A 72,089-nucleotide genomic window follows, 5' to 3' on the forward strand; every position below is an offset into this window, starting at 1 on the left:
CAGCGTCCACAAGGAAAAAAACCTTTCATGGGTTCTGACTTGGGTTTGGGTTTGAACTCTTCATGATGGCTATGGACCAAATAGTCTCTCAGTGCTCTCGCTTTCCTAAAAGTCACCAAAGGATAAGAAGGTAAGTCTTCTTTTATGACATTATCCGTCATCAGGATATCCCAATGCTTACGCATAATGCGTTTAATGTCTGTAGCATTACTAGAGTAGGTTGTTATGAGTCTAAACGACCCCCCATCAGTTTTTTTATTGTCTGTCTTTTTATCTGTTTTGTCTTCTAGTAGTCCTTTTCTTTCTAGATTATGAACTTTACTTAAAGCTTGCCTGAGTACCCCATCTTTGTACCCCTTGCTTTAAATCTTTGTATGCTACTACTCGCCGCTTTGCGGAACTCCTGCTCTTTGGTGTTGTTCCTCTTTATCCGTAATAGTTCACCATAGGGTATATATATATACTAGCAGCCCGCCCCAGGCAGAAAGGGGCTGGGGGTAGTACACCCGCTCCCGCCTCGACCCCCTCCCGCACGACTCCCTCCTGCCCGACTCACTCGCGCCCCCCTCCTGCCCCGACTCACTCACGCCCCCCTCCCGCCCCGACTCACTCGCGCCCCCCTCCCGCCCATTTTTCCTCCCCCTGCATCACAGTCTCACTTTCCCTTTCCTTACCTGTGCCGCCGCTCCTCACCGCACAGCCGCTCGTCACTGCACCGCCCTCCTCCTTCGTCGTCATCATGCACGTCGCATCGCGGCCAGCGCTAGGTCCTGGCCGGCGCTACTTTCAGGGGACTACTTTGTTTACAAACGTAATTTTTGAATTTACTTTTTTTTTTAATTTATATAGCCTATGTCCATCTACACACCCTGACCTTTTCATAGATGTATCGGGTGTGTAGATTGGCGCTGTGGTTCCCGAGTGTACCTGGCCAAAAGGTGCAAGTTCTCTCTTTATAATAGTAGTATAGATATATATATATGAAATCAACTTCTCCTCTTCCTCATGGTTTTAGAGAAACACAGGACTTGCTAGGGTTTCTTTAGTTGTTTAATGGGTAGCTTGCATGACCGGTTTCGGCGTAGTGCCTTTCTCAAATGCTGCATTCCCAACTGCGTGTCACCCGCTAGTAAATCTCTCAATTAGGCTCCGCCTTCCCAAGTGGTGGTTGGCCCACCTGCCCCTCATTCGCACTGCTCGCATATTCACTGAGGGACTACCAGTCCCATAATCCTGCAAGCTGCTCCTTCGGTGCAGGTAAGAGGGAAAACACGCTGGAAATTAAATTAACAATTTAAAGTCCCTTTCTTTCTTCCATCACGATGGAGGGTCAAGGAGAAATCCAATACCTTGGTTAACTTCATAAAAGTTTCCATGTACCATGACCACATGCAACAACGCATTTCGCCATTACGGCTTGTTCACGCGTGGAGCGTGAACAAGCCGTAATGGCGAAACACGTCGTTGCTTTTTCACTTGCAGAATAAACTTTCCTACAAGGAGCTCTGGGTGTCCTGGTTTACTTCCTGGATGAGGAGGTGTTTGGAAAAGATATATATATATATTCACTGAAAAAACCATAGGTTTCAGTCAGGTTATAGTTAGGAGTTATCATTTAAAAAACATTAGAAATTTACTGAAAAACATAGGTTTCAGGGGTGTTATAGTTAGCTGGACATTTCACCTAGTACAACTAACTATAACAGAGGAATTTCATTTGTTTTGTACGATTGAAATGTCCTGCTAACTATAACACCCCGGAAACCTATGTTTTTTTCAGTGAATTTCTAAGGTTTTTTAAATGATAATTTCTAACTATAACCTGCCTGTAACTTATGTTTTTTTCAGAGAATTTCTAAGGTTTTTTACATGATAATTCCTAACTATAATCTACCTGAAACCTATGTTTTTTTCAGTGAATTTCAAAGGATTTTTTAAATGCTAATTTCCAACTACAATATCCCTTTACTCTATGGTGTTTGTTAAGTAAAGTGTATACTTTTTATAGTAAAAACAAACTTAACAGTAGTGCTTTATAATTTATAATTATACCTCCTGGTTTTATGGTATTTATTTTTTGGACATTTCCATCTGTATTTATCCATATTTTTTTAAAAAATATTTGTATGTGTATTTACCCATATATATTTCGGGTTTTGTAAAAAAATAAACTGAAATTAGTATATTTCCACATTTATTTAACTGATAAATATGCACTCATGGCTGAAAGACTGACCGTTTTAAATCATGTAAACACTCTTAGATGATAAACTATACACAACCTTCATTTTAAAATGTGCAAGTTTTCTTATACGAGGATATATATTGCTCTTTAAGGATCTTTACTAAAAGTCTTTTATTGTTTTTACCCTTTTACTTTCAGAACAACAAACCTATTGGCCTACTACTCATCATTGACAGCATTTACAAACGCTCAAAAAATAACCCAATTTCCGTATTTATCCACACTTTAAAATAAATACAGAGAGGAAAATAAATACTTTTCCGTCTGTATTTATCTGTAAAAATCAGTAAAAACATAAATCAAGGAGCCCTACTGATAATTTGAGAATATTTTCAACTTAATTAGCAGTCATTAACATGTAAGTGTGATAACAGTATGACGCAGCACCAATAATACCTGACTTTCAAGAACAGCGTTCACTGTTCGATTCCAAAGTCCATCAGCATCTTAGCCCACCACTATCTCACTGTAGGTAACACCTTGCTTAATCTTCCCAACGCCCCAAGCGCCGGCACACCTTTCTGGAGGTAGCTGTATGCTTTAAAAATGCTGGGATTTTATTTTATTAAAAAGCATAGAGATAACACACATTAATAAGTTTTTTCTTCTTCTATTGTAAACAATATTTTTTTTAATGTCTTCTATTCAGATATTTTTAATTATGAGAATGCAAAGGACACAGTTTACCGGGTAACACTTTTTAAACTCTCCACGTATGTAGATAATAAGGACCTTAGACTTGTTACAATGAAAATGGAAACCTTTACAGCTTTACAGTTTGTAACTTTTCCCGACACGTGCACAAGTAAAACAGTTAAAACTTGAACATGTGTAATCTGTAAAACGTGACATCTACATAGGCGGAGCCAAATCTTTCTTCCATAGACTACTAAACAACCCAAACTATATAAAGCACACCTATTGTGGATATCGGGGAAACATGGCCGCAGCCGGTTGAGCTGCGGCAGTGCTCCGTTCCAGGGTTCCCGTCCATGACATTTCTGGATACTTTTTGATGGTTCTAGGGTGAATACTTCGTGATGTGCCCCCTGTGAATTGGACGTTTTTCCAATTTTTCCCATTTTGGGTGATTTTTGGTCTTTTCCGTCTCTATTAGACCCCATGTGTTTGGAAGGGGCGTGTTCCTCGGCGTGCTCCTCGGCGGAGCCTGCTGCAGCTGCTGGCTCTGTTTCACAGACGAAGGGTTTGAACCTGAGCAGGAGCTTACCTGCGTTTTTGCTGCTACAGGCATTGGGCTTGACGGTTTGGAGTCTTCCCACCCTGGAGCTCCGACGAGGAAGTAGGACCGGTTGTCTTCTCCCGTGACGTAGTGGAGCCGCTGTGGGTCCTGCTGCCGAGGTGGAGGTGATAGAAGAAACGCCGTAGGAAACGCCCAAGGAAGGGGAGTTGTCTGTTGAATGCAGTGGTGGTGCTAAAGGTGGTGGGGGCTTAGCGCAGGCCAGGGGGGCTAGTACCCAAGGTGAGTCCATTTCTATACCTCCGGTTGGCGATTTATTCAAGTTTGGTGTAGGGCGGTCACCACATTTGAGAGAGGAAAAACGCAAGAGATCAAAAAGAGAGTCAAAAAAAGGAAAGAAAAATAAAGGAGTACAAGCCCAAAGCACCACATTCTCCGTACCTTCTTGCTCTAACCCAACTCCTGCTCTAAGTTTAGAGTTACCCAAGCTAGTGGTTCCTGCTGGCGTCGGTAACGCTAATAGCGCAAAAAAGAAACTTTCCTCTTACCTGACAGGGCAGGTCAAGGCAAAGCAAACCTTACCGTGTAAAACAACTTAAGGGCCTAAAGACTCTAATGTTAAGTGTGAATCCACTAGCTCTGCTAGTGCTGGGTCCAGGATAACTCCAACACTTAGGTCGTATTTTTAGGTGATCCCTCAAGTGTTACTACTATCGGATAAACTTTCTCCCAAGGTTTGTCTAGAAAAGCCACTATCAGAGGACGTGGGTCCTGAGGAGGCAGTGAATACTGGGGTCCCGATTAATAGTTCCTTAATTGATGTGGCGACGGGTGGTGTGGAGGGCCCAGAAATCCCAGATGCCAATATGGAAGCTGAATTAGATTCGGATAAGGATAGAGAGGTTGAGACCGCCGGCACCTGTACCCTTACCCAAGTCCCTGGGAGAGAGGACCCTGTGTTGGAAAACTTGGGTCCTTCAGGTCCGTCAGGTCACCCCCCTCCTCTTGCCTTGGTTTTGGGTCCGCCACTCGCTCCGCTACTTCTGCTGGCTCCTCCATTTGTGATGACCGGCCTCCTTGGTGGGTCATCACAAGGGGATAGTACAGAATGATAGTATACAAGGAGGTATACAAGGTGGTGCAAAGGCTCCCTCTTCCAGTGCTAGTGCCTTGCCAGTTAACTGTGACAATGTAACCTTGACCACCTCCCTACAAGCTTCTTTACAGGTGATGTTTACATCTTTGTCTGCTGACATAAAAAAAGGGTTTGAGACTTCTGCAGCTAATCAGGCCGACATTAGATGTTTTTGTGAGTCCCTGGACAAGAAGCTATGTGATCTTACTTTAAGAACAGAGTCACTAGAGGATAAGGTAACAGGTCTGTCTATACACTTAGATGAGGCAAAAGTGGATATCGCAACGCTCAGGAAAGAAGACCAAGTGTTGGCAGAGAGGTGGAGACGCTTGAGAACAATGCCCAACGGAATAATCTTCATATTCTGAATATTCCAGAGGATAAGGAAGGCTCAGATATTAAGCAGGTTCTCATCTCGCTATTGAAGGAAGCATTACGTTTGGATCAGTCTGTGGAAGAACTAGATTTAGACATCCAAAGCATCCATAGAGATCCTTTCAGGAAGAACCCCCAAGGGACCAAGCCAAGAAAAGTCTTGGCCAATTTCCATACTTACTCACTAAAGGAGACCATTCTCAATCTGGCCCTAAAGCAGAAATCTGTGAGTGGTAAGGGATTTAATTTTCAGATTTGATCTGACCTCTCTAGGACCACACTTGACAAGCAATGGGAGTTTGGGTGGAGTCTTGAGGCTTTTAGAAGTTATGGTGCAGTTGCTCAATTAGTCGTTCCTGCAACACTGAGAGTAATGTATAAAAATAGCATGCATAATATCAGGTCAGTGCAGACAGCGGATGAGCTATTACTGACTATGGGCAAAGACAAAGGGGCATCAGGCTAGGTAGGTTTGCCCTGTGCATTGCGGTATTGGGGAGCCACTAAGAACTTAATAGAACCTAAAGAGAAAGATATGTAATTAAGGATGTATGTAAGTACAGCAAGAAACCTTTTTTGCATTCTGATAAGTCTTGATGACAACGTTAGCTTAAATACAAAAGTGTAAAAGACTAGAAAAAAAAGGGTTTGTTAAATAGATAATCCCTGCTTTCGTATAAACACCGGTAGTATAGGTATAAGGTATACAGCATAGGTTTAATGTCTTTTCAAGATCACGGGTGGGGTGGGAACCCAGGATGGGGCGCTATCTTCTGGGTTTTCCAGGTAGATAGAGCAAGGGTTTTCCAGGGGGGGTGGAAGGGTTGTTTGGGGCACAGGGGGGGTTGGGGTTGGGGTTGCAAGAGAAAAATCTTATAAAGTTTCCTCATTTTCACTCTAGTTTTGCTTTGAGTTTGTTGTTGCTGCTTGAAGAATATATGACTGTCCTTTCTTCTTTCTGGCTGTATGTATATTGGTGGGTTTGACCTTATATACTCTGTAGTGTCGGTACAGATATTATTGAGCTGATGTTGATAGTAAAAGCTTTGGAGTGGGATCTTTATTCCAATGAGTAAATTAGCGATTCTCTCCTGGAATACTAATGGATTGCGTACTAACCCTAGAAAAAATAATATAATGCAGTATCTTCGCGACTAGATGCGCAGATTATAGTACTCCAGGACACTCATCTTGCCGAATCTGAAATGCTTTCGTTGGTAAAAAAAAATAGGTGGATCGACTTATGTATAATGACATCACAATCTGTACATATTGGAGGTGTGGCAATAAGTTTTAAAAAATCAATAAAGGTGAGATTGGTGTCTAAATTGGTTGACCCTGGCGGTAGGTGGGCAATCGTATCAGTGATCATAGCGGGGTCCCCAACTACTATAATAGCATACTATGGTCCAAATCCGGATGACCCGTCAGCTTTGAAGACCCTTTTTTCTCACCTATACTTATTTCCCGAGCCGCTTATTCTAGCAAGAGATTTCAATATAGTTTTGGATCCTCTTTTGGATAAGTTTTTTTTTTTTTTTTTTTTTTTTTTTTTTTTTTTTTTTTTTAATTACACTTGTATAGCGCTATCTACCCGAAGGCCTCGTAGCGCTCATGACTTACTCTTTATTAACGCATACGCAGGGCAGATCAGTAAGCTTTTGCATACAGGTGTGTCTTAAGAATTTTCCTAAAAGCAAGATGGTTAGTGATTTCCCGAAGAGCTGGGGGGAGGGCGTTCCAGAGCCTGGCCGCGTTATGTGAAAAAGAGCGACCACCCCATCGAGCCTTCTTGACTCTGACAGAGGTGGCCAGCTGAAGGGAGCCAGAACGGAGAGAACGCCCAGGCACGTAGGGGGTGGCCACAGACTGCAAGATTGCGGGACCAGTGTGATGAAAGGCCTTGTGTAAAATACACATAGATTTAAATTGCACTCTAGCCGCAATAGGGAGCCAATGCAGTTCTCTTAAGGCGTTCCTGGCTGACTGTCGGCGAGGCAGATTGTAAAGGAGGCGGGCCGCACTGTTTTGGGTGACTTGGAGCTTTTGGATGACAAAGGAGGGGGCTCCCAAAAAAAGAGAGTTCCCATAGTCCAGGCGCGACAATATAAGGGCCTGGACAAGAATCCTCCTGGCCTGAAAAGGAAGCAAGGGGAGCACCTTTCGCAGCATCCTCATCAGCCCAAAACAGGTGGCTGCGATCTTAGTGGCTTGAACTGAAAAATTCAAGGCTGGGTCAAGCCAGATCCCTAGGCTCTTTATCTGGGGCTTGGGAGTCGGGGGCTCACCCAGACATGTTGGCCAGATGGATGTGAAGACAGAGGGGGAAGAATTCCCCAACAGGATGACATCTGTTTTCTCTCCATTGAGTTTTAAACAGGAGGAATGCATCCAGCTGGCGACCGCCTCTAGACAGGGACCTAAGGTGTGGGACGAACCCTCCGGGTGGTCTAAAGAGACCACCAGTTGGGTATCGTCCGCGTAGGTGACAATACGCACACCGAAGGGTTGGACTATCCTGTCTAGTGGCTCCATATAAACATTAAACAGGGTGGGGCTCAGGGAGGAGCCCTGAGGAACCCCACACCTGAGAGAATGTTTAGATGACACTGCCTCACCCTCAAAGACCTGGAAGAACCGGTCAGTCAAGAAAGACGTCAGCCATTCCAGGGCCGCGCCCGACACGCCCATGTCCGCTAGTCGCTGCAACAGCGTGACATGGTTCACCGTGTCGAACGCGGCACTCAGATCCAATAGAATGATGGCGACCTTCCCACCCCGGTCCAGCACAGCTCTCGCTTCTTCCGTAACCGCTAGGAGCGCAGTTTCCGTCCCGTGTCGCGGACGGAACCCTGTCTGGGAGGCACGCAGGAGATTGTTTGATTCCAGATAGTTGGTTAGGATGTTGTTTACGTGTCTTTCAAGCAATTTGCTCAACCATGGGAGCAAAGAGATGGGACGGTAATTTGCTAAATTACTTTGGTCGAGATTAGGCTTTTTTAGCAACGCTCTAACCATTGCGCACTTCCATGGCGGGGGAACGGAGTTGGAGGAGATGGAGGTGTTAAGGACATCCAGTATAATAGGGCGGATCGTATCCATCGCCAGTTTGAGAGTATTTGGAGGTGCTGGATCATTGGGGGAGCCGGAGGTGACTTTAACAATCAATTTCTCCAGTGCTGGGGCGTCCAAGGGAGGAATAGTATCTAGCCTACAAGAAGCCAAGGCATCAGGGGTTGGGGGAGTGGAGGGTTCCAGCTCGTTATTAGGGTCCTCAAATGAGGAGTAGATTGTGAGAATCTTTTGAGAAAAGAAGTTGGCCAGATCGTTGCAGCGGTTTTCGGCGCCCTCGATATCGGGGCATTCAGCTGGGGGGGAGACAAGGGATTTCACGATTTTAAAAATTTCCCTAGGGGCATTAGCTGCTGCTTGAATTCTACTGTCGTAGAAGGAGGTTTGAGCTTCTTTTAGCTCCTGTTTGTATAGCCTAATATTGGCTCTGTATTCCTCTTTCTTAATTTGGGAATAGTCCTGTCTCCAGGCTCTCTCCAGCTTACGACAGACTAATTTCATAGTCCTAAGTGCGGGGGTGTACCATGGGGCTGATTTTGATTTTATTGTGAGAATGTTATTTTGAGCAGGAAGGACCGAATCAAGTGTAGAGGTGATCCAGCCATCGAAATTATTAACTGCTATGTTGGCGTGCTTCACCTTCCCCGGAGGGTCTCTAGCCAAGGCAGCTTCCCACGCAGGGAGGGAGAGAGAAGACCATTTCCTAGCTTGGTGTTTGACAGGACAATAGGCGGAGGGGAGGGTGTTAGTGCTCCAGGTGAAAGGTATCATAAAATGATCCGTCCAAGGTAGAGGGATAGGGGGCTCCACTGTGAGGTCATTGATATTGCTGAAGACCGTGTCGAGAAGATGGCCTCTGCTGTGCGTGGCATGAAAACCCTTTTGATGGAGGTCCAATGCTTGAAGATTGGTGCGGAGCGAGTTAGCGGCATTGTCGAGAGGGTCATCAAAGTGCAGGTTGAGATCCCCCAACAGGGTAAGATTAGATGAAGATAGAATGACACTGGCAGCCAACTCGGTGATCTTAGAAATAAAATCAGTGAGGGCGCCGGGGGGACGATAGATGAAAATGCCAGAGAAGGTGGTAGTGGGGGAGAGTTCTAGCGAAAATTGAAGGCTTTCGCAGGTCGATGACATGAAAGGGGTGGTGCGGCACTTGTAGTTGTTCCGATAAACAATAGCCAATCCACCACCTCTCCCGGTTTGGCGGTCCAATCTCTTAAGAGTGAATCCTGGAGGGATGGCTGCAACAATGGCCGGATCATTGTCTGCCTGGAGCCAGGTTTCTGTTAGGAAAAGGGCGTGGGGATTAAGCTCCTCAATCAGTAAACGTAATTCAGTATGGTGTTTATTAAAAGATCTGCAATTTAGTAGGAACATTCTCCACTCCTGAACAGGGGATGGGCGTCGATTGACGCACATTGAGGGAGTCCAGTTACAGTATTTACAGATGAAATCGGAGAGAGTAGGAAGCACCAGGTGATCACAGGCTGGGCTAGTAGCATGCCGTAGGGCATAGAGTGTGGAGCTATCATACACTAACATGGGCGCAGCCCCAGCCATGATGAGCAGGACTTACCGCGGGTTGCGGGAAGCGTCTGAACGCGGACTGGCGCAGACTGGCTTCTCTCTGGCGCCTCTCCGGCGCGTCTACGGCGCTACCGCTGCGCGTCACCGCTGCGCGAATAGGTGAGCGACTAAGTAGGTTGGGCGGAGTGGGAGACTAGCGCGTCAACCCACCAAGTATGGCCGCCTCCAATGGAGCAACCAGGAAGTAGTGCTGCTTGCCTCCCTCCACAACAAACAGCGCTAGGAGCTGCGGTGGACCGGGGAGTAAGCGAGCACAGCACACAACAAGTAAATCTTTACTCTATACAAGAATTAAAAACGTTCTAAAAGCAGTTTTAATGCACAAATGCAGGAACACGCTTGTAGCAGCCTTCCTTGCTGCCAGGCGCCAGCGCGATGGTAAATTCTAAAGTCAATAACGAGCGCGCTTCAGGCCAGCCCTTTAGTAATCAGGGCGGAGTGGGAGACTAGCGCGTCAACCCACCAAGTATGGCCGCCTCCAATGGAGCAACCAGGAAGTAGTGCTGCTTGCCTCCCTCCACAACAAACAGCGCTAGGAGCTGCGGTGGACCGGGGAGTAAGCGAGCACAGCACACAACAAGTAAATCTTTACTCTATACAAGAATTAAAAACGTTCTAAAAGCAGTTTTAATGCACAAATGCAGGATAAGTCCCCTTCTAACAGAGCCAGAACTTTATCTAAAACTAGGGCTTTCCTGCAGGATAGTATGAAGCAGCTAGGGTATAACGATATTTGGAGATCACTACATGGACAACAAAGAGGTGTTACATTTCGCAACTACAGATACCACCATCAGTCAAGAATCAATTTTATTTTGATTAGCTAACCTTTAGTTAACTTGGTGAAATCAGTTTCTCACCTCCCCATTCATTTATCAGACCACGCGGCTATTTATTTAGAACTGGAGGGGTTTCCTAAGAGTCGTTTGAGAAACTGGTAATTTGATCGCTCATTGCTCTCCTCGCCGGATGTTATTAATGCTCTTAATGTGGAGGTGCAGCACTTTTTGGAAGATAATATTAGTACAGCTTCCCATGTGAGTGTATGGGATACACTAAAGGCCTTCTTAAGGGGCTTTATAACAAATAAAGCTACATATAAGAATAAGATCTATAGGGAAGCTGTGGCCACCCTGGAAATGGAGATGGCCAGAGTGCAGACAGAAATAGACATGCACCCGGATGCCCCTGCCACCACAGTACAGGTGTGGCAAAACAAAGTAGTTACTCTAAAAGGGGAGTTGTGTTCAGTTTTGAATGCTCGGGTTTTAGAGAGGTGGGAAGCAAGTAAATTAGCCCATTTCGAGTATGGCAAGGGGGCTGGAAAGATGCTAGCCTGGAAGACAAAGACTGAGCAGGTTAGAAATAATATTTATTCAATCATTTCTAGCGACATAACATATTCTACTGATGCAGATTTTGGGGGGGCTTTTCGGGATTTTTTCAGTGAAATATATCGGGAGGATAAAAATTTGGAAATCAAACAAGTTGAAGATTTGCTGGCGGGAGTATCTCTCCCTGCACTGTCATTAGAACAACGTACTGTTTTCGAAGATCCTATCTCCCAGGAAGAAGTTAGACAGGCAATTATTAGTAGTAAAAAGGGTAGGGCTTCTGGCCCAGATGGTTTGCCGTCTGAAATTTATAAGCTCTTGAACTTAACAATCCTCCCCTTTTTGACTGAGCTGTTTAACGATATCCTCCAAGATGGAATGCCCCCTCCTATTTTTTGGAATAGTGCTTCAATAACATTGATACTGAAACCAGGAAAACTGGCAACCTGCTGTGGGTCTTATAGACCAATTTCCATCCTAAACTCTGACTACAAAATCTTTGCGTCAGTGTTGGCGAACAGGTTGGGGGCAGTTGCTTCTCGTATCCTGCACGTAGACCAAAAGGGATTTGTAAGGGGTCGCCAGCTCTATGAGTTGACTTATGATCTCATAGGAGCCATCGATATGGCTTCTGTGGAATCTCTCCCCCTGGCTGTTCTCACCTTGGAAGCCACCAAGGCCTTCGATAGGGTTAACTGGATCTACCTATCGGAGGTCTTGGGAAAATTTAATATCGGCGAGAAATTTAGGCGTGCAGTGAGACTCTTGTATCAGAATCCGTCTGCCTCTTTACTAGTAAACGGGGAATTATCTACCCCACTTAATATCACCCGGGGTACCCGCCAGGGCTGCCCTCTAGCTCCCCTCTTATTCGTCTATATATTGAGCCTTTTGCTCAACGGCTAAGGGACGATCGTAACATCTAGCCCTTTATTTTTCAAGGATGGGAGAAGAAGGTAGCCTTATATGCGGATGATGTCCTCGTTTTCTCCTCGGAACTCCGCTCGGCATTTCCAGCTGTAATTGCTTTGGCTCAGGACTTTGGCAACGTGTCTGGGTATGAAATCAATGCCTCAAAGACGGATATAATGGTCTGGAACGACCCTGACCTGGTTGTAGGGGCTCAGCCAAGTTCTGTCTTACGCTACTTGGTCCTAAACATATACAATGATATAAATGAAATAGTTCCACCTAATTTCTCGCGTATGGCCAAGGAGTGTCGTAGGCTGATGAAATCATGGTCTTCGCTTCCTTTATCCTTATTGGGTAGAGCTAACTTAATAAAAATGTCCATTCTTCCCAAAGTTTGTTTTTTGTCTAGGGGCAGCTTTTTGGTAGGGGGTGATAGCAACATGGTCTCCCTCTTAATAGATAAGCCTCCAACTAAGAAAGAAGTTTCATTTTGGTACAATCTACTATTGGAGGAGGTCGAGAGTGAGTTCCATCTGCCTGACATACTGTGGGCTGCGCATATCACCAATCATAATGTGGAGAACTTGTGGTTTGAGTCTTTTAAGATCTTGTGGAACATAGTGAAACCCTCTTGGTTGCGCCAAAACCACCTTTTTACCCTACATAGGGCCTACTATTCGCCAGAGAGACTCTCAAAATTCCCAAACAACTCAGCAGTGGCATGCCCTAATGTGGTCTGATTGCGGCTTCTGACCTGCACATGTTCTTTGATTGCCCACGGCTATCGCCCTTTTGGAACGCGGTTTGTCTAACACTCACTACTGCCTTGGGCTCCCAAGTCCTGCTATGCCCCGCTCTTATTATTTTTAGGGTGGCACCAGAAGTTTAGGGTCTGGCTAAGAACTTACTCTTTTATGGTATTTTACTAGCCAGAAGTGAAATATGTAGGAAATGGAAAGACCCGTTACCTCCTACGTTGCTGGACTGGCGCACTTCAGTGCTACAAACATCCAAAATGGACCTTTTAAGATCGGGCAATCCAGTCAAGAGAAACTTCTGGTCCTTGTTAAGTTGGTTATAGCTGAGTACTCAACCATGGGTTTTTTTTCCACCAAGGTCCAATGATTACGCTGCTTGGCATCTCTCTTTATGTTTATATACCCAATAGGGCAATATCGATACAAGATTAGGTATGTGACTGCAGCATACTACCCCGTTGGTTGTTCTAATGTGGTGCTGTTGTAGTATGGTAATTGTACTGAGGGGCGACCCACTTCGTACTATTCAGTGCTCCTACCAGGTTATCTGCGACAGTACGCCCATCTCCATGCACTAATATTTGGTCACCACAATGAGGACAGAAAAAAAACAAAACCCCTATTTTGCGACTAGTTTCGTTTTCGCGAGTTATTTCTGATCGTCAATCTGTGACGCAGCTTCCCTTTTCTAGCATCAGATTCTTGTTTTGCAACAATAAACATATTCCGGAGTTGTAAGTTGTTTCATTATGGCATAGTAGATAGTTATAAATTGTGGCTATTTGTCAACATTTAAACATTTATATCTGGAAAAAAGTGTTATTGCATGTTTTTCCCTTTTTCTCTGTAACATCAGCAGCTTGTTTTCAGAAACAGATTACAACAAACATTGCTTCGTTTCTGGCTCCTTTCGGCTTATATATTGTGATTTTCTATATATAATATTGACACTGTACTTCGCTTCAGAGGTGTTGGTGACCCGTCGGCGCAAACCCTAAACATTTACAATCAACGTCACCCCTACCAGTTGTTAGTGTGTTTTCCCCTAGGGATCACATACTGTAAATATGTATATTATAATATTAACAGTTATGCTGATCTCAGTGGAGTTCATGACCTGTCGTCACAAAGAGTAAAGATATATAAGCAACATCACCAGTTTCTGGTTTTTATTATGTTCCCCCCTTTTGATCACATACTGTGTATATATATATTATAATTTTCACAGTCATGATCTCTGAGGAGTTTATGACCCGTCGCCATGAAGATCAAACTTTTTGACCTCCCGGAGAAAAGAAGCTCAGAAAATAATTACGGCTCAAAAGTATTTTGTTATGGATGTTCTGTTAAATAGATAACTTTATTTTCCTTTTCTTTTCACTGTAACAATGGTATCAATTGTTATATTGTAATAGATTGTCCTATTGTTACAGAAGAGGAATAGGAGATTTTTCTGCGCCATCTGTAATCCAGCTTACGTAACATTTGAACGTACTTGATCAGATATTTTTTTCAGGGACCATATTTTACGAAATTGCCGAATAAAAAATATAGCTTTCATACATACTTTACTTTAAATATTTGTTAAACCCTCCATTTCTGAATGTTATTTTCTAATTTATATTCTTCTCATTTGCAGTTCCTATTCACCTTCTCCCTAAAGAATATATAGGACCAGCTCTGTGTATTATAAGAGTACTATCCTATATATTCTTCAGTGAGTATGTAATTTGTTAGTGGAACAGTGTGCGACCTCTAAGCACTACAACCGAAAATTCCTTAATTCTACAGAATACAAATTTGAAAAATAATAATGCATACATTTCTATGTAATATGAAGTCACTTGTTTTTTACTTGTTCTTCTGACCTCAGATAATGTAGTGCGGGAGTGTATGTTGTAGCACTTCTATTCTATTTTATCTAAAAGTAACTGATGCCCTCTTATAATATCAAGAATATGGGGCAACACTTTTACAAACTATAGCAGAAAAATGTAGGGTATGGCCACGCTTAACTGATATTTTATGAAATTCCATTTTTAATTGTCACCCCTTTCATATATACATCATCAGTTTCTGAAGAAAGTTTATTTGTATTTGCTAAATAAAAACTGTTTCAAACCTAGACTGAAATTTTTGCTGCGGAACAACACCTCCCCATCAGAAAAGTAAACACCACATTATAAGTAAAAAGTGCACCTGGGAAGTATCCCACCCGCAAACTTGATGAAAAAAACACCGCAAGACACTGTCATTTTTCTGCCGTTATTTGTACACCACACGGCAATTACATAAATGGCTCTTAAAACATGTTAAAAAAAAAGTACCTTCATAATCCCTGTCCACCACCATGTGACCACTGTAAAGAGTTAATAGTGTTCCTAAACTCCCCTCTACTACTTTCTTTTCCCATACTCCTTTGGAAGTGCGCCACAAAATCAATGACAACAGTGAACCGTTCCCACCCTATAAGGAGCAAACTTGTGCTCAAAACACTTTAGCCAATAAAATGCCCATGTTGTTCCACAGAGGAGGAAGGAATGACCGCCAAAACTTCTACTTTTAATGATTCATAGCCAATGAACATTAAGCTTTGTAAGGTCCTGCTTGGAACAATGAAATGTCCCTAATACTCCGCGAAGAGGGAAGGAATCGCTGACAACACTTCTACTTTCAACAGTTTACAGCCAATCAACATTAAGCTTGGAAAGTCCTCCTTGGAGCACGTCAGCAAATCAAATGTCCCTCCTACTCCGAAGAGTGAAAGTAAATGGCTGGCAACACTTCTACTTTCAATAGTTTGCAACCAACCAACATAAAGCTCAGGAAAGTCCTCCTAACAAGATTCAAGCCAATTAGATGCCCTTGCTACTCTCCGGAGCAGAAGTGAATTGCAGAAAACTTTCAATAGTTTGCACCGAATAAACATTAAGCTTGATGTTGGACCACCTTAGCCAATTAAACGTTAACTTTGTTCCACGCACACATACAGAACTAGCCCGCCTTCATATTAATAAATTTCCTGTAACAAAGTGACTCTATCCATAACAAAAGTGAACACTGCCTAATAAATAAACATTATAACACATATAAAAGAAAAAACGCAATAAGCCACATTGATGTTTTCCTGATATAATTTATACAACCTACTGCATCCCCCTCCCAACATGAGTGAAGCCCCGGGACGGTGGGGGTCCAAGCGAACCCCCGCTATTATTTTTATTATATTTTCCACTGACTTCTTCTAAGACTAACGGTTCCTATGGAAAACGTTTAAAACTCCAGCACAGTCTCTGTTTCGATTAGCAACATAGTGTGGTGAAATTCTAACCTCTGTGCTCACTTAAGTGTTCCATGAACTGCTACTATGGTAACAGGCAGTAAGCAGTTTGGGGGTAGGATTGAAAGGTACTGGCTGTACAGAAACCGTTATATTTACCCAGGATCCTCTACATGACAGAAAGGAAAGGAAAGTAACACAGAACACTGTGTAACAGATTTACAAGCCCCTTAAGCCACTTTGGCGTCACTTTTCCCATCTTAAAAATTATGCAACAGTAACGCAATGAACTTGTAAATCTGCCCCTATGTACATTACGAGCCAAAGAAGTACACAACTCTTTCAATTTTTTATTGATCACAATTAGACAGTGTTGCTTCACGATTCACAATGCACTTCAATAAATACTTCGTACCTATTTAAATGGGAGACGGGATGGATGTCATTACAAAAACGGCAAAAATGGACTTCAAAATCCTTTGTTATCATACCAGAAGATTATTTCAACATTGCTGTTTGCTATGCAAAAGTGAGAGCCACCCCCCGGGGCTATAAAATAAATGGTGCCTACCCCCGGGACACTGCTGTTTCCTATGAGAGGGCGGGAGTCTCGCGGCTCCCGCCCTCCCATAGCAAAGTTGGTTTGGATTTTGAAAGAGAGAGCCGGGAAATCTTTTCTCTCTTTCAAAATCCAAACTAGGTAGCTTTTCCACATGCATGTTAGCATCTCCCCATGTGGATAAGCAATGCTGGCTCCTGAAGGACGCGGGAAGCCGGCGGGACCGTGGGGGCATTTTGGCTCCCCCCATGCTCCCCAACATTTTTTATAAGACACGGGGCATGGGGTCCCCGGGGATATTAGAAATAACTGATAGGGGCAGTTATTTTACGGTAAAATTAGAAGTCGTGCACCGAGCGCGGCGCTCAGTGCGGCCCCATGGTGTGCACACGCTGGATGTATGACTCTAGAGCCTTTCGTGCACAACTTCTACGCTTCCATAAAGGCAAAAAACGTGTGTTGGAACATCTTAGGGCTATAAATAAAAATGACAAAACCTACCCAGTAGCCCGCCACTTCCAAAAATACCATAAAAGCAATGCCAATCTTGTAAAATTTGCAGTTATAGACTGCATCTCCCCCAATGTACGAGGGGGGAACAGGTTATTGGAATTGAGAAAATTAGAGTCCAAATTTATCATCAGATTCAACACCATGGTACCTCATGGATTGAATATGGACGAAGATTGTCTGTGCATTTGCAGGGTGATTAATTTACAACTAATCATTTGCCATTTTCTGCTAACTTTCTGAATGTTGTTATTAAGAATTTGTGTGTTTAACTCTACAACTACTCTATTTAGGATGTAGAGATTTTAATACGTCTTTGTCTTTTCATCTCCTATTTGTTTCAGATACATATGCAAGAATAATTGACATTGGACTCCATTTTGAACAAGAATAGTACTATCAAGAACAAGCCCACTGGGGCAATATTTTGTTTGGTTTTAGACTCGGTTTAACCTCACCAGCATGAACTGTGCCATAAACACGTGGTATACTAAGCCCACTCGGGCATTACTTATGTTCATTACTTTGGTAACACTTTATTTATAGAATCAGTTTTGGTTTGAATCACTTGGTATACTAACGATATAACAAGACCAACTAGCAGGAGAAAATGTGTTGCTATCAAGACCACGACTAACGTAGCACAAGGTAATAAAATAGCTCCAGTAATCGTCTGCTTTCGAGATCGGGGGTTCGAATCCCGGGCCCATCGATTTTTTCTTTATTAATTTTGTAAATGTTACCGAATACCAAAGAGGTACTGTACAGGCCCTCACAGTCATAATCAGAGTAGCTTGGGCATTGTTGATTTAATCAAATTGTATGCAATCCACGTTGCAAGTACGAAAAGTGAGATGACAAGTCTGTTTCATTTCGGAATTCACTGTCAATTTGTTGACTCATGTTATAGTACTATAACAATGATAGTGGTAATATTAAGCCATTAGGAGGTCACAGAATAATGTTATCAAAAATTGTAACAATGTAATTAAGTCGGAGATACGAAAAAGCCAAAGTATTTTGTTTATGTTGACCATCACGTGATGTTTTACTTTTCTTTATTACTTGTATTGAAATGCACAAACCTTGCCCGTGATGAAGGAGTAGCCTTACTCCGAAATGCGTAGGACATTGTGTTCTGATTAAAACTGCACCGAAACCCGAGGCCACGGCTCCAGTGTTGTCTCTTTCAAAGGATTGAAAAAAGGATCGCTTTGGTGAGACCGTGTTGATAGAAGGGGGTGGCTACCCCTGCCCTCTGCCCGCCGAGGAAAGAGGCTTGGGAGAGCTACAAACTTTGTGTTGATATATATATATCCGGCCGCGGAAAGATCCCCACTGTGTTGCACAGTCCAGGCTGGCGTTAGACCACGCTAGCTGAAGGGGCAGGTGAGGGCTGAATGGAAGTTCCACAGTGCAGCCTCCCAGAAGATAAACTAGCGTCAACCCACTGGGGAATTTAACATGAACATGACAGCACATCAGCAACCTTATTGTCCACTGCACTCCATTGACCAGAAGACAGTGCGAGCTGTCCCCGCCCTACTAAGCGAGCGTCATAAGCAGTTCAGGTGCTGTGGATTGCTGTGTGCCTTTTCCAAAGTCCGCCCATGAAGAAGTGCGCACAGCGCACGAAACGCGTCGGCGTATGGACTTCTTTGTTATTTGAATGCCGTTTTTCAGATGTGATGCTGCAGCTTTCATGAATAAATGCAAAGAACATACTTACCTGCTGAGTGGCTCTTTCCATGAGGACAACCGAGGGGTCACCTTTGTATCGATGGATATGCAGCGGCTCGTCCGGCCGCGGAAAGATCCCCACTGTGTTGCACAGTCCAGGCTGGCGTTAGACCACGCTAGCTGAAGGGGCAGGTGAGGGCTGAATGGAAGTTCCACAGTGCAGCCTCCCAGAAGATAAACTAGCGTCAACCCACTGGGGAATTTAACATGAACATGACAGCACATCAGCAACCTTATTGTCCACTGCACTCCATTGACCAGAAGACAGTGCGAGCTGTCCCCGCCCTACTAAGCGAGCGTCATAAGCAGTTCAGGTGCCGTGGATTGCTGTGTGCCTTTTCCAAAGTCCGCCCATGAAGAAGTGCGCACAGCGCACGAAACGCGTCGGCGTATGGACTTCTTTGATATTTGAATGCCGTTTTTCAGATGTGATGCTGCAGCTTTCATGAATAAATGCAAAGAACATACTTACCTGCTGAGTGGCTCTTTCCATGAGGACAACCGAGGGGTCACCTTCGTATCGATGGATATGCAGTGGCTCGTCCGGCCGCGGAAAGATCCCCACTGTGTTGCACAGTCCAGGCTGGCGTTAGACCACGCTAGCTGAAGGGGCAGGTGAGGGCTGAATGGAAGTTCCACAGTGCAGCCTCCCAGAAGATAAACTAGCGTCAACCCACTGGGGAATTTAACATGAACATGACAGCACATCAGCAACCTTATTGTCCACTGCACTCCATTGACCAGAAGACAGTGCGAGCTGTCCCCGCCCTACTAAGCGAGCGTCATAAGCAGTTCAGGTGCCGTGGATTGCTGTGTGCCTTTTCCAAAGTCCGCCCATGAAGAAGTGCGCACAGCGCACGAAACGCGTCGGCGTATGGACTTCTTTGATATTTGAATGCCGTTTTTCAGATGTGATGCTGCAGCTTTCATGAATAAATGCAAAGAACATACTTACCTGCTGAGTGGCTCTTTCTATGAAGACAACCGAGGGGTCACCTTCGTATCGATGGATATATATATATATATATATATATACACAAAAAGGTTGCCCAATTTAGAGGAGGCCCCCTCGAAGGATACTCTTCAAATCAGCAAGGGTTCCACTGGAAACAGCTTGTAACAGGCATCAGGATACGCGGCTCTACGCGTTTCGGGTTTCCCCTTGCTCACGAGCCAGGCAGCATACTACAACAATGCAGCAGAAGATTAGGAACACCTGCTTTATTAAATCATTCCTGCCCCCTGGGCGTGTCACAATGCCTCACACAGCAGGTGTCTGTTGTTGCATTCTGGTCTTAGCAGTCCAATCTTTGCTTTATACCCCAGTGGGTGGTGCCAGTGTTCGAAGTTGGTGCATGAAAAATCCGGAGTGGGACGGTGTGCAGTTAAAACCTGATTCCGTAGGATTAAGTCACCCCTACATGTTGAAATCCTACGATCCACTCCAATAAACAGCAATCAGTTACCTGGATCCACAAACATGCGGCAGTGGTCATTTGAGATGTCATCAGTGATGTCATCAGTGATGTCACTGACCATGTCATGAATGATGTAATATGTGACATCATCAGCATTGGATTGCGGATGCGCGAAATATATAGTTAGTGCAACTAACTATATATGGAATTTAATTGGTTTTATATCAATAAAATGTCCAGCTAACTATATATGGTCTCTAACCTATGGTTTTTTCAGTGAATTTTCAAGGTTTTGTAAATGCAAATTCCTAACTATATATGGTCTATAACCTATGGTTTTTTCAGTGAATTTCATTGGTTTTTTAAAAGCTAATCTCTATAGCTGTAAAATATATTCTTTATTACGTGACGTATCACGTAGCCATGTGAGACGCCTCATGACGCGTCGCATAACCATGATGTATCGGCTCTGCAGCGCAAACAAAACCCGTAACGTAAGCGTGCCGGAGCACGCTTACAGATATATATATTTTTTTAAACCTTAATTAGACAAAATCCACACGTGCACATATCTGGAGGCCTTGCAAAGGCACATCAAACAAACAGTCCCTTCAATTTTGCCAAGTTTGGTGGAAATCTATTCCCTTAAATTTTATTTTACTGTTTCTCTTGGTTTTCCCCTTGTTACGCTTACCAGAACGCTACCCGGTACGCGAACCGGACGCTCCAAAAACACAAGATGGCGGACTCCCGCTACGCTGCCGGTTAGCCGTTTTTTTTTTTTTTTGCCCCGCGGGGCACTTTAATAGCCCCCTCATCAATCCTAGGGGGTCAGGAGGGGTCTACCTTACCCCCTTTCCTTCATTTACACCTTTTTTTTCCACCTCTTGTCTCTCGATCCTACCGAGAGACAAGATGGCGGCCGCTCCGGACTGTTTACAATGTTGACAGCCAATCAGCCTCTCCTCAGACTCTTGTTACGCTGCCCGGTTAGCTGCCCGGTTAGCTGCCCGGTTCACGTACCCGGTTCGCGTACCGGGACGTGCCTCTACGGCAAAAAATCCCCCGCAGGGCACTTTAATATCCCCCTCATCAATCCTAGGGGGTCAGGAGGGGTCTACCTTGCCCCCTTTCCTTCATTTCCCCCTTCGTTTTTCACCACCTCTTGTCTCTCGATCCTACCGAGAGATAAGATGGCGGCCGCTCCGGACTGTTTAGAATGTTGACAGACACCGGAGAGCCAATCATCTTTGCTTCGCGAAGTTCCGTTACGCTTCCGGTACGCGAACCGGGGCGCTAACCGGAGCGCTGTCACAGATATATATATTTTTTAAAACGTTAATTTCTCAAAATCCACCGGAGCACATATATTGAGACATAGCAAAGGCACGTCGGGCAAACCATATCTACAATTTTGCCAAGTTTCGTGTAAATCCATTCAGCCGTTTGAGCTAAAAGTGAGCCCAACCGCCCTATGGAAAAATGAATGGGAAAAACGCGTTTTGGGACCCCCCTTTTTTCTCGCCTCCCCCTTGACAAAACCCCCCAAATTTTCAGGGGCTGCTCAGAAACAAAATGTGCCATTTTCCTGAAAATTTCAGCCAATTCCGTCCACAAACGCCAAAGTTATTCGACATAGATTTTTCAGAAATCCCATAGGAAAAAAATCCTAACTATATATACCTACTGGCTATCGCCAGTAGGTAATATATATATATATATATATATATATATATTACCTACTGGCGGTCGCAGGAAATCTGCGCTCTCTTCCAAATACCAAAGTTAAAAAAAGGGGGGCTACACAGCCCCCCTTCCAAAAAAATGAAATATAAAACAAAACACGATTGTGCCTAGGCCCCGCCCCCTCATGGAACCACTCTGCAAATGCGCCCTGTGGTGCATTTTAAATTGGGGAATTAAATCCCCTTCAATACTGGGGGTCCCTGGGGGCCAATTAGCCCCCCAGGAACCTCCAGTGTGCACCAGGGAGCTGCTTTGCAGAGAGGTGTTCTAAGGCCATGCCCCTTTTTACACCTCTCTGCAATGCAGCTATGTGGCGCTTAATGGAGGTACCTGGTGGGTTACTTGCACCCCATGGACCCTCAGGATTCAAGGGGAGTTAATCCCGCAACTTAAAATGTAATATGTGACGCCATCAGCAGTGCATTGCGTGCACGAGAGTTATAGTTAAAAACAGGTTTTATGGATGTTATAGTTAGAAATTAGCATTTAAAAAAAACATAGAAATTCACTGAAAAAACGGCAGGTTCTAGGGACGTTATAGATAGTTAGACATTTGACTCATACAAAACCAGAGAAATTCCTTGGCCTATATATATATATATATATATATATATATTCACAGAAAAAACCATAGGTTATAGTCCATATATAGTTAGGAATTTGCATTTACAAAACCTTGAAAATTCACTGAAAAAACCATTGGTTATAGAACATACATAGTTAGGAATTTGCATTTACAAAACCTTATTTTACTCGCATAAAACCATTGAAATTCCATATATAGTTAGATGCGCTAACTATATATCGCGCACCCGCAATCCACTGCTGATGATGTCACATATTACATCATTCATGACATGGTTAGTGACATCACTGATGACATCACTGATGACATCTCAAATGACATCACTGATAAAATCAATGATAACATCTCATTTGACATTACTGATCACATCACTGATGATATCATTCATGTGATAATACCATGAACCTCTTCAGACTCTAATATAACCTTAGATACAATCAGTGTAAACAGACAGTCACAGACTGTCACTCATCCATGGAGTTACTCACACACCTAGTCAGTCATGCAAACAATCAATCACACTTCCATTTCCTCAACTATACAGTTATACACACCTTACTTATTCAAACATATACTAACACATATTTACTCTGTTATACAATCCCTGATACAAGTTCACAATGATCCATACAGCCACTCACACATTCACTGGCTCTTATGCACAGTTATTTATATATGTCAACTCTCACATGTACTGTGTTTTACATATGTACTTACTTTGACATGTAGCACTGAGATATCCATTCACTCACTAATACACTAATGCACACAGTCATCCGCCCATACAGCTGTTTCCACATGCAGTTTTGAACCCATACATATAGTGAATCAACTACTCACACATCTATGTACAGAGTCACACACCTCCCAGCTACCCATACACACACACTCAGTGTCCCATACAAATACTTGGACAACCAATCAATAACCCATACAGTTATTCATATAGCTACTGATCAACACATGCAGCAGTTTGTAGAACAACAGATATAATGATGCACAAATTAAGATAGTTTAGTCACTAACCCATGCACTCATTAAGACACATTTAATCATTCTCTCATACAGTCAGTCATGCACCTACAAAATCCTTCTTCCAGACACTTATACATCCACTCATTCTTCAATATGTAAGACACATTTTAACTTTACAGAAACATACAGTCACTGGATGTTGTCATCAGTGATGTCATTTGAGATGTCATTTGAGATGTCATCAGTGATGTCATCAGTGATGTCACTAACCATGTCATGAATGATGTAATATGTGACATCATCAGCAGTGGATTGCGGGTGCGCGATATATAGTTAGCGCATCTAACTATATATGGAATTTCAATGGTTTTATGCGAGTAAAATAAGGTTTTGTAAATGCAAATTCCTAACTATATATGTTCTATAACCAATGGTTTTTTCAGTGAATTTTCAAGGTTTTGTAAATGCAAATTCCTAACTATATATGGACTATAACCTATGGTTTTTTCTGTGAATTTCAATGGTTTTTTAATAGCAAATATCAAAAGCTGTCAAATGTCAAGTACGTGATAGGTAAAAACTTTTTCGTGTTTATGCACGCTGATGTGCTTTGAACGCTGCCCCCCCCCCTCTTTTCTCTTAGTAGTACTCTCTCTTTGCAGATAGTGAAGAGTAGTTAACGCAGGCCTTTACCCCCGTTGTAATCCGTCGTGCCTGCTTGTCTCTCCATTTGATTGATTGTTATCCAAGCATTTACTGTTTTACAATTGATTCTCTTTGGTTCATTCTCTATTTACAAACAAGCACAAAGTCGCAATACTTTGTTTAGTCTTTGCAGATAGTGAAAAATCGTGAAAAATCGTGTAAAAAAATAAAATTAATCGAGCAAAATCAGTAGGCCACTAATTGGATCTCTTTTTGACCTCGCTAAAATAGAAATATTAGGAACAACCCTTCATGAGAAATACGAAAATAGTGAGATGAACTGAGCTCCACACCATGAGGGCTGCAAGACAGCTCAGCTCCGTCACCCACCCCGCCCAAAATAACGACAAACCCTATGCAAATATTAAAAATATAGACAACACACCAGCAAAGTAACAGGGTAAAACATTTTATTAAATAACTATTTACATTACGTTGGTTTATGAGATGATGTCAGTAGTGGACCGATGTGTGAATAGGTCGGAAGCAGCACAAGGCGCCAAGATCCGGATGGCAAGTCCTGGATGTTGGGTGCCATAGTTCAGAGTTCTGAGTTTGAGCCTTTTTCAATAGCGATAGGCGGGTGCCCAGGACTCTCAAAATGGCGGCCACCATCTCGTGGCTCCGTCGTGGTCATTCCGCGAGCAATCATGGCAGCCGCTCCCCACCGGAAGCCTGCAGGAGTCGAGGGCCCCCAAGACTTTTGTAGAATCTTCACGGCTGAGGGGACGCTTTCGAGAATGGAGCCCAAGCCCTAGCAGGCAAGCGTCCGAGTTCCAAGGTGTCCCAGGGCCATTTTAGTGGACCAGGCCCAAAACCGAAGAGCCGGCCGCCATTTTAAGAGTCCTGTGGCAGCCGCCTATCGCTGCACTGCAAGAGTGGGAGCAACTCAACTACATGGTGAGCGAGACGCTGTAGCCGCAAGAGCGGGCGCAACTCAGCTGGATGGCCGCCACCTGGGGAGGCCCGTTCACGCCGCCTCCCCCACGCCCCCCCCCCCGGGCCGCCCCACGCCAATTTTCGGAGCAGCATTGTAGGATACCAAAACCAGTGCGGCAGTTTACTGGACATCACCTGGGTGCCATCCACATCTCAGCGCGTTCTGCTGCCTTGGGACTATTCGCACAACAGACCGCTACTGACGAGGCCTCCCCCCGCACCACCCGGGACGCCCCACGCTGTTTTTCTGAGCTGCATTGTAGGATCCCAAAAACCAGTGCGGCACCCAGGTGACATCACCTGGGTGCCGTCCAGAACTCAGCATGTTGTGCTGCCTTGGGACTATTCGCACAAAAGACAGCTTCTGACCATTGTTGCTTTTTTTTGTCAAAAATGTTTAAATGTTTGTTACAGTTTTTGTTCCGTTCGTTATATTTAAAAGTTAATAAAGTTTTATAATCCCACTTTGTTGGAGTGCTATATATTTTTAAAAAATCGGGTGAATGGGGCCTTGAATCGGGTTATTGTCATGTGTAGGCTTTGCAAGTGTACTGCTACAGGATCGGACATTTCAAACTCAAATGCACGTTCTTTTTCTTACCTTTCCGAAGCATGGAGCGCAATAGCAGGCAGAGAAAGGGTGATGCAAGTGTTGAACACTGCCTGGCCTGGCAAGTTGCTGGCAGTGCCCCCCCCCCCCCCGCCCGCCCGCTCCTGAAAGAGGACACACCGCCGCCCCGAGTACTTCACAGATCTTTAAAAGACCATGCGCTTGTTCATGAGGCTTAAATGGTTTATCACCCCTTCTAGAACCCCTGCATCGACCCTCTGACGTTTCCTGGAAGAATTACCACGTAACACAATACCAAGCCTTGTCAGCTGAAACCCCCGAGGAATCGTGGGGCATATTATCAAGGGGGTTTATCTCCGCTTTTTTGGCTTTAAAAGCCAAGAAAGCGGAGATAAAATTATCTCCCTATTACCAAGCTGTCGCTAACACCAGTTAGTGACAGCTAAAAGGAGATAGCGACCATCTTGGGCCCCGCTTTGCATGTCAGTGATATTTATCACTAATGACATGCAAAGTGGGCGTGCCAAGATGTTAGCGACTGGAAACAGTCCCTAACATCGCTATCTCCTATTACCAACTTTTGGAGATATTCGCGCTAAGCGCGAATATCTCAAAAAGCTAACACCTGCCCTGAGCAGTTCTTAGCCATGTTATCCAATGGGAGGTGGATAACATGGCTAAGAGCATTTGCTTGATAATGCATGAATATCGCTGACTTTTCAGCGATATTCATGCATTGCGGCCGTTTTTTGTCGCATTTGCGATAAACCTTGCTAATAGCAAGGTTTATCTGCGATAAAAATCGCCGATGTGCGGCGATAATTTTTGTCTCTAAACAAGTTAGAGACAAAAATTATCGCTAGTTGTTGGTAATATGCCCCCGGGTTTTTGCTTGCAGAAATCGGGAGGCGGGAGACTAGCACTGAAATCAGTAGTCTCATGCCTGAATCGGGAGGGTTGGCATGTCTGGATTCTCTACAGCTGGGGCCATAAACTACATCCGCAGGGCTAGGTGATAGCCTGGGACCGGCCTGGCATCTAAAATGGCTGCCGTGCACGACAAAATTGTGGCATTGGAAAAAAGGCAAGATGGCGCAGACAATGTTTATCAATAAGGATTCATTTATAACAAAATATTTTATCGCACTGACAAATTGCCGGTCAACACTTCCTGATTTCCATCGAATCGAACGTTAACAGACGTCACGCAGCAAAAAAAAAAAAGCTCACGCACAGCCGCTGGAAGACATGTATCAACATATATGAGCCTCCTCAGCCACCCTCAGAAAACATAAGGGATTAGGATACGTCTCCCGCACCCCCTTATACCTAGTAATTTAATTAAAACGAAACACAAAATGGCGAATTCCCGTTTCGCTACCAGTTTGCGACCCGGTTCGCGGCCCGTGAAGCGCTTCTACCGTGAAAAATATATATTTTTTTATTTTCCCCACGGGACCCTTTAATAACCCCAACAACATTCCTAGGGGGTCAAGAGGGGTATACCTTGCCCCCTTTCATTAAATTCCCCCTTCGTTTTTCACCTCTTCTTCTCTCTCGATCCTACCGAGAGATAAGATGGCGGCCGCTCCGGACTGTTTAGAATGTTGACAGACACCGGGGAGCCAATCAGCTTCGCATCGCAAAGTTCCGTTTCGCGAAAAGTAAGCGGACCGGAGCGCAGCCCGGAGCGCTGTTACAGATATATATCTTGTTTTGAACGTTAATTTCTCAAAATCCACTGGAGCACATATATTGAGACCTAGCAAAGGCACATCGGGCTAACAGTCCCTACAATTTTGCCAAGTTTCGTGCAAATCCATTCAGCCGTTCGAGCTAAAAGTGAGGCCAACCGCCCTATGGAAATTAACATGGGGAAAACGCGTTTTGGGACCCCCCTTTTTTCTAGGCCCCCCCTTGACGAAACCCCCCCAAATTTTCGAGAGCTGCTCAGAAACAAAATGTGCCATTTTTCTGAAAATTTCAGCTGATTCCGTCCACAAACGCCAAAGTTATTAGACATAGAATTTTCAAAAGTTCCATAGACAAAAAATCCTAACTATATATACCTACCTATATGTATGTATAAATATATTCACTGAAAAAACCATAGGTTTCACACCAGTTATAGTTAGGAATTAGCATTTAAAAAACCTATCAAATTCACTGAAAAAACCATAGGTTTAACACCAGTTATAGTTAGCTGGAAATTTTACTGACATAAAACCATTGAAATTCCCACGTTATAGTTAGTTGGACTCACTATAACTTGCACGTGTAATGCACTGATGACACCATCCAGTGAATGTGTGTCTTTCAGATAAATAAATATGATTTATATATGTATGTTAAGGTCGATGGAAGAATATTTGTTTAAATTATTGTCTTAATGGATGTTTTTTTTAAAAAAAATAATTGGATATCTGCCTTATTAAGTGTATCTTAGTGAATACATATATTAGCGAGTGAAAGTAGGTCAGTCTCTCTGTCATCAGTGATGTCATGAGTGATGTCACTGACCATGTCATGAGTGATTTAATATGTGATGTCATCAGCAGTGCATTACACGTGCAAGTTATAGTGAGTCCAACTAACTATAACGTGGGAATTTCAATGGTTTTATGTCAGTAAAATTTCCAGCTAACTATAACTGGTGTTAAACCTATGTTTTTTTCAGTGAATTTGATAGGTTTTTTAAATGCTAATTCCTAACTATAACTGGTGTGAAACCTATGGTTTTTTCAGTGAATTTCATAGGTTTTTTAAATGCTAATTCCTTTCTATATCGAGTTTCTAACCTTTTCTTTTTTACAATTTGCTGTTTTTTTTTTAAGTATTCATTTTTTTTATATAATTTTTTTCTTTTGCGCTCTGGGTGCGCGCTCCGGGAAGCTTTCAGCTAAGCTCTCCGGTAAGCTTTCCGGTGAGCTCACCTGAAAGCGCACCCAGAGCGCTACTGTCGTTCGTGAAAAAAAATATGAATGAAAAGTTAATAATAATGCAAAACATTTCGTACCATACAAATAAAATAATTTTTTTTTTATAAGGAAAATGATTATGCATTTCTGTAAAAGTTTGATGACGTCACTTCGGCGCGCAACGTAAGTGCCCTCGGAAGCGCCTACGTTCGCGCCACGTAAACGCACGCAGAAGCGCCTACGATCGCGCCACGTTTGCGCCCCGGAAGCGCCTACGATCGCGCCGCGTAAACGCACCCGGAAGTGCTCCGGAGCGCGCAGCGTAAGCGCGTCGGGTCATGTGACCCTAAAATAACACTTTTCATTGGTTGCAAACAGTTTTTTTTACAAAGAATGAAATCCCCACCCATTTCCTTCACTATTGCTTTGTACTTGGAGAGAGCAAGAGCTGTTCTGTGTACTATCTTCATCTCCTACTTTCCTGATCAACAGCAATGGCTGCAAGAGAGTCATCCAGCAGTGATTCAGAGGCATTTTTAGATGAGGACCCTCCTAGGCAGAAGAAAAAAATCCATTTCATCTGGAAATTTTATAACATCCCTGAAGGAGAAAAAAAAGTCAACGCTCCAAAAGTAACCTGCAAAATATGTGGTAGTACTTTATCCAGAGGCAATCCTCTGAAAAAATGTAGTTTTGGAAATGCCAATTTAATCAGGCATGTCAAAAGAAGACACCCAAACAACTTTGCGAGGGAGAGTGTCAGAGACCTGGCACGGAAATTACCCACAGATGGCGGCAGCACCTCCACTGGTGGAGCAACACCTTCGGGACCATCCCGTAGAAGAATGGTCCCTAACATACAGCCAGAGTTTGCAGGCATCAAATTTCTGTGCACGGAGTGTGACGAACTGCTCTGCTATGGGGAGCAGAGTGTTGAACTCATTGCCCTAAAGAAACAGCAACACCGCTGCCCTGACAGTCCCTAAATTTTCACATTTTTTTGCTCCTGTTGAGCCGTTTTGGAATCCCTGTTTTTTGTTTTTCCCTTGACAAAAATCCAAAAAAATTATAAAATTGTTTTAAAAAGTCTAAAAAAAAAATATAAAACAACAAAATCAAAAAAAAAGTTCTTTTCAGAACTACCTCTAATTTATAAAAAAATGCAATTTTTTTTGTGAAAAAAAATCTGTCATTTTTTATCTCCATGGTACGCTCCCCAGTAAGCTCTCCGGTACGCGTACCGGGTGCGCCCCCCGCGGAAATCGATTTTAAATTTTTTTTTTTTTTTACCCGCGGGACCCTTTTATGGCCCCCACATCAAAACTAGGGGGTCAGAGGGGGTCTACTCTTCCCCCTTATGGTCATTTGCCCCTTTTTTTTTAAACCCCTTGTGTCTCGATTTTACCGAGACACAAGATGGCGGCCGCTCCAGACTGTTTAGAATGTTTACAGACACCCAAGAGCCAATCAGCTTTCTGCGCGCAAGTCGCGTGTCGCGCCTGGAGCGCTCTCCGGTGCGCGCACCGGAGAGCGCCTATAGATATATATATTTTTTTGAACCTAAATTACTCAAAATCCACTGGAGCACATATCTTGAGACATAGCAAAGGCACATCGGGCTACCAGTCCCTACAATTTTGCTAAGTTTGCTGTTTATCCATTCAGCCGTTCGAGCTAAAAGTGAAATCGACCGCCCTGTGGAAATTAACATGGGGAAAACGCGTTTTGGGACCCCCTTTTATCTCGGCCCCCGCTTGACGTATCCCCCCCAAACTTTCAAGGAAGAACCGGAGCTCGACGAGGCCATTTTCAGGAAATTTTCAGGCAGATTCGTCAACCGGTGCCAAAGTTATTCCAAATAGAATTTTGAGATTTAACATTGAAAAAAATCCTAACTATAACTACCTACTGGCGACCGCCAGTAGGTAATATATATATATATATATATATATATATATATATATATATATATATATATCGGCCAAGGTGTATTGAAGTATGAGTGGGTGTATGACTGTCTGAATCGATAAATTTAGTAGGAGCGTGACTGACTGTATAAGTGAGTGATTAAACGTGTCTTGCTGAATGCATGGGTTAGTGACTAAACTGTGTGAATGTCTGTATCAGTCTGTGTGTTGGTGTGTACAACGCTGCATGGGTTGGTGAGTATCTACATGAGTGTCTATATGGGTTATTGATTGGTTGTCTGAATATCTTTATGGTGGCACAGGGTCAGACTGATTTGCATATAGCCATGTCTGAACTGGGGTGGCAGAGTGGGCTAAAGAACGGTGATGGATTAAACCCAGATCTTTTGACTGGGTGTGAGTGTTTGATTGATTCAGATGCTCTGTTCATCACCACTCCCTTTTGTACCGCTTTTGGCCGCCATAAGTGTGGCAGGGTATGCTCGGACATGAGTCCACTGCTCACTTTTCCACTGGATTCAAGCAAGCCGGGCTGAAGACGGCTGGAATGCCAGAAACCGGTCCTCGGAAGCTTATTTCCGGTCCAGCGAAAACATGGCTTGGCAGTTCGGGCTGGACTGTTCCCATGAGGCACAGGGTCAGACTGATTTGCATATAGCCATGTCTGAACTGGGGTGGCAGAGTGGGCTAAAGAACGGTGATGGATTAAACCCAGATCTTTTGACTGGGTGTGAGTGTTTGATTGATTCAGATGCTCCGTCCATCACCACCCCCTTTTGTACCGCTTTTGGCCGCCATAAGTGTGGCAGGGTATGCTCAGACATTAGTCCCTTGCACACTTTGCCACTGGATTCAAGCAAGCCGGGCTGAAGACGGCTGGAATGCCAGAAACCGGTCCTCGGAAGCTTGTTTCCGGTCCAGGGAAGACATGGCTTGGCAGTTCGGGCTGGACTGTTCCCATGAGGCACAGGGTCAGACTGATTTGCATATAGCCATGTCTGAACTGGGGTGGCAGAGTGGGCTAAAGAACGGTGATGGATTAAACCCAGATCTTTTGACTGGGTGTGAGTGTTTGATTGATTCAGATGCTCGGTCCATCACCACCCCCTTTTGTACCGCTTTTGGCCACCATAAGTGCGGCAGGCTATGCTCAGACGTGAGTCCCTTGCTCACTTTGCCACTGGATTCAAGCAAGCCGGGCTGAAGACGGCTGGAATGCCAGAAACTGGTCCTCGGAAGCTTGTTTTCGGTCCAGGGAAGACATGGCTTGGCAGTTCGGGCTGGACTGTTCCCATGAGGCACAGGGTCAGACTGATTTGCATATAGCCATGTCTGAACTGGGGCGGCAGAGTGGGCTAAAGAACGGTGATGGATTAAACCCAGATCTTTTGACTGGGCGTGAGTGTTTGATTGATTCAGATGCTCCGTCCATCACCACCCCCTTTTGTACCGCTTTTGGCCGCCATAAGTGTGGCAGGGTATGCTCAGACGTGAGTCCCTTGCTCACTTTGCAACTGGATTCAAGCAAGCAGGGGCTGAAGATGGCTGGAATGCCAGAAACCGGTCCTCAGAAGCTAGTTTCAGGTCCAGGGAAGACATGGCTTGGCAGTTCGGCCTGGACTGTTCCCATGAGGCACAGGGTCAGACTGATTTGCATATAGCCATGTTTGAACTGGGGTGGCAGAGTGGGCTAAAGAACGGTGATGAATTAAACCCAGATCTTTTGACTGGGTTTGAGTGTTTGATTGATTCAGATGCTCCGTCCATCACCACCCCCATTTGTACTGAATATCTGTATGGTTGCCTGAGTGTCAGTGGGTGGGTGGGGGTGTGATTCTGTGCATAGATGTGTGAGTGGGTGATTCACTGGGTGTATGGGTTCAAGAGTGCATCTGTGAAGGGCTGAATGGGTGGGGGAGTGTGTGTATGGGTGTGTTGGTGAGTGAATGGATGTTTCAGTGGTACATGTGTGGGTAATTACATATGTAAAGGCAATATATGAGTGTTGGACTATATAAATGACTATATGTGAGAGTGAGTGATTGTGAGAGTAGCTGTATGAATGAGTGTGCGTATATCAGTGATTGTATAAGTTAGTAAGTATGTGTTTAGTATCTGTATGAATAGGTGAGGTGGTGTGTATAACTGTATAGCTGAGTAAATGGGAGTGTTATGTTATGTTATATATTGTCTTTTATAGCGCGCGGCTACTCCAAAGAGTGTCCCGGCGCTTTTATTAAAAACCTGTAGCAGAGTAACACAACACAGTGATATAAAAACAAATCAGCAGAAACAAAGAAACAGGATAGGCAGCCTAAAGGGCAAAAAGCCAAATTTTAAGGCCCTTCCTAAAGGTTAGCAAATTGGTGGCGCTACGTAATGTCAAAGGCAAAGTATTCCACAGCTGTGGCGCTAACAGCCTAAAGGAACGGCCTCCAATACAAGCCCTTTTTACTCGCGGGACCACCGCAAAAAACAGTGATTTCGTTCTTAAGGATCGAGCCGGGTGGTAAAAGGCAAGTCTCCTTTGGAGATATTTTGCTCCCACGGCATGAAGAGCCTTATAGGCCAAGGTCAAGGCCTCGAAAACTATCCACTTCCGGATAGGCAGCCAATGGAGCGACTGCAGAAGGCCAGCAGCTCTGGCTCGCCTATTCAGGCCATAAATGGCCTGTGCGGCCAAGTTCTGAACCACCTGCAGCCGCTGCAAAAGGTATTCCGGCAGGCCAGAATAGAGGACGTTCGAATAGTCCAGTCTTGAACCAATTAAGGCCTGCACTGTCATCTTCCTATGCTCCTCTGAGAGCAGAGGCAGAAACTTCTGGAGCATCTTGAGGAGGCCAAAACATGTTCCCGTTACACCAAGGATCTGGGATCTTAAAGTCAGACCATTATCCATCTTGACCCCCAAGTTCTTAGCCAGCTGGGACGAGCAAGATGGAGGGAACATATTGACAGGCCACCATGCCTGCCAATCCGGATCAGATGGACATCCGAAGAAGAGTACCTCAGATTTATCTGTGTTGCACTTGAGGCTGTTAAGCTGGAACCATTTAAAAACAGCCCCAAGGCACTCACGGATACTCTCTCCATCAAAATCTTCTCCTTTCCTGCACGAAAAGAGGAGCTGGGTATTGTCGGCGTAGGATACGATCTGGGCCCCAAAAGACTCCGCCAATGCAGCCAAAGGGGTCATAAAGATGTTGAAAAGAGTCAGGCCTAACACAGAGCCCTGCGGAACTCTAACTCCCAAAGGCGGCATCATGGCAGAGCTGGGTGAGGCCCAGACCGTTTGTCGACGTCCAGCCAGGAATGATCTAAACCAGCTAAGCACCGTCCCCCTCAGACCGATCTCATAAAGTCTGGCGAGAAAACCCTCGTGGGGGACGGTGTCAAAGGCCGCCGACAGATCCAACATAACAAGCATGGCTTTGCCCCCCAAATCCAGTACCTCTTTAATGGCTTCAGACACCTCCAAAAGCGCCGTCTCTGTGCTTAGGTTGGGGCGGAAGCCAGATTGAGTGGAGTGCAGTAAATTATAAGATTCCAAAAAATTGGAAAGCACGATATGCACATGCTTCTCCAAGATCTTCGTCAGCGCAGGGAGGAGAGAGATAGGCCTGTAATTGGCAAGGACCTCCGAGTCAAGGCCAGGCTTCTTAAGAAGAGGAATGACCATTGCCTGCTTCCAGGCCTGCGGGACCACTTCCTGGCTCAAGGAGAGGTTCAAGAGTGGGTTCACCAGCGGATTTATAACTTCAGCCACTTTTGCCAAAAATTTGGCCGGGCATGGGTCAAGAGGCGACCCAGATTTAAGATTGACCTTGAGTGCCAATGATGAAGAGGCTGAAATAGACGGAAAATCTGCCAAAACTGGGCCTGAAGGGGCCAATAAAACTGATCCGTCCTCGAGGCTGACAGGTACTTCAGTCACCATCAAAGGAAAAGAGTCCTGGATCAGTTTTATCTTGGTAGTAAAAAAATTGGCAAGATCGGAAACCCAGGACTCAGAGGGAGCAGCCTGATTCGAGTTAGATCGGGGGGCCCTAAATTCCCTAACAATTGTAAAAATCTCCTTACAGGAATTAGAGGCAGCCTCTATCCTCCTTGCAAAATAGCCTTTTTTCTCCAGGAGGATATCCCGATGATAGGCTTTAACCGCTGTCCTATAGGCAAGCCTGGCCGTGGGGTCATACTGTGAGCGCCAAGCCCTTTCAGCTACCTTGCACTGCCGTCGAGAAGCCGACAGTGCTTCAGTAAACCAGGGGGCCGAGACCCGCTTGGTGTTAATCGGGGGGCCATCACAGGGGCTAGATCATTCAACCTATCCATTACCCACGCTTGCAGGGAGTCTAAGTCCCTCTCCAGATCTCCCATAAGAGGGCAGGGATGATCCAGAGCAGCCTGAGCCAACACATCTGGAGTCACCCGATGATACGCCCTAGGAGCTCGTCCCTGCTGCCTAAGGGCAGTGCAAGATGGTTTCATTGTGCCCCGTATATGGAATTTGGCCAGTCTATTGTCTGACCAAAGCACCGGCAGGGTGATTGATTTGTTGCATGACTGACTAGGTGTGTGAGTAACTATGGATGAGTGGTGGTGTGTGAGTGTCTGTATAGGTGCATGAGTGTAAATGATAGTGTTGTATTGATGTGCATGTATGAGTGACTGTATAGGTGAATGAGTGGATGTGTGTATTGACCTAGGAATCAGTGAGTGGGTATGTTGTAACTGGTATCGGTGTGTCTATGGTTTCGAAAATCATAGTCTGTATTTTAGACTGGGTGTATCAATGGTTATATTAGGGTGTGAGGAGGTGCATCAGATTGTCACGTGGATGATGTCATCAGTGACGTCATCAGTGATGTCATTTGAGATGTCATCAATGATGTCACTGACCATGTCATCAATGATGTAATATGTGATGTCATCAGCAGGGCATTGCGGGGATGCGCCTTATAGTTAGCTCAACTAACTATAATGGCTAAATCTCTCTTCTTTTGTACAAGTGAAATTTCCAACTAACTATAAAGTTCCTAAAAACTGTGTTCTTTTCAGTGAATTTCAAAGGTTTTTTAAATGCTAAGTCCTAACAATAATGTCCCTGAAACCTGTTTTTTTCTGTGAATTTCTTAGGTTTTTTAAATGCTAATTTCTAACTATGCCTACTGAGGTAAGACATGTACAGAAAGAGGAAGAAAGACCCAGAAAGAAGCAAGAGAAAGGCAGAAAGAGGCAACAGAAGTCCAGAAAGATGAAGAAAGTTGCAGAAAGAAGCAAGAATTATACAGAAAGAACCAACAGAGGTGCAGAAAGAGGCCTTGTTGCAAAGTCATCCTGTGCCCCCAACAAATTACTGACTGGTACTGGTGGTACCTGACTAACTAACCAGGCCAAGAGCCAGTACTATGCTGAAAGACACTTAGAATACAGTGAAAACACCTACATACACTGGGATACACTATTGGTTGGGGTACCCCTGTGATTGGCATGACCTCCCCTAAAAGTCCCTAGTACATAATAGGGCAGGGAGATTAAACCAACCTCTAAATCAGAGGTGCAGAAAGAAGCAAGAGCAGTGCAGAAATAACCAATAGCGGTACAGAAAGAGGCAAGGGCGGTACAGAAAGAGCCAAGAAAAGTGCAGACAGAAGCAAAAGAGGAGAAGGAAGAGGCAGGAGAATTGCACAATGAGGCAAAACGGGTATGAAAAGAGGCAAGAGAGGTGAAGAAAGATGCAAGAGAAGTTTAGAAAGAAGCAACAGAGATGCTGAAAGAGGCAAGAGAGGTGCAAAAACAGGCGAAAAGGTAAAGAAAGGGAACGAGTGCAGAAAGTGGTAAGAGGGATACAGAAATTCGCAAGAAAGGTGCAGAAAGAAGCAAGAGCAGTACAGAAAGTAGCAAGAGAAGTGCAGAAAGAAGCAGGGGAGGTGAAGAAATAGGGAAGAGGGGTGCTGTAAGAGGCATGAGGGATACAGAAATGTGCAAAAGTGGAGTAGAAAGAAGTAAGAGCAGTGCAGAAAGAACCGTCAGAGGTGCAAAAAGAGCCAAGATTGGTGCAGAAAGAGGTAAGAGAGGTGCACAAAGAGGCAAGAGGGGTACAGAAAGAGACAGGAGGGTGCAGAAATAAGGAAGAGAAGGGCAGTAAGAAGCAACAGAAAGAGGTAAGGGAGATACATACATTTGTAAGAGAGATATAGAAAGAAGCAAGAACAGTGCAGAAAGAAGCAAGAGGAGAACAGAAAGGACCGAGGGAGGTAGAGAAATAGGAAAGAGGGGTGCCGAAAGAGGCACAAGGGATGCAGAAATTAGCAAAAAGGATGCAGAAAGAAGCAAGAGCAGTTCAGAAAGAACCAACAGAGATATAAAAAGAAGCATGAGGGGTGCAGAAAGAGGTAGGAGAGGTACATAAAGAGGATAGAGGGGTACAGAAAAAAGGAAGAGAAGTGTAAAAAGAAGCAACAGAGGTGCTGAAAGAGGAACGCACGGTGCAGAAAGAGGCAAGAGAAGTGCAGAAAGAAACAAATGAGGTACAGAAAGAGACAAGAGAGGTGCAGAAACAGGCAGGAAAGATGCAGAAATAGGGAACAGGGATGCAGAAAGAGGCAAGAGGTACAGAATGAAGGGAGAGGGGTGCAGAAAGGTGAAAGGGTTGCAGAAAGAAGCAAGTGAGGTACAGAAAGAAGCAACAGAGGTATAGACATTCGTAAGAGAGGTGCAGAAACAAACAAGGGAAGCGCAAAAAGAGACAAGAGAATTGCTGAAAGAAGCAACATAGGTGTAGAAAGAAGCAAGAGAAGTGGAGAAAGAGGCTAGTGAGGTACGAAAAGAAGCAGGAGCAGTGCGGAAAGAAAAAAGTAGATACAAAATCAGTCAACAGGGGTGCAGACAGAGGTAGCAGAGGTACAGAAAGAAGAAAGATAAGCGCAGAAAGAGGTAAGAGAAGTGCAGAAAGAGGCAAGTGAGGTGCAGAAAGAAGAGCACTGCGGAATGAACCAACAGTTGCAAAAAGATACAAGAGGGGTGCAGAAAAAGGTAAGAGAGGTACACAAAGAGGCAAGAGAGGTACAGAAAGAGGCAGGAGGGGTGCAGAAAGAATGACGAGAAGTGCAGAAAGAAGCAACAGAGGTGCTGAATAAGGCACAAAGGGTCCAGAAAAATCAAGAGAAGTGCAGAAAGAAGCAAGAGGTACAGAAAGAGGCAAGCGGGGTACAGAAACAGACAGTAATGGTGCAGAAAGAAGAAGCAAGGGTGCTGAAAGAGAAAAGAGAGGTACAGAAAGAGGCAAGAGGGGTGCAGAAAGAAGCAAGTGAAGAGCAGAAAGAGGCAGGAAAGGTTCAGAGAGAGGGGACAGGGGTGTAGAAAGAGACAAGAGTGATACAGAAAGAGAAAAGAAGGGTGTAGAAAGAGGCAAGAGGAGTATAGAAAGAAGCAAAAGAGGTGCAGAAAGAGGCAATAGTACAGCAGAAAAAGGCAAGAGAGGTGCTGAAAGAGGAAGAAGAGGTGAACAAAGAGGCAAGAGGGGTACAGAAAGAGGCAAGAGGGGTGCAGTAAGGAAGCAAGAGAAATGCAGAAAGAAGCAACAGAGGTGCAGAAAGTGGCAAAAGAGGTACAGAAACATTCAGGAAATGTGCAGATAAAGTGAACAGGCATGCAGAAAGAGGCAAGAGGGATACAGAAATATGCAAAAGGGGCACATGCACAAAGAAGCAAGAACAGTGCAGAAAGAACTAACAGAAGTGCAGAAAGAGGCAAGAGGGGTACAGAAAGAGGCAAGAGGGGTGCAGAAAAAAGGAAGAGAGGTGCAGAAAGAAGCAACAGATGTGTTGAAAGAGACAAGATGGGTGCAGAAAGAGGCAAGAGAAGTGCAGTAAAAAGCAAGTGAGGTATAGAAAGAGGCGAGAAGTATAGAAAGAAGAAAGTGAGGTTAAGAAAGAGGCACGAGAAGGGCAGAAAGAGGCAAGTGATGTGCAGAAATAGGCACGAAAGGCAAAGAAAGAGGCAAGATACATGTCAAAAGAGGCAAGGGAAGTGCAGAAAGAGGTACTTGAGGTGCACAATGATGTAAGAGAAGTACAGAAAGAGTTTCGAGAAGTCCAGAAAGAGGCAAGCGAAGTGCATAAAGAGGCAAGAGAGGTGCAGAAGGAAGAGAGTGAGGTGCAGAAAGAGGAAAGAGAGGTACAGAAAGAGGCAAGGGAAGTGCAGAAACTGGCTAGAAAAATGCACAGAGGCAAGAATGGAGCAGAAAGAGGCAAGAGAGGTGTAGAAAGATGCAAGAGAAATGCAGAAAGAGGCAAGTGAGGTGCAGAAAGAGGCAAGAGAGGTGCAGAAAGAGGCAAGTGATCTGCAGAAAAAAAGCAACAGGGGTGCAGAAAGAGGCAAGTGAAGTGCAGAAAGAAGACAGTAAGTGCTAAAAGAGGACGAAAGGTACAGAAAGAAGCAAGAGAAATGCAGAAAGAGGCAAGAGAGGCACAGAAAGAAGAGAGGTATGTGCACCATTAGTACCAATTTAACACCTATGTTTACCAATAAGTAACACGTCATCATTCCATAACACGGGACATTGCCTTTTTGGGAACAATAGAGTAGTTTAAACTAGAAATAAAGCTTTTTTTGTTTAAATCTGTAGGAAGCAGATGATGGAATATTTGTAAAGTGGTGCAGGGAGGGGGGCCCCCAGCGATATGCCGGCTTTTCTTTAAAAAAAATATTTTTAGAAGGGAGTCTGTGTGGCCCTTCCTTCTTTTGGTATTTTTTGGGCCCTGGGGACCCCATTTCCCAGCGCCTGAGCATTTTATTTATTTTAAAAAAGGGACTGGCCGCCTGCCCCCTTCCCTGGGCCACCATTGTCCCTGGGGACCCCATCCCGCTATGTACTTTCAGATTGCTACCTGCTAGAAAACTTGTTTCTCAGCATGGTAATCTAAATAAGCGGCATATACGAGCTTCTCCGCTTAAAATTGCGTTACTCAACTGCCGCTCAATGCCACGCCATGCTGGGGAGATCTGGTCTTCCCTTACTTCTGATGCTTGGGATGTACTGTTTCTCACTGAGACCTGGCTGAAGGATTCTTCGAACCCTGATATTCTTCTGGCCACGCCTCCGGGCTACCTTTTTAAAGGTTGTCATCGTGTAGGTGGCCAAATGGGTGGTGGCATTGCTATTATAGCCAAGGCCCATTTCAAGGTGACTACCACTAAACTTGAAAATATTGGAAAAATAGAAGCCTTGCACTTCACCCTGGCAGATTCTGCGGCTGTCATTTTAGCCGGGATTTTGGTTTATAATCCACCTACTGCCTCGTCTAGCTCTCTCTCTTCGCTGGTACATTTGATTGCAGATCTGTCCCTTAAACACTCAAATTTTATTGTGCTCGGGGATTTTAATTTACATGTGGATGATCCTCTATGTTCCCCGGCCACCCAATTCCTGGACTCCTTGAAAGGCCTAAATTTATCTCAAATAGTTCAGGGCCCCACGCATAAAGCCGGCCATACCTTGGATCTTATTTTTTCGAGGCACTTGGACATTATGCTTCACCCTCCCCTCCCGCTTATCTGGTCGGACCATTATCTCTTGCCCTTTGATCTCACCCTCACCTTGGCACCTTCACCTATTGCACTCAATAAGGAGTATGGGAGAAAATGGCACAAAGTTACCTGTGCCACTCTAGGTCCTCTTCTGCTTTACGGCGATGAACCCTCGTCATGTAACACTGTTGATGAAAGGGTGTCTAAGCTTAACGCTACTCTACTGAGCGCCATAGATGCTATTGCGCCCCTTCAATCTGTCATGTCTGCTAGATCTCGTCCTTCCTCTCCCTGGTTCTCTTCGACTCTTAGGGAGGAGAAGAGCCGTTGTAAAAAACTTGAGCGTCTATGGCGCAAAAATTACGACCCAGAGGCTAAATCCATTTACAAAGCCGCTCTGAGAAAATTTCTCTCCTTAAAACGGTCAACTATGAGAGACTTTTTCTCTCTTCAAATTGAGAAGTCTAAGAACTCCTCTAAAGCTCTTTTTAAAATTGTAAAGGATTTTTCGCATCCTGCTGCCTTATCCTCCCAGATCCCAGCTAGTCAGGCACTATGTAATGGTCTCTCGGAATATTTTCAGGAGAAGATCGTGACCATCAGGTCTTCCTTCCCCGTAGTAGGTATTTCATCACCTCCTAGGGAGACTGACGGGGTAAATCCTCTCCTTGAATCTTTCAAGGAGATGACTATTGAATCGGCTCAGAGATTAATTACCCAATGCAAATCTGGTTCCCCCCTTGACCTGATCCCGGCCACAATGATGGGCATTTTGGCCCCTATATTGACTGAGCCTCTCCTTGATATCTGGAACTGCTCTCTTGGTTCGGGCCAGTTCCCCTCTATCTGGAAGGAGGCCATGCTGGTTCCGATCCTTAAAAAGGCGAATTCAGATCCTGGCCTTTTTCCTAACTATCGGCCCATCTCCCTCCTCCCTCAGTCGGCTAAGATCCTTGAGAAAGCAGTTCAACTGCAGCTGGCTGAATTTTTGGAATCTAATTTGCTCCTTCATGATTCCCAGTCGGGTTTTAGAGCAGGCTTCAGTACGGAGACGGCTCTGCTTGAAGTCTCCGAAACTGTCAGAGAGTGTGTGGATAGGGGCGAGGAGGCCATGTTGGTCCTCCTCGACCTATCCGCCGCCTTTGACACGGTTTCTCATACGATCCTTCTAGATCGCCTGAGCCAGGTGGGCTTAGGAGGTACTGTGTTGGCATGGATCAGTTCTTTTTTGAAGGATCGTACTCAGAGGGTCTTTTTAAGACCTTTTACATCTGCTGGGAAACCCCTTCTCTGTGGTGTTCCCCAGGGCTCGGCTTTGAGCCCTTTATTATTTAATGTGTATCTTGCCCCCCTGGCCAAGGTGGTAGAATCTTGGGGAGTCAGAGTGATCTCCTACGCTGATGATACTCAGCTAGTGTTTTCTTTTAGGGATCACTCTGACACCTCGTTTGCCAACTTTCGTCAGTGCCTTAATAACATTTGCAACTGGATGACCACTAACCACCTCAGGCTTAATACGGATAAAACAGAGGTAATGTTTTTTAATCAGAAAACGTCCATTCCCTCTAGCCTTTGGTGGCCAACGGTCCTTGATCCCCCCCCGATCCCAGCCACTACAGTTCGTAACCTGGGTTTCCAGTTCGACAATACCCTCTCCTGTGCTCCTCACATTAACAAAACCACATCTGCCTGTTTTGCAAAATTGGGTATGATTAAAAAAATTTTGCCTTTCCTCCCTTTGAATGCTCGCAGAACTGTGGTTCAATCTCTGATTACGTCCCACTTAGACTATGCCAACAGTCTCTGCGTAGGTGCTCCCCTGTATCAGATTGAACGCCTACAAATCGTGCAGAATGCCGCGGCCAGATTGATTGGCAACATTCCTTACCGTCAATCCGTAGCACTCTATCGTAAACAACTGCACTGGCTCCCTATCACTAAACGTATCCATTTCAAGATACTGATACTTACTTTCCGAGCCTTGAACAACCTCGGCCCAGGCTATCTGAAAAAAAGGATTGCTCTCTCACACTCTGTGAGATCCTTACGCTCTAATAGTCTGCGTCTTCTGGTCGTTCCGCGCTTCCGCCTATCTAGAGTAGGCGGCAGAGGTTTTGGAGTGGCTGCAGCCAGATTATGGAATAAGCTTCCTTTGGAGCTAAGATTTACCCCCACTGAATCCATCTTTCGCCGCAAACTAAAGACTTGGTTGTTCTCCTCTTGATTCCCTGCTCTCCCTCTTGTCTTTGAGCTCATTGGTTGTTAGCGCCGGGACACCCCTTCGGGGGTAGCCGTGCGCTCTATAAATTCCAAAAATAAATAAATAAATAAATCCCCCAGGGCCTGGCATCATTTTTATATATTTTAGTTTTTTTGCCAGGAGTGGGCTACTTCTGGCCCCGGAGACCCCATCCCCCCAGGGCCTGGCCAGCTGTTTTTTTTTAGGAGGGGGGCTGCTGGCACAGTGCGCAGATATCGATATTTTTATTTTTTGAATTTCTCAGGAACTATTGAACTAATTGACATCATATAAATAAAGGATGCTTTCTGAACCAAGAGCTACCATTTTGCCAAATGTGGTGTAATTCCAGGCACTCGTCACCAGCCAACTAGACTACGGGAACACCCTCTACGCCGGAACCACAGTAAAACTTCAAAAAAGACTCCAACGCATCCAGAACGCCTCCGCCCGACTCATCCTCGATGTCCCCCGACACAGCCACATCACCGGACACCTGAGAGACCTGCACTGGCTCCCCGTCAACAATAGAATCACATTCAGACTCCTCACCCACGCACACAAGGCTCTCTACGACCTGGACCCCAAGTACCTCAACGAGCGCATGACCTTCTACACGCCCACCCGCCAGCTACGATCGACCGGCCATGCACTCGCCGCCGTACCACGCATCCGCAGAGCCACCGCCGGAGGAAGATCCTTCTCCTACCTGGCAGCCAAGACGTGGAACTCCCTTCCCACCCACCACCGGCGAACCCAAGACCATCTCGCCTTCAGGAAGCAGCTCAAGACCTGGCTGTTCGGGCAGTAACCTTCCCCTCCCCCAGCGCCTTGAGACCCTCCCGAGTGAGTAGTGCGCTATACAAATGACGTGATTGATTGATTGATTGATTGATTGATTGATTCTGTTCAGCAGTTCGTGTTGTAGCCTGTTCCAAAATTCCTTAGGAAATTTACATGGAGAAAGCGCATTTTGGTACCCCCCTTTTTTCTCAGCCCCCTCCTGACTTATACTGGGTGCTCCAGTGTGTCTGGATTTATTTATTTATTTTTTAAATTTATAAAGCGCAAACAAATGCCCTTGGGCGTCTCGGCGCTACAGATTCTATGCAAGATGTTAAAATCTTAGATTTACTGATTGAACAACCAGGTTTTTATTATCTTACGAAATTGAAGCAGTGATGGAGCAGAACGGATATGTAGAGGCAAAGTATTCCAAAGCTTTGCTGCTATAACCACAAAACGACTATCTCCCCAAGAGTCTGTCTTAGTATGGGGAACCACTAGCTGAGGTGCAGTCTTAGATCTAAGATGTCTTGATGGACAGTGGAAAGCCAGGTGTTTAATTAGAAACTGAGGGCCCTGTTGTGAACAGCCTTATAGGTTAGGCATAAGGTTTTAAATTGGATGCGATTCTTGATCGGTAGCCAGTGGTATTTACGAATTACATGTGAGATTGACTGGAATTTCAGAGTCCCTGAAAGCAGACGAGCAGCTGCATTTTGGACCGTCTGCATTTTGTTAATAACCCTGCATTGTGCATTTGCAAACAGTCGATTACAGTAGTCTAATGATGATATTACTAAAGTGCTAACCAGAGTTTTTCCTGCACTTTCTGATAAGAATGGAATTAGTTTCTTTATCATTATAAGTTTAAAGAAGGCTGTGGACACCACTTGGTTGGGATGGTGAACAAAATTTAAATTATCATCAAATATTATTCCCAAATTCCTAACCTTTGAGACCGGTTGAGGTATCGACCCAAATGATGCAGGCCACCAGGAGCGGGACCAGACAGGTGATAGTTTCCCGAAGATAACCACCTCCGTTTTCTCGGTGTTAAGTTTGAGGCAATTGCTGGCCATCCAATCCTTGACGGCCAGCATGCCTCCTTGGAAAGACTCTGCTACCGTATCTCCATCTCCATTTATGGCCAACACCAACTGGGTGTCGTCAGCGTAAGAGGTAAGGCTCATCCCATGAGATTTTATCACTTTAGCTGGGTCCGACACATAGATGTTAAAGAGTGTCGGACTTAGGGATGAGCCTTGAGGGACTCCGCAGGGGAGAGTTGAGTTGGCCGATCGAAATGGCCCAAGACTAACTGCCTGCATTCTCTCCGACAGGAAGGAAGACAGTAGATCTTTAGCTCTGTGTTGGATGACCAGCGCTGAGACACGGTCGATCAGGATATCATGATCGACCATGTCGAAGGCCGCTGACAAGTCAACAATATGAGCACTGCGGTGCGTCCCTGGTCTCTGATTATCCTTATGTACTCTGAGGCCTTAATGAGAGCAGTTTCGGTTCAATGCAACTTGCGGAACCCAAACTGCATATCGTCCAACAGACGATGTTCCTCAATAAATTCTGACAGTTGCATGTTCATTGCTTTTTCTGCAACCTTCGCCAGAAAGGGCAAGTTAGCTATAGGTCTATCATTTTTCAATTCATCTGCATCCAGGTGGGGTTTCTTAAGGAGTGATTTAAGAAGTGTGTTCTTCAGCCTAGTTGGAAAAATCCCTGTCTCAAACATGCCATTACATATCTGAGTTATTACCGGCGCAATCAGGTTAATGACCTGGGGGAGGACTTTAGGTGGACATGGGTCAAGGGCTGATCCAGCCTTTACAGATTTTAAAACATCCATAACATGCTGTTCCGTAATATCTTTGAATTGTGAAAAATATTAATCAGGGGGAGTGGTACTAAATACATCGGTGTGAATGGTAATTTTGGAGGAAAACTCTGCATAGATGTTATCTACCTTTTCATAAAAATATAACATCAAGGCATCAGTAAGTGCTTGAGACTGCGGAGGGGCAGGATCAGGTACCCTGCCCAATAATTGTTTCACCACTTGGAACAATTCTCTATAAGAGTTTTTAGCTGTTTCTATCTTAGAAGTGTAAAATGTTCTTTTTTCTTCCAAAATCATTTTTTTATATTTAATAAGTTCTTTTTTATAATGCATCTTTTGCTCCAGAGAGTAAGATCTGCGCCAATGTCTTTCTAAATTCCTACACCTCTGTTTTTGTTCTCGAAGAGAATCCGTAAACCACGGAGCAGAGGGGGATAATCTATTTTTGGAAATTGTTTTTTAGGTGCAAGTTGATTAGTGGCATTACTTATCCAATTCATGAATTGCTCAGTAGCTATATTCGGGTCAGGTGAAATGATCGGACAGGTGTTTGTCAATAATGTGGAGAAAAGCGAATTGTCTATATCTTTCCAATTTCTAAAAGTGTCATGACCAAGTTCTACCACATTTTTAGTTGGGGGGCCTTCAGTGGCTAATTTGCAGATAATAGCGTGATGGTCAGACCAGGGGAGAGGAAGGATGTCTTGGATAAGAATCCCTTTGGCGTTGGAAAAAATACCATCCAACACATGACCAGTTTCATGCGTGGATGATGTGATAAAGCTATACCTCTCTGAAGAGCTCTAAGCAGAGGAAAACACTGTGTCAGGGTTTGCTTTTACTCATTTCAGGTTGGCTTGGATGGTATTTTACCAATTTAAAGCTATAATGGAGTGGAAATTGTCTCATGTTATTTTACAGCTCGCATGGACAACACTGTGCTAGTCCTATGCTTAAAGACTTGGCTGTAGAAATGGCAAAAAATTTTGGGCCAGATGTAGGTAACTTCATTTTACCGATTCTTAAATACCGATTTTTACTGAATCGGTATTCCAGAATCGGTAAATGAGATGTAGGGGAAAAATCGGTATCATTTACCGAATCGGTAAAATTCGGTATCAGACATTCGGAATTTACCGAATCGGTATTTACCGAATCGGTATCTTCCGAATCGGTATTTCCCATTCATTGCAAAAGGCCCATAGGAATGAATGGGAAATACCGAATCGTAAATTACCGAATCGGTAAATACCGAATCGGTAAATACCGAATCGGAAAGCAAGCAAAAGTGAAACTTAAGAAAACAGCCAATCAGGTGCTACCCCCTCCCCCTCCCTACCAGGAAGTGGCTACCCAGGCAGCTGCAACTAATTAGAAGGTTCTGGAGAGGCAGGCAGAGCAGAGCAGAGACACAGAGCAGCAGGGAGAGTGTTGTTGAAATTACTTCTAAATCAAAATGGCAAGCAGCAGTGAAAGTCAAAAGGCTGAAAGAAAGAGAAAAATAAAGTTCAGCAGCATGGAGCTGCAGGTACTGGTAGAGGAGGTTGTGTGAGTGCACAACAAACTTTTTGGCAGGCACTCCCTCACTGTTCCTGAGTCTGCCAAACGAAAAATCTGGATGGTAATTTCAGAAAAAGTCAAGGCAGTGGGAGTCACACCCAGGAATATTGAGGCTTTAAAAAAAACGATTTATGACATCAGGAGCCTCACCAAGAAGAAGATGTCTGAAATACAGAAGCAGGCTGGTGTCACCGGTGGAGGCAGGAACCCAGCGCCCCCCCTGACTGCCCTGGAGGAGTTGGTGGCCTCAACCATTGAGCCAGAGAGCGTCTCAGGACTTGGAGATGTTGACAGCTCAGCCAGAGCAACAAAAAAAGGTAAGACGCATGCGCAGCATGACACCCCATAGCAACCTGCTTCCCTTTACCCATTGTGAACAAGCCAACCCCAGTCCAGTACTGCTAGCACTATACAGGAGCAATGCATTATGGGAAATGTAGTCAGCTAATGTCAGACCGTGTGTAACTGCGCAGACATCAGCAAGTCACTCAAAGTAATGCAGATAAATGAAAGTGAAATGTGTAAAGCATTTATTGTAGTGACTGTGACACAGTAGCACACAGTTGATATACGCTTATTTATACCTAGGTGCAAAATCAGCTAGTCGACCCACAGCAACAGAAGGGACTGCACCAGCGAGGGAGGAGAGTGATGAAGCAGGGCCAAGCCAAGTACATGCCTTGCAGGAGGAATGTGGCACGACTGGCATCTCCCAAGAAGATGAGACAGTACAGACCCCAGAGATGCAGCACTCCCCAAAGCTGTCACAATCCCCTCCCCTGGTTTTCTCACCAGAAACCTCCCCATCACTGTTACTGTCCACTCCTGCAACTCCACCAGTGAGGAGGCGTGTCGTGGTTCCACTACCAGTCATGGAGTCAGCAGATGGTGAGGGTGAGGCCCAAACCAATGTACATGTGAGTTCTGCAGCACTGCAGTCCACTAATGAGCCAGTCACAGTGCGCAGATCACAACACACTCCCAGCAGTGCAGGTGGACGTGGAGATGGCACTGTGTTCCGTTGGCTGGAGGGGAGCATGGTGCGCATACAACTAATGCAGGGCAGATTCATCCAAGCCTGCCATCGCCATTTCAGAGTCCTGAATGAGAAAATAGGGGACATGGGGAAGGGCATGAGTGACATTGTTCCGTCAAATAGGGAGGTTGCAAAAACAAATGCGGATATTGCAGCTGGGATGCAGCAGATGAGCAACTCAATTACACAGCTCTGCTCAAAACTAGAAAGTCTGTCCCACACAAGGAGCAGGGAGACCCGTGTCCACAATACGGCCATCAATCGTCTGCCCACTGCCACATCCCTGCTTTGCCGTGGGGACATAAATATGCAGGAGGCCTTGACCCAAAACACGGCTGAGGTCACCAGGGGCATGGCCAGAATCACAAGTGCACTAGAGGCTATGCTCATTTCACACACTGCACAGAATCCAGCCCTAGACGTGGCAGAGACTGAAGACAGTAGCAGCCGAAGCAGCATGGCAAGCGCTGTTCTGGAGCCACGGAGGAGTACCAGGTGCCAAGCTGAGGCTGCAGGGAATGCCGACCAGAGCGAGAAACATCCTAGTGGCTCAGGGAAGCGCGGGCGCAAGTGACTTTACCGGGCATGGGTGAATTAACGTTTATAATGTTTGTTTTGTTGCACATCCATGCTTGAACATTCTGGCAACATTAAATTACGTTGTTCCCATACACAACCTGTCTGTGTCTCCTTACTTACTCAGAAATAGTTGCGTGTAATCTCATCACATCTGTATCTGCCATCACTTGGTGTTGCCACTCCAGCAGGTTGTGTTTCAGGCACAGCAATGTCGTCGTCATGATCTTCATAGTCTGACAACTCCACCTCAGTACCCTTCTTCACAGAAAGGTTGTGCAACATAGCACAGGCAGCAATGATCTTACAGCAGGTGATGGGGGTATACTGCCTTGCACCTCCACTCTTGTGCAAGCACCTGAACCTGATTTTCCAGATACCAAACGTACGCTCCACTACATTTCTTGTGCTCTTGTGGGCCCGGTTATATCTACTTTGACTGGGTGTTGAGGGGTTGAGGTAGGGGGTGAGTATGAAGGAGCGGAGGGCATATGCACTGTCTCCTAAAGGGAAATGGGAATACATTACTTGCATGCATACATGTACTTATAAATGCAATAGGCGTTATGGGGGTCGCACACTGTGTCTTACCTAGGAGGTATCCTTCACCAAATTCCCCTGCAGTCAGCCGTGCATAGATGCCGCTGTTTTGAAATATATAGGAGTCGTGGGTACTCCCAGGGAATTTCGCCACAAGGTCAGTGATGGCGCACTTTGCATTGCAAATCACCTGCACATTGATGGTGTGCGTTGACTTCCTATTCCTGTATGTATATTCGGTGGCAGCAGGGGGACAAATGGGAATGTGCGTCCCTTCAATGCAGCCAATGATATTGGGGAATCGTGCCATCTGGTAAAAGTCTGATTCTGTTTGGACCAGTTCCGCATGGGTTGCAGGAAAAGATATGTAATGGTCCATCCTCTGTAACATGGCGTCAAGGAATTTGTGGAAAAACATTGACAGGCTGCTCTGGGTCACCCCACCTACGGCAGCAACCACACTCTGGTAGCTACCAGATGCAAGCAGGTGTAGGCTGCACAGCACCTGCATGTGTGGTGGGATAGCGTGTGCCCTTGGGGTACTGTGCTCCAACAGTGGTTGGAGGTCCCTGATGAGGTCCAAGATGGTGTCTGAGTCCAACCTGTACCTCTGGAGAATCTCTGCCTCTGTGAGCATGAACAGGGTGATCCTCTCTCTATAGACCTGCTCCTCTCTCTGCCATTCCTTTTCTCCTTCCTCCTGTAGCCGTAGCCTTCTTGCAATGACATGAAATGCCGCCATGTGCAAGAAGAATTGCATTTTGGGTCCATTTTTATGGGTTGCACCTGGTTACCACCTGATTCCAATCCATGGTAAATACCGACTCTTAAATACCGAATTTGAGCCAAATTCGGTATTTCAGTGCTTACCTACATCTCATTATTCAATTTTACCACTTCTTATTTACCAATTTTACCGATTCGGTAACTTTTCCGAATCGGTAAATATACCGAATCGGTAAATTTTCTGATTCGGTATTTTACCGATTTGGTAACTTTACCGATTCGGTACATTTTCCGATTCGGTATTTTACTGATTCTGTAACTTTACCGATTCGGTAAATTTACCGATTCAGAGGAATTTCTACATCCCAAATGCTCAATACCAGTCGGTAACGGCTGAAAATACCGATTTTCGGCCGTTACCGACCGGTATTGGGCTACCTACATCTGGCCCTTTGTCTCTTTCTATCTCGGCGTGGCACTGTGCTAATCCTATCCTTAAAGGCTTTGATAGAAAGGCAGACATTTGAGGTGAGCAGATCTAGAGTGTTGCTGGTGTTGAGAGTGCCCTATGCTGGAGCTTCTTTCTACCTAAACTCTTCTTTTTTGCATATATATATATATTGCGTATGTATGTATATGTATATATGTGTGTGTTTATACATATAGTAAACACCCATTACCAAAAATCTTTTATCACGCATACCATCCCCCCGCATACTTTGACAACGCAAATACATGGCTCCGCAATGCCATTACAATGCATGGCATTACATTTTATATGCTTTAACAACACATGCTTTTACAACGAAATTTGTTGTAAATGCATGAATGGTAAAAGCATGTTATTTTATTTAAATGTAAATATAAGGTAAGTATAGGGTTTGGGGTTGGGATGCGGGGGTATATGTTATTGGGGTTCAGGGGTAATTTTAGGGTTATGGGTATGTTTGGGTTTTGGGGTGCTGGGGTATTTTTAGGGTGGGTTTAGGTTTTGGGGTGCTGGGGTAATTGAAGGGGGCAGGGTGGGTTAGGGGTTTAGGGTGTAGGGGTTAATTTTAGGGTTCAGGTTGCATTTTGGTTTTGGGGTACTGGGGTATTTTTAGAGGTGAGGGTGTGTTAGGATTTTGGAGTGTAGGGGGTATTTCTAGGGTTCAGGGTGCGTTCAAGGTTTTGGGGTGCAAGGTTATTTTTGGGGTTCAGGGTGCATTTAGGTTTAGGGGTAATTTTTGGGATTAGGCTGGGTTAGGGTTTTGGGGTGTAGGGGTATTTTTAGAGTTCAGGGTGCATTTAAGGTTTTGGGGTGCAAGGGTATTTTTGGGGTTCAGGGTGCGTTTAAGGTTTTGGGGTACAGGGATATTTTTGGAGTTCAGGGTGCGTTTAGGTTTAGGGATGCTGGGGTAATTTTAGGGATCAAGGTGGATTAGGGTTTGTGGTGTATGGGGTATTTTTAGGATGCAGGGTGCGATTAAGGTTTTGGGGTGCAACGGTATTTTTGAGGTTCAGGGTGCGTTTAGGTTTTGGGGTGCTGGGGCAATTTTAGGGGTCAGGGTGTGTTAGGGTTTGTGGTGTAGGGGGTAATTTTAGGGTTCAAGGTGCGTTTAAGGATTTGGGGTACAGGGGTATTTTGGGGGGTTAGGGTGTGTTTTGGTTTTGTAGTGCAGGGGTAATTTTGGGGTTCAGGGTGTGTTTAGGTTTTGGGGTGCAGGGGTTATTTTAGGGGTCAGGATGGGTTAGGGTTTTGAGGTGTAGAGGGAATTTTTAGGGTTCAGGGTGCGTTTAGGGTTTTGGGGTGCAGGTGTATTTTTGGGGTTCAGGGTGCGTTTAGGTTTTGGGGGGCAGGGGTAATTGTAGGGGTCAGGTTGGGTTAGGGTTTTGAGGTGTAGGGGGAATTTCTAGGGTTCAGGGTGCGTTTAAGGTTTTGGAGTGCAGTGGTGATTTTGGGGTTCAGGGTGCGTAAGGGTTTTTTGGTACTGGGAATTTCTGGGGTTCACGGTGGGTTTAGCTTTATATATATATATATATATATATATATACATATATATATATATAAAAATGTAATGTATTAAAAAAAATATATATAGCCACCAAGGAAACGCCAGAAAATCAGAGATTTCAAGGGTGTTTATTTCACCTACTACATGTTTCGGCTTGCAAGAAGCCTAGTTCACATAAGTGAGTGCGTGCAACCAACATACTGATAAGATTTTGGGCAAGTCACGAGCATAAATATAGGACAACAAAGAAGTCAGGCAGAGTGAACTGCTGACATGTTGGAATGTAACACAAATCATGTTGTCAGCCCTCATTGTGAAAATTATGTATGTTCAATCACAATACATCCAAAATGAAAGCACATCTCAAAAAAATATATACAATACAAAGCAGATATGTAGCACACTAAGGGCCATATGTAACAAGGCAAAATGGGTTCGCAAACGCCAAAATTCGCAGAATTCCGGCGTTTGCGAACCCATATTTGCTAAATGTAAATGTAAATGTAAATGGTATGTATGAAACATATTTGGTGCAAAATAAGGAATCGCTAAATTTGCCAATCCTTATTTAGCGATTGCATTTAAGGAATTGCAAATTTTGCGATTCCTTACATGCAATGTATCAAGGAAAAAACATTCCAAAATGCCATTAAGGATTCGCAAATTATCATCAACTTCTAGTTGGTGGTAAGTTGCGAATTCTTTAAAAAAAGCATTTTTTTAAAAATCAAAAGGTGCCATGTGACGCTCATACATGTCCTTAGGGCATGTATGTGCGCCATATGCGCACACATGTCATTTTCAGGGGTGCAGCAGGGTGTTCTTGAGACACCCCTGCACCCTTGAAAATATTCACAATTTGCAATTAGCAAATTCAGATTCACAATTTCCCCTTCATTCCTATGGGTCTCCTGGCCCATAGAAATGAAAGGGAAATTATTCCTTAATTGCGATTAGCAATTTGCTAATCGCAATTATGGAATTTTAAGGAATCGCTAAAAAGAAGCGATTTTCTACATACATACAATTTTGTGATTTCTAATAGCGATTCCTTAAAAATCACTATTTAGGAATCGCAAAATGGAATGTTGATACATATGGCCCCTAGAGCATTAGATTGCGCAAATATGCATCTTTTCTCGTGCGTGAATATTCACAAATAATTAATGTGCACTAACATATAGGAAAATAAGCATACAGGTATGGCATGCCCGAACTTGCCTCATAGCAAGAGCCCTCCGTGGGGTGAGAGTACCACTATGAAATATAAGTTGCATGGACTGCCGAATGTGCACAGATCATATGTGCAATAAATTAAGGTAAGCCGTACAACGGGGCATGCACAAAGGGACTGGGCATGAGTAATGGTAAAAACCAAATGACGGTGCACACAAATGGAAACCCAAGTCACAGGGGGTGAGTCTCAAGGATATCTGACGTCTGTCGAGCCCCCAGGGTCAATCCTGCTCTGAAACCAGAGCCAACTAGAGAGAGTACAAAGATCTAAGGGGCAGATTTATGTCGGACTTGCGCCACCATTTTATTTATTTATTTATTGTTTTGTAGAGCGCGTAGTCACCCAGTGGGTATCCCAGCGCTAAAAACCTTTTTACTCACGAAAGGTGAAATTCGGGAGAGTGTCGGTTTAAGGGAAGAGTAGAGTTTTGAGGGCTTTTCTGAACCGGAGGAGGTTGGGTTCTGTTCTGAGGCTCAGAGGGAGTGCATTCCACTTGTTTCCAGTGTTTACCGAGAAGCGGCGGCCACCTATGCGGGCCTTTTTCACCTTGGGGATCGTAATGAGGTTTCCGTGCTCCGAGCGGAGCGCTCTCGTGGGTCTATAGGGGGTGATCCAGTTGTTTAGTATGGGAGGGCCAGTGTTATGGAGAACCTTGTGGGCAAGACAGAGGGCTTTGAAAATGACCCTTTCCCTGATCGGAAGCCAGTGCAGCTTCCTCAGGGCGGGCTTGGCAGATGATCTGGCCGGGGTGTTTGTCAGGAGACGAGCTGCGGCGTTTTGAGCTTTTTGCAGCGTTTGCAGGGTGGATTCTGGGGCGCCCAGGTAGATGGCATTGCTGTAATCCAGCCTCGATAGAATTAGGCCCTGGATCAGCATGAGGCACGACTGGAAAGGTAGAAGTGGAATTACCTTCCTGCAAGATTTAAGTAGACCGTAGCAAGTGCCGGCCGTCTTTCTTGCCTGAGTCCTGAAAGTCAGGTCGGTCTCCAGCCACACTCCGAGACTCTTGACCTCCTTCTTGGGAGTGGGGGGTTCACCCATGCAGGCGGGCCAGATGTTAGAGGGGAGGTTCGTGGTTTTTTGTCCTAAGAGCAGGATCTCTGTTTTAGAGCCATTTAGCTTCAAAGCAGAGTCACTCATCCACTGATATACGCTGGAAAGGCAGTTGTGGAGATTGGAGGGCTCAAGCTTGGGGTGGGAGAGTGTCACCACCAGTTGTGTATCGTCAGCGTAGCTGACGATGGTGACTCCAAAGGGTGCGACGAGTTCCTCCAGTGGGGCCATGTAAACGTTAAACAACGTAGGGCTCAGGGAGGAGCCCTGAGGCACGCCGCACTGGAGGGGGATGGAAGGGGAGCGACTTTCGCCTTCCCATACTTGGTAGGAGCGTCGAGAGAGAAAGGACGATAGCCACTTCAGAGCTCTGCCTTTAACCCCAACAGTCCCTAGACGGTGGGTTAGGACCTGGTGACTGACCGTGTCAAAGGCCGCACTCAGGTCTAGGAGGACCACTGCCACTGATCCTCCTGTGTCGATGATTTCCCTAGTTCTTTCTACTGCCACGAGAAGAGCAGTGTCCGTGCCCTGACCTGGTCTAAAGCCTGTCTGTGAGTCGTTGAGGAGATGGTTTGACTCAAGGTAGTATGACAGCTTTTTATTTGCTAGTTTTTCGGCGACTTTCCCTATCCAAGGAAGAAGTGAGATAGGTCTATAGTTGGAGAGGTCTGTGGGGTCGAGCGACGGTTTCTTGAGAAGCGCTTTGACGACAGCTTCCTTCCAATTAGAAGGGACCTCTCCCTGTTCCAGTGAGATATTAATCAGGGCTGTCAGTTGGGGAACTATAGTCTGCGTGATGTTTTTGGCGAAACGTATGGGGACTGGGTCACTCGGGGCTCCGCTCTTGATTGAGGTAAGTATGACTCTTACTTCTTCTTCTGTAACTGGGCCAAGTGACTCCAGGGAGGGTTTGTCGACGTGGGGTATCTGCTCCTTGTCTCTCTCTAAGGCATCGGAGTTGGCGGGTGGGAGGGAGATTAGAATTTTTTTAATCTTTTCGTCGAAGAAGGTGGCTAACTTGACGCATTTTTCCCCCGCTTCTTTGGGGTCCATAGGTTTCTGTAGGGGGTCCGGGACATGGAGGATATCTTTGAGAATGGAAAAGGTCTCCTTGGATGAGCAGGAGGAGTTTTTTATTTTTTCCTCATAGTAAGTCCTTTTGGCGTCTTGTAAGGCTAGTTTGTAAGCTTTCATGGAGTGGTGATAGACGCTTTTCTCTTCTGCTGACTTGTTTTTTCTCCACGTGCGTTCTGTCTTTTTGCATTGTTTTTTAAGAGTGGTAAGGGCGGGTGTGTACCAGGGAGAGGGGCAGATTCTTTTCACGTGTTTAAGCATGCTAGTCAGTGGAATGGAGCTATCTAGGGGTCGGACTAGCCAATCCATGAATTCTCTGTCCGCGGTGTTTGGGTCTGTGGACAAAGGGGCGATGGTGTCGCGTAATTTGGCCTCCCATTCCTCTGGTACTAGCTTGTGCCATCTTCTGGCTTGAACCCTTGTTTTTTGTTTGGGCACTGGTGTCATTTCGAGTGACCAGTGCATAGGAATTAGCATATGGTCTGTCCAAGGCAGAGGGGTGGGGTCCTGGGCGTACAGGTTCCCGATGTTGGAGAAGATGGGGTCCAGGAGTTGACCTTTCTCATGGGTGGCTTTGGGGTTTTGGAGGAGGAGGTCAGCTGTGGTGAGATCCGCGAGCAAGTTTGCTGCGGCATTGTCCGTGGGGTCCAGGAAGTGCATATTAAAATCCCCTAAGAGGAGAAAGTTAGAGACTGAGATGGTCTTGAGTAAGATGTAGTCCATCAAAGTGCTGGTGAATTCGCCTAGGGAGCCTGGAGGTCGATACACAAGCAGTCCCGAAAGGGAGGTAGATGGTGAGATCTGGATTGTGAAGTGGCAGTTCTCGCAGTCTTTAACAGTTCCGGTCTCGATTCTACATTTAAGGTGATCTTTGTAGAGTATGGCTAAGCCGCCACCTCTACCGATTGATCTATTCAGGCAACATATTTGGTAACCGGGGGGGGTTGCATTAGCCACATCGAAGTCGCTATGCGGGGTCAGCCAAGTTTCCGTCAGAAACAATAGATCTAGGAGCGAGTCCTGAACGAGGATGTTGATTTCGTGAGCATGCTTTACTAAGGATCTGCAATTAAGAAGGGCAAGCCGGAGTCCTTGGTGGCGTTCTGTTTCCTCAAGTTTATCGCAGAGGATACATCCTACATAGGGGGTGTCCTCCTTGAGGATGTATTTGCACTGGGGGTGTTTTTCCGGGTTCCAGGCAAGCAGTGAGCCTCTGGAGTATGAGATGCGATTTTGCGGATTGGGCATAGTAGCTAGGACTAAGGCCGTCTGGGCCCGGACGGGCACAGACGGGCTTGCCTTAGGCGCGCCTTCGGCGCGCAAACGGCGCTCCCGCTGCGCTCGTCCACTGCGCGTCCTGTGCAGGCACATTTATGGGAGACAGAGGGGGGTGTGGCCTAAGAAGGGGGCGGAGTCAGCGTGCACGCCGGTGGTGATGGCGGCGGCAGGCTGATAGATCAAAGAATGGCGCCAACAGCTATTGACATCAGCTGTGCGCGAAGAGGGAGAGCGAGCGCTACGAGGTAGGAAGTTTTTGTTTTGTTTAAAAACACAGGAGCAATAATGAGACACCACACGAAAAGTAAATTTTTAAAATAGCAGAGTACCTCCAGTTCCCGGCTTCCGCCTCAGGAACTGGGTCAAAGGTTTCTAACCACCGCAATTGGATCAGCGGTATTTATAGCAAGGTCGGGGGGCGTGGCCTAAGAAGGGGGCGGAGTCAGCGTGCACGCCGGTGGTGATGGCGGCGGCAGGCTGATAGATCAAAGAATGGCGCTAACAGCTATTGACATCAGCTGTGCGCGAAGAGGGAGAGCGAGCGCTACGAGGTAGGAAGTTTTTGTTTTGTTTAAAAACACAGGAGCAATAATGAGACACCACACGAAAAGTAAATTTTTAAAATAGCAGAGTACCTCCAGTTCCCGGCTTCCGCCTCAGGAACTGGGTCAAAGGTTTCTAACCACCGCAATTGGATCAGCGGTATTTATAGCAAGGTCGGGGGGCGTGGCCTAAGAAGGGGGCGGAGTCAGCGTGCACGCCGGTGGTGATGGCGGCGGCAGGCTGATAGATCAAAGAATGGCGCCAACAGCTATTGACATCAGCTGTGCGCGAAGAGGGAGAGCGAGCGCTACGAGGTAGGAAGTTTTTGTTTTGTTTAAAAACACAGGAGCAATAATGTGACACCACACGAAAAGTACATTTTTAAAATAGCAGAGTACCTCCAGTTCCCGGCTTCCGCCTCAGGAACTGGGTCAAAGGTTTCTAACCACCGCAATTGGATCAGCGGTATTTATAGCAAGGTCGGGGGGCGTGGCCTAAGAAGGGGGCGGAGTCAGCGTGCACGCCGGTGGTGATGGCGGCGGCAGGCTGATAGATCAAAGAATGGCGCCAACAGCTATTGACATCAGCTGTGCGCGAAGAGGGAGAGCGAGCGCTACGAGGTAGGAAGTTTTTGTTTTGTTTAAAAACACAGGAGCAATAATGTGACACCACACGAAAAGTAAATTTTTAAAATAGCAGAGTACCTCCAGTTCCCGGCTTCCGCCTCAGGAACTGGGTCAAAGGTTTCTAACCACCGCAATTGGATCAGCGGTATTTATAGCAAGGTCGGGGGGCGTGGTCTAAGAAGGGGGCGGAGTCAGCGTGCACGCCGGTGGTGATGGCGGCGGCAGGCTGATAGATCAAAGAATGGCGCCAACAGCTATTGACATCAGCTGTGCGCGAAGAGGGAGTGCGAGCGCTACGAGGTAGGAAGTTTTTGTTTTGTTTAAAAACACAGGAGCAATAATGTGACACCACACGAAAAGTAAATTTTTAAAATAGCAGAGTACCTCCAGTTCCCGGCTTCCGCCTCAGGAACTGGGTCAAAGGTTTCTAACCACCTCAATTGGATCAGCGGTATTTATAGCAAGGTCGGGGGGCGTGGCCTATGAAGGGGGCGGAGTCAGCGTGCACGCCGGTGGTGATGGCGGCGGCAGGCTGATAGATCAAAGAATGGCGCCAACAGCTATTGACATCAGCTGTGCGGGAAGAGGGAGAGCGAGCGCTACGAGGTAGGAAGTTTTTGTTTTGTTTAAAAACACAGGAGCAATAATGTGACACCACACGAAAAGTAAATTTTTAAAATAGCAGAGTACCTCCAGTTCCCGGCTTCCGCCTCAGGAACTGGGTCAAAGGTTTCTAACCACCGCAATTGGATCAGCGGTATTTATAGCAAGGTCGGGGGGCGTGGCCTAAGAAGGGGGCGGAGTCAGCGTGCACGCCGGTGGTGATGGCGGCGGCAGGCTGATAGATCAAAGAATGGCACCAACAGCTATTGACATCATCTGTGCGCGAAGAGGGAGAGCGAGCGCTACGAGGTAGGAAGTTTTTGTTTTGTTTAAAAACACAGGAGCAATAATGTGACACCACACGAAAAGTAAATTTTTAAAATAGCAGAGTACCTCCAGTTCCCGGCTTCCGCCTCAGGAACTGGGTCAAAGGTTTCGTGCGTGTCGCAACGGCAGCGTAAACGTGGCCCCATCCCTGCGACCCATTTACAACCTGACGCATCTAGGCAGAAGCGTCACGTTGTAAAACCCTGCATCACATGTGGGCGTTCCGACGCAGGGTGGGCGTTCCGGGGCAGGTGCGCCTCGCAAAAGTGGCTGAGTGAAATCTACAAGATTTCACTCAGTCACTTTTAGGCCAAGCTGCGTCAAAACCCTGCGCCTGCTTGAAGCAGGTGTAATGCTTGACGCAGCATTGGACAGATAGGGCACCCCCGAGCCTTGCTGGAGCTGCGTCGCGCTTGCGACGCAACTCCAGCAATGTGTCACCAATATGGCACAGATGCGTCATGCATCTGTGCCGTTTTTACCCTATGGTGCGCCGCATTGTAAATGTGGCGCACCATGGGTGGCGGAGCTGCAGTGCACAGTAACTGGCGCATCCCTGGGGATGCGGCAGTTATCGTAAATCTGCCCCTAAGTGTGTGAATACGCCAACTCCGCACAGCATGAGCCCACTGTATGTACTGTAATAACAGGATGCTCAGAATGCGTATATCCCTTCCTCTTGGGGTAAGCATCAGCACAGTTACTACGTAAAATACTCTATGTCTGGGTATACCCACACAATACGCTTAAAATGCATGTGGCCCCAAGTGGTGAGTGAACCATCGAAACAGTAACTATGTGAAATACTCCGGGACTTCAGCTGAAACAACTGCATCGGTCAGACACACCACAGTCCCGCATGTGAAGTTGCAACATATTTTTTGCTGGTATGTCCACACAGAGTGTAAATGCAAATAGCTGCCGTAACGTCAATGGTTCTTGCCACAGATGCCCATCAGTGAAGGCGTGCTCAGTGAGAACAGAGTGACGAAGTAATGGGAAAGGAGAATTGCCCGTGAAAGTGAGTATTTGTATTTGTATTTGTATTTGTATTTATGGTATTTCTAAAGCGCAACAATCGCTCTGAAAGGTGCATCCTGGCACTAAATAGACAGTGTGCAGAAGTTGAGGATTAGAAGACTAGATGAAGGTCATTACGTAATCATCAGGAAGAGAATAGATCCATGTTATTAGCTGCTTTCTGAAATTGTTTTCCTGAGTTAGGGATCTGAGATTATTGGGAATTGAATTCCAGGCTTTTGCAGAGAAAAATGACAAGGACTTGCCTCCTTTAGTTTTGTATTTGAATTTCGACAACTTAATCAGGTTTTGGTCTGAGGATCTTAAGGTCCTTGAAGGATTGTAATGGGGAAATCTTCTGGTGAGGTAGGATGGGCCAGTGCAGTTATATGCACGGAAGGCTATTGTTAGAATTTTAAACAATATTCTTTTGGGGAGTGGCAGCCAATGAAGGGTTTTCAAGGCGGCCGAAGATGATGATCTCCTGAGTAACTTGAGAACAAGTCTAGCCGCTGTGTGCTGTACGCCTTGAAGCTTTTTAAGAGTGGCTTTCCTTTTAACACCTGCCATAAGACCATTGCAGTAGTCAAGACGTGCAAGGATTAGGGCCACTGCCACTGCCTTTCTTGAATCTATGGGCAAGAAGTCGGAAAACTTTTTCAGTGATTTAATTATGTTGAAGCAACTTCCTGCAACATTCCTGACATGCTGGTCGAAGGATAATTCGGCATCAAATAGAACGCCCAGATTCCTTGCTGATGCCACAGCTTGGGGGGGTGCAGGTGTGTCCTCAGGCCACCATTTGCTGGGACAGAATTTGGGGTTTTTACCAATGGGGAGGATTTCTGTCTTATTGGTGTTGCATTTAAGGTGGTTTTGATCCATCCAGCGGAAGACATCTCTTAGACACTTTCTTAGATTTAGCTCAGCATCTGTAGAATCGTTCTCCAAGGGGACATTGAGTGTCATCGGCGTATGATGTCACTAATATGCCGTACGACTCTATTAAAGAGATGAGGGGGACCATATTGATGTTGAACAGTAATGGGCTTAATATTGAGCCCTGAGGGACACCAGAGTGTACTTTTTTCTCTTTAGAAAGAAAAGGGCCCAAGGAGATGGTTTGGGATCTATCTGCCAGGAAGGAAATTATCCAGTCTAATGCTACATCTGTGATTCCTATCTCCCTCAGTCTGTCTATCAGTATGGAGTGAGAGATGGTATCGAACGCCGCCGTGAGGTCTAATAAGATCAAGACGGCGTTCTTCCCTCCATCCTGTAATAGTTTTATTGAATCAGTGAGTTCTATCAAAGCAGTTTCCATAGAGTGGTGTGAACTGAAACCCGATTGCTGGGGTTGAAGGATATGATGAGCTTCAACATCATTTTTTAGTTCTTTGTGGACCATTTGTTCGGTTATCTTGCCCAAAACAGGGAGGAGGGAGATTGGGCGTAAATTTGTGAGGTCTGTGGGAGATTTTTTTGATTTTTTCATGAGAGGTTTCACAATTGCATGTTTCCATTCACGAGGCACAACGCCTGAGCTCAAGGAAGCATTAACAATCTCATTTATGATGGGATTGACCACCTCAATTAATTGATGAAGGATTCGAGGGGGGCATGAATCAGAGGGGGCACCTGATTTACATGTCCGAATTGCCTCCTGGGTCTGGAGGAGTGTGACCGGGGTGAAGGCTCTAAGGCAACTCGACGAGTTCTCTCCACAGGCCGGTGGAATAGGGGACAGGGCTTGACGAGGTGTTTGGAAGTCCTTATGTATTGATAAGATTTTTTCCTCGAAGAAGTCCGCAATCCGGTTGCAGAACTCTGAGGATGGTGGAATTTCAGGTTGTAGAGCTCTTGGATGGATAAATGACTTGACAATGGAGAAAAACGTTTTTTGTTTTTGCTTGGCTGTATTGATGGCGTTGATGTGATGCGGTGGTTGGGCCCCTTCCAAGTGTCCTCCTGTGGGAAAACACACAGTAAAAACAACATTTAGATATGATTAAAATCAACTATAAAATTAAACATTTCAAATGCACTGAGCCTGGGGAAAGAGGAAAGAAATGAGAAAAAAAGTGTTTACAATAATACTCGTTATACATCTAGCAAACTATGGGAGATTAAAACCCACTATCGCCACAAGAATAATATATTGTAGACACAAAACACACAACAGGAAATCCAGGAAAATAAGTAAGTGGCACAATAGAAAGTTTATGCTCACTTAGGTGCACTGCAAGTTCCTCGTCTTGATTCAAAGCCCCCGGGTCCTTTGACTGAAAGTCAACGATCTACTTTGATTCCTTCTATCTCAGCTTTAACACCATGTTCCCACCACTGGGGTTCTTAACAATTTGTTCTAGGATGAAAAAACTCAGAGGTGAGGGGTTAGAGAAATGCTTATCTCGCAAATGTCTTGCCACTGGACATTTTTCATCAATGTGGGTGATGGCACGCAATGTTCCAATATATGTTTCTTAGCATGTAGAGTAGTACTCCTTATGTACCAGAGCTGGCACGGGCATACAATGACATAGATTACGTGGGTGGTACTGCACGTAAGGAATTGATTGATTTCTTTTTTAACCCCATTGTACTCCACTTTCTTCCTGTGAGTGCTGTTTTTACAGGCTTTACAATTGCCACAGGGAAAAAGTCCCCTGAGGGCAAGACCTTGTGTTGTAGAATAAGTGGTAATGTCACTCCGCACTACCATATCTCTAATGTTCCTGCCTTTTTTATATGTGATGCTTGGCCTGACTGAGACATCATTACCTATGATGTTATCACTCTTCAAATTGTCCCAGTTTCTGGAAAGTATCTTCTGTATGTGTCTGTATTCAGCATTATATGTCAGAATGAGAAGCTTGCTTTTTTCTTTGCTCTCATTGCAATCTACCGTCTTCTCCGCTAGTGTGGATGATCTAGGGATATCATCAGCTCTCTGTTTTGCCTTTTTGAGGACCCAAGTCAGATAGCCTCTGCTTTTAAAACTTTCAAGCATCTCAGTGCTCTCGAGTTGGTAACCACTCTCAGTATTGCAATTTCTTTTTGCCCTCAGCAGCTCTCCAAATGGAATACTCCATTAGATAGTGTCGGGATGACTACTGAGGGCATGGAGAATGCTGTTGCCAGCAGGGGCCTTCCTGAAGAGGGTGGTGTGAATTTGGTTATCCCTGATGTCAATTTTAACATCCAGATATTCAGCTGTGACCGGGGCTGCGGGGGGCCGTGAGCCCCCCGCATACATACCATTAAAGCCCTGGGGGTGGCGGTGCCCCCCATTTTAATTATCTACATTGCCCCTGGGATTTGGCCCGCCCGGGGCTAATTACAAATTAATCAGGCTTCGTTTTTTTTTCCACGGGATACATGTATCCTACGCGCATCCCGTGATTTAAAAAAATAAAACACTTTTTTTTGGGGCCTTGGGGGCCATGTGGGACCCCCTGAGGAGGCCTAGGGGGTCAGGGTGTTTCTACCCCGCCCCCTATGCGTCTTTTGCGCACTTGTTTTTCAGTTTTCTTGTGGCACGGTTCTACCAATGGCTGCCAACACTTCCTGTTTTGGAATGTTGACAGACATTTGTCAGCCAATTAGCATGCAGCTCGTGCTCGTACGGGTATGCGTACCCTACACGCCCATAGATATATCTATGATTTTACTTTTGATTTTCTCAGGAACAACTGCACGGATTTACACCATTTCACAAAAAGCATGATCTGTGAACCAAACTCTACCTTTTAGCCAAATTTGGTGTAATTTCGTTCAGCAGTTCGGGCTGTAGCCGCGCTAAAAGGTCCCTATGGAAAATCTTATGGGGAAAACACGTTTTGGGACCCCCCTTTTTTCTCGGCCCCCACTTGACGAATCACCCCGAAACTTTCAGGAAAGGAGCAAAGCAGAGCGCTCGATCTTCTTGGAGAATTTCTCGATGATTCGTGGCCAAAGTTATTCCAAATAGAATTTTGAGAAATTCCTATGGGAACTAGGTCCTAACTATAACTACCTACTGGCGACTGCCAGTAGGTTATATATATATATATATAGAGAACCTCGAGTGCCGCCTCAAGTCTTCTTCTTGTGGGGCAGACTTTCGTGGGAACATATGGCGTGGTTAGCTATGCGATCCTTCATGTGGCTGCGCGCTGGGCTGGCACCCCCCGCAAGTGTTAAGGGGGTCGCTACATGGAAGACCCTCTGACTGCCCCGCACGAAATCTGGAGTGGATACAGCTGCGGATGCGCAGTCCATACATTATGGGACCACACCTTTACTTCAACGGTGTTCTCTGCACCACGACGGATGGAAGTGCATGGGAGGGGGAGAGGACCGTGATTGACTTTTGAAAATGCCGAGAATACTTGCTACATTCCCTGCCTGCCTACACAACCTATCGGTCACTCACCAGATAACCGCACCGATGGATGGGGTCGCCGCCAGCATGAGAAGGATGTTGCATGCTGGGAAATGTGGTTCACCTGCGAGCACAGAGGCGATTCCAGACCGTGTTTTGGAGGTAACCCACGCTACTTCAGGTGGTGGGAAGGACACACTCTTTTTAAGAAGGGACTGTTAGCAGCAGTGGCGACTTACCAACCAGGGGGGCATTTTGATAAAGGAAAGTAAACCCCCGAAACGCGTCAATGCCCATGGTTGAAAACTGAAAATAAAGGATTGAACGAACCTCGAGTGCCGCCTCAAGTCTTCTTCTTGTGGGGCAGACTTTCGTGGGAATATATATATATATCTATATATAGATGAGGAAAGTGCTCGATTATTTGTGGATGCTCTTAATCAGAACAATGACAATCTGTTCTTCACGGCTAACATCAGCAGAGAGCAAGCAGATTTCCTAGACGTTCATGTCACCATTGCTAATAATACTGTTACTACGTCATTATACCGTAAACCTACGGCTGGTAACAGTATATTACACGCTAGTAGCAAGCATCCCCAACACGTAATAACCAATATTCCGTATGGGGAGTTGCTGAGAGTTAAAAGGATCAGCAGCACTCCTGAAATTTTTGAACACGAGGCACAAATCACCATGAATAGATTGAGAGCTAGGGGCTACAAAGACCAAGTCTTAAACAGCGCCCTTAGGCGTTGTCGAGCTAAGCCTAGGGAATCACTCCTTACATCTGAAATCGTAGAAATGGAGTCAGATAACCCTGCCCCTCGCCTCATACTGGCATTCAGCAAACAAGAGAGACAAATAAGGTCTATTGTGAGGAAGCACTGGCCTATCCTTCAAACTGATAGTGTCTTGGGTGACATCATTCCCTGTGCCCCCACCATAACTTATAAAAGAGCACCCAGTATGCACAACTGTCTAGTAAAAACCAGTCCAGAACTAGGTAGTGGCAGTACCTGGTTGAAACAGAAAGGTTTCTTCAAATGTTCCTCTTGTAGGGCTTGTAAATTCGGTGTCAATACGTCGTATTACTATACACCGTTTAGTTCTAGGAGGAAAGCTATCCGAGGATACTACAACTGTCACAGTGAGTTTGCAATATATGTCCTGACGTGCACCTGTGGCCTTCGTTATGTGGGCAGTACTAAGCTACAGGTGCACGCCAGGATCTTGCAACACTTACGTGCCATAGTAAACAGTGACAGTACATACCCGGTAGCACGTCATTTCAAATCCACACATAACAATGATCTGTCTAACTTAACATACTATGTTATTGATGTGGTAGCGCCCCTCATCCGAGGAGGTGATAGAGAAAAATTGTTACGAAAAAAGGAAACCGAATATATTATTGAACTAGACAGCAAATACCCGAATGGGTTAAACACCACTGAAGACTTACACCATCTGTTGTAATTGTGTCTACCTCTGCATTTTTTCTGGTTATCTGTTAATAACTTCTAGGAGTATACCCAGAGAATATTCACATGTGGTCTTTCTCATACTTTCTTTTCAAGGTCTCTCTGAACGTTACAACTGATACTTGATGGCGCCGACGTGGCACCGTATGGGAGTCCAGTCAAGATTCTTTAATTGTATAGATCTTGATATACATTTGCTCCAAAAATTGTAAATAGTTATCTCTCTGTAACAACTTTAAGTAGAAATTGTTGATCAATGAATTCTTTTTCAACCAGTAATCTGTTTTTAGCTCACATTTTCACTTTAGTTCGTATGGGTAGGAATCACAATTGGGTTTTGATATATGGGTGATGGCACGCATAAAGTACATGTATATATCTTAGTCGTGAACTATTCATACCGGTGTGATTCATGTTCTAGGATAAGTCCCCATGAATATGAAATTGATACAAAAGGTCATGATTTTGTATATAATATATGTAGAGTTGTATATAGAAATAGAGTATATATTTGTGTAGATATATATATATTTTTTCATGCATTTTGAATACTGTATATAGATAGTATATTTTTCTAAGTGTATATATTTTGACCTATATATAAATTTCAAATAGGACTTATATGTTGTACATGGCCATTATGTAACATATCAGGGTATTTGCATTCATGCAGTTATTTTTGTTTCAGTGCCAAACTCACTGTTTTTAGATTATAATAACAGGTGTGCACGTATTCTAAATTACAAAACGTGTTTTTTCTATGTTTACACCTTGTGACTCACGGAAATGGGTGGAGCATCACTTCAAAAAAATGGTATAAATTTGTAGCTGACCTGGTGCGCGGTGTGTGACCAAGGGCACTAGTTGCTCGAAACGCGTAACCAGAGATGTTTCTAATAAAATCTCCTTTACTGCAGCCATTGGGTCCGTGTCTTCGTTTCCACAGCAGGAGTGTGGCGTTTGAAGATTTGTATTTTTCATATATATATATATATATATATATATATATATATATATATATATATATATATATATATATATATATATATATATATCCAAAAACACAAGGTGCCTGCTTAGAAAGAGCCCACTACTGGAAGGTATTTGTCTGAAATTCTTTATTGAAGGTGCCAACTGCCAGGAAGATCGCTGCACACACAGAATTCGTCCTGCTTCCCCGACGCGTTTCGTGCAAGGCTGCACTTAATCATGGGCTGCGGGCTTGGTTAGTAAAGACGGCCATGCGGATTCGAAACTTCTATTTTATCGAGATCCCCGCCCCAGTGGGCGTATCCACAGCAAATGGAATTATGGTTCTCGTAGTTCATTCGTATTCCCCAGTGGGTTGCATGCCGTTTTACCAAAAGTCACCATATTGTCCCAAGTGGGTTGTGGAACACCGTCCTCCAGGTACTGGCATCGTGTCCCTTCAACAAAACAGCTCCCAGTATCCACGCCGCAGAGCCGGTTGACTCCGCAGCAGGTCTGCCAAAACAGCGGGGCTCCTTCCGCGGTCCAGGCGGTACCGCTAAACATCCAAAAACACAAGGTGCCTGCTTAGAAAGAGCCCACTACTGGAAGGTATTTGTCTGAAATTCTTTATTGAAGGTGCCAACTGCCAGGAAGATCGCTGCACACACAGAATTCGTCCTGCTTCCCCGACGCGTTTCGTGCAAGGCTGCACTTAATCATGGGCTGCGGGCTTGGTTAGTAAAGACGGCCATGCGGATTCGAAACTTCTATTTTATCGAGATCCCCGCCCCAGTGGGCGTATCCACAGCAAATGGAATTATGGTTCTCGTAGTTCATTCGTATTCCCCAGTGGGTTGCATGCCGTTTTACCAAAAGTCACCATATTGTCCCAAGTGGGTTGTGGAACACCGTCCTCCAGGTACTGGCATCGTGTCCCTTCAACAAAACAGCTCCCAGTATCCACGCCGCAGAGCCGGTTGACTCCGCAGCAGGTCTGCCAAAACAGCGGGGCTCCTTCCGCGGTCCAGGCGGTACCGCTAAACATCCAAAAACACAAGGTGCCTGCTTAGAAAGAGCCCACTACTGGAAGGTATTTGTCTGAAATTCTTTATTGAAGGTGCCAACTGCCAGGAAGATCGCTGCACACACAGAATTCGTCCTGCTTCCCCGACGCGTTTCGTGCAAGGCTGCACTTAATCATGGGCTGCGGGCTTGGTTAGTAAAGACGGCCATGCGGATTCGAAACTTCTATTTTATCGAGATCCCCGCCCCAGTGGGCGTATCCACAGCAAATGGAATTATGGTTCTCGTAGTTCATTCGTATTCCCCAGTGGGTTGCATGCCGTTTTACCAAAAGTCACCATATTGTCCCAAGTGGGTTGTGGAACACCGTCCTCCAGGTACTGGCATCGTGTCCCTTCAACAAAACAGCTCCCAGTATCCACGCCGCAGAGCCGGTTGACTCCGCAGCAGGTCTGCCAAAACAGCGGGGCTCCTTCCGCGGTCCAGGCGGTACCGCTAAACATCCAAAAACACAAGGTGCCTGCTTAGAAAGAGCCCACTACTGGAAGGTATTTGTCTGAAATTCTTTATTGAAGGTGCCAACTGCCAGGAAGATCGCTGCACACACAGAATTCGTCCTGCTTCCCCGACGCGTTTCGTGCAAGGCTGCACTTAATCATGGGCTGCGGGCTTGGTTAGTAAAGACGGCCATGCGGATTCGAAACTTCTATTTTATCGAGATCCCCGCCCCAGTGGGCGTATCCACAGCAAATGGAATTATGGTTCTCGTAGTTCATTCGTATTCCCCAGTGGGTTGCATGCCGTTTTACCAAAAGTCACCATATTGTCCCAAGTATATATATATCCAACAGCGAGTTGCCTGCTGTAAGAAACACACATTACAGGTAAGTTCTGTTTCTGCCGAATTTTATTCTTTTGGAGGGCATACAATATTCAAGCGGCTCCCAGTGCCTTGCACAAGTGAAATATCCTTCCCTACGCGTTTCGTGAAACTCATCACTTCATCAGGGGTACGGGCATACATGAGGGAGAACACACCTTCTTTTAATTACATTTCTCCCGCCCTGATGGGCGTGGCCACTCCCGTGACCTGCTGGTCTTTGGAGTTCAATCTTTACTTGCCCAGTGGTGCGTCATGTTCTCGCTCTCAATAAAAACAAAATTCATGGAGCCAAGTGGGTTGCTCCGCAATGAAGAGACTTGTCAAGCCTTTACAGTCCTCCAAGGCCGAACCTGTTCCTCTTGCCTCAGTGCCGGTTGACACTGAAGCGGAACTGCACAGAGTGCAGCGGGGCGTTGCTCGCGGCTCAGGTGGGCCGCCTTAACATCCAACAACGAGTTGCCTGCTGTAAGAAACACCCATCACTGGTAAGTTCTGTTTCTGCTGAATTTTATTCTTTTGGAGGGCATACAATATTCAAGCGGCTCCCAGTGCCTTGCACAAGTGAAATGTCCTTCCCTACGCGTTTCGTGAAACTCATCACTTCATCAGGGGTACGGGCACACACCTTCTTTTAATTACATTTTCCCGCCCTGATGGGCGTGGCCACTCCCGTGGCCTGCTGGTCTTCGGAGTTCAATCTGTACTTGCCCAGTGGTGCGTCGTGTTCTCGCTCTCAATAAAAACAAAATTCATGGACCCAAGTGGGTTGCTCCGCAATTAAGAGACTTGTCAAGCCTTTACAGTCCTCCAAGGCTGAACCTGTTCCTCTTGCCTCAGCACCGGTTGACACTGAAGCGGAACTGCACGGAGTGCAGCTGGGCGTTCCTCGCGGCTCAGGCGGGGCCGCCTTAACATCCAACAACGAGTTGCCTGCTGTAAGAAACACCCATCACAGGTAAGTTCTGTTTCTGCCGAATTTTATTCTTTTGGAGGGCATACAATATTCAAGCGGCTCCCAGTGCCTTGCACAAGTGAAATGTCCTTCCCTACGCGTTTCGTGAAACTCATCACTTCATCAGGGGTACGGGCATACATGAGGGAGAACACACCTTCTTTTAATTACATTTCTCCCGCCCTGATGTTTTGTTCCGTTTAACTTTTACTATTTCCGCTTCTTGCACTAGCTTTGCATTACTTGAAATAGTATATGATGCACATGTCACTTTAAGTATAATGCCGCACCTACTTCTTTGAATATTTAAGACCCTTGTCTGTTTCAACTAACGTCATGTGATCAAGCCTCGTTTGGGAGGTGAAACGCGTTATGGCGGATGGCTAGTGTGATTAAGGAATAAATCACCGAGAAATTTTGCACATATTCTGGGCTCACTCTCGTTATTCTTGAAAATCTGTTGAAGAATGGCGTTTTCGTAATCTAAATGTACCAAGGAGCGTTCGTGGTACGAGTGAAAGCCTCTCTCCGAACCTTGGGCGTGGAGCAGCAGGAAGCTGGAATCCCGTGACCCGGAATTGGAAACTCTACTCCGGTAGGAGGAAGCTGCCCGAGCCCCTGTGAGAGAGCACATGTATCTATCTGAGCGAAAGGAGTCGCAGCGGACCTGGCAAGTTGCGGGGGAACTGTTGATAGCGGAGCCCAGGTAGGACAGCCGATGCAAATCACAGTGGGGAGTGTGCCAAGCGGCAAGCGCTAAGAACTGTGAACAGTGCGTTATCCGTTTGTTTCTTCGGTGTCACATTACTGAAACACCACAACTAGCCGACATGTCCGCCGACGTGTTGAAACGCAGGGAGGAGGATGCGGGCCACATGTTTGTGGAAAATCCAGAGGGGTCAACAACAACCACATCTGCTACTGGGGGTGCCGTAGGAGGTACTGACAGCCCTAACATAAAAGAAACATTTCGCAGATTGGAACGGCTAATGAAACGCGAACAGTCCAAGTGGTGGGAGCATACATCCCTATCTAAATATCTCGCTGTTAAGCGCGTCCCACGGGGTCTGAGAAGCACTCTGGCCCGAGTTATGAAAACCCGGACCCGGCGATGTTAGCCGAATGGGCGGAAACAAACTTGGAATATTCCACACGTTTAATGGCGATACTAGCAAAATACGCTGACAGCGATAGAACCAAATTACAGATGGAAATAGAAGCAGTTGAGGCGGAGCTAACAGCAATGGGTGTTACAGAACAAACCACAAAATTACGAGAGGAAATGATGATAAGGCTTGCGAAGGAAGAAGAAATAATTAAAAAAAGAAAAGCCTTCAAGTTTGAAAGAGACAGGCTTGACTATCTTCATGGCCAAATCTTCACTTTTGCTCGCCGCTTTGATAGCATAAAAGCGCAAGTGGGTAAGAGTAGCCCAAAGATAAGGCAAGTAGTAACAGCATCAGCCTCATCCACCGATTTAAGTTCAGCGGCAGAGAGTGACTCTGATAATGAGCAAAGGAGAAAAAACTTGCAAGAGGGGTTTACCAAATTATCGCCGGCACAAGAGGTAAATTGCCTCTGCGAGAGCCGTCGAGGCACCTTGAGATCCAAATCGAAGGTAAACCCCCAACAAAACATCAGAGGGCCAACTTCAAACGCCTCCAACGCCGGAAATGCCACGAGAGGAAGTATGGCTGGAGGAGAGAGGGGCAATTGGGGAAAGGGGGGAAATTGGAACAGATTTCAAGCCCAACCATCAACCTCGGCACAACAATTGTAAATTTGACAGACATTATCCTGAGCGACAAGGAGAAACAAATCCTAAGCTTGGGCTTGTCCTATTGCCCCCCCAGTAACATGAATTATGCAAACCTCAGAATGGATACCTTCCGCTTCATTAGAAAACTCAAACTGAGCAAATATCATCGCACGCACCCGTACAAAGAACGGGATACATCGGTGGCAGCCAGCCCCACATTACACTCAGCTGGAGCGGACGCAACATTCAATGAAATATGGAGTTTGCAACAGGAGGGGCTCTCTGACACACAATCTCAGCGGACGGACAGGGATATTAATGTTATCCCAATATCCACGCCGTTCAAAAAGAAATCTACCTTTCTCCCGATTATGACCCACGATAATATAGACCTTTACCAAGACTTTGTCATCAAAGATTTGAAGAAACTGTACACAGCAACGAACAAAAAACACGCTGTTTTGAGCAGACAGAACCAATGTTATAACAGTCTGATCAAAAAACTCAAAGCCGACAAGAACATCATTGTGAAGCAGGCGGATAAGGGGGGAAATATCGTCTTATGGCATCGAGACGATTATGTAAAAGAAGCAGAATCGCAGCTCAGCGACTTGGACTGCTACAAAAAGAGCAACCTCATTGTGGTTAAGACCGCCTGGTCGGAATTAAATTCCAAACTCGTGGCTTGGAGAAGTGCAGGTTTAATCTCCAATGACGAATTTAAATTCCTCAAAAAAGACTGTCCTGTGATACCAACACTATATTTATTGCCGAAGGTCCACAAAAATATATCCTCACCACCAGGTAGACCTATATTGTCGGCAATCAATAGCGCAACTGAAAATATTTCCAAATATATAGACTTTTTTCTAAAGGAATGGGTGTTAACATTGCCATCTTATGTAAAAGACACCACAGACTTCATTTGCAAGCTTAATGACTTGGTATGGAACGATGACTACATTTTAATGACTTTGGATGTCACTGCCTTATATACCTCCATAAGACGATGGGATGGGATTAAGGCAGCAGAATACTACCTGTCAAAACGATCTGACATATGTTCCAACCACAACCGCATGATTTTGGACATGTTGAAACTCTGTCTAGAACAGAATTATTTCTTTTTTAATGGACAGATATACCAACAGTTGAGGGGGGTCGCTATGGGGACCTGCTTCTCCCCCAGTTTTGCATGCCTACATATGGGGCTGTGGGAGGAGCGGGTCCTCATGGGCACATATGGTGACATTATGAGCTCAAATGTCATATTGTATTTAAGATACATTGACGACCTCTTCTTTGTTTGGAAAGGTGTGAAATCTGATACAGAGCAATTTGTGGAACGACTAAATACAAATTCGTACAATTTACAATTCACCTCTCACATAGATGACACCACTGTTAACTTTTTAGATGTCCAGATCTACATCAAAAATTACCAACTAGAAACCAGATTACACAGGAAAGCAACATCAGGCAACACAGTACTTCATGCCGCGAGTCAGCATCCTCGCCACTTAATTAATAGCATCCCCTACGGGGAGATGCT

The sequence above is a fragment of the Lissotriton vulgaris genome, chromosome 1_2 (genome assembly GCF_964263255.1).
Source record: "Lissotriton vulgaris chromosome 1_2, aLisVul1.2, whole genome shotgun sequence".
Lineage (NCBI taxonomy): Eukaryota > Metazoa > Chordata > Amphibia > Caudata > Salamandridae > Lissotriton > Lissotriton vulgaris.